Source organism: Rhyacophila brunnea, unplaced genomic scaffold (assembly GCF_057557595.1).
Source record: "Rhyacophila brunnea isolate RB1 unplaced genomic scaffold, BYU_Rbru_1.0 scaffold_8, whole genome shotgun sequence".
Classification (NCBI taxonomy): Eukaryota; Metazoa; Arthropoda; class Insecta; order Trichoptera; family Rhyacophilidae; genus Rhyacophila; species Rhyacophila brunnea.
Window position 1 is genome coordinate 8888898 of NW_028233350.1, and position 72089 is coordinate 8960986.

The following is a 72089-nucleotide window of genomic DNA, read 5'->3' on the forward strand; positions in this document are numbered from 1 at the left end:
TTGTACATGGTAACAGCATAACAATCATATGAACGATATGGATACGATTATCCATTATGCACCATTTTTGCAATGAAGGAAGAATTAAAATTTCAGCCACGTATATATAATATAATATCCATAATTTGAAAACATCTCAAGCATATAGACACTATCATTTTGTAGAAAAAAATACGACACCTGACGGGACTTGAACCTGTATCTGCTAGATTCGCACCAGTATGTTTTTTACAATTAAACTACGGGCATCTTAATTAATTCCAACAATTTTAAAATGCTGAAATGCCGACGGGTGTTATATTTTACTATTATGGTATGACTATTTAATTAGTTACCGCATTTAAATAACATGCTAATTATAACGAATGGCCAAATAATGAGGACACAACAGGTGTGCCGTCCGCGTGGAAAGGATTAAATTCTGAAATCTTGTGTCTTATGCGTTGAATAAAAAAATGTTCAAACACGCGCGTTACCATGATCTTACTCCCTACTTCATTTATCGTTTGTCAATTTATGGCTACGGCCGTATAATGTACGAGTAGCTTAACCACTGGGAAATGCCAATAAAAATGGCGTATTTCAAAAAAATACTACCTTATTCTTAGGTCAATAATTATTATAAAGCAATCATTATTCGTAGGATGTTTATCACATTTGAATTATCAAAGACGTAGCTTATAATCAATATCTTTAGAATTATCTTCAAATGTGTTGGTCGTGCCCATTTTTGAATAATAAAATGCCTAATTCTTGTCAAATTTGGGATCAAAAACATATTTTTTTATCGTAAATATGTCATTATAATATAATATAATATAATATAATGTGATAAACATTATATTATAATGTTAACAATAATTTTACTAATGGTTTTGTAAATGCGTTTCAAAATTAATAAATCTAAAAAATCTTAACACCACTGCACATGGATGTACTGAAATATGACTATATTCTAAAACATTAGAGCGAGAGGTTTAAAAGAATACTATTTTATGTACTTAAAATACTTTATGCAGTCATCAAATGTTTAAAATAAATATAAAGGATACTAAGGCTTCAAAATTATATAAATAGATTATCTAAAACGTTTAAGGAATGTCCAGGGTTATGCTCTGAAAATACCATAAAAGCTCTATTTTGACCTACGCTGAGCATGTGGGCCCTTAACGAATATTCGTTGTATACAAGCCGTCGGACAGTTATTTTTTTTCGTTTCGGTTCAAGTAAAAAAATATATCGGTTCGGTTCCGGTTTTCGTTAAAAAAACGGTTTTTCCGGTTTTCGGTTCAGCTCTTAGTGATTAATTGTTAAAAGTTTCCGTAAGACGTGTTGTGCCTATAACAATTGAAGTGGGGAAAAGGATATTGGACCAAACCTAAAAAACTGATATTTTTTCCCTTTTCGGTTCCGGTATTCGTTCCGATAAAAATAACGGTTTTCCGGTATTTGGTTCAGTTTCGGTTCGAAACCCAAGTTGTGTGCTTACGCCCTACGAAGTAATATACCAATATACTTCACCAGTTCCAGTTAAATGGCATTTAACTGATCATTTATAATTTATAGTAATATAATTAAATAATAATTACTTATTACAACGTATAGGTACAAGATAATTAAAATAAGTTTTTTTTTTATTTTTTTTCCTGTATGATCGAGAGTTGGATGAAAATAATAATATTTAGAATATTCTTCGATAATATTCATAAAGTGATGTCATGTAGCCTCTCCTTAATACCAGTTTATTTTTTTTAATCTATGAATTAAAAAACATATTTTATAAATATTAAACTTGTTAAAAAAATGAAAATGTTAACAACTACCTTGTAAAAAATATTTTTAAAACACTTAAAAATAAGTATCAAAATAATAATGACATGAGGTACCTACCTAAGTAAAAAATTCATCTACCGCAGGTTTACAGAACTTAAGAAAATATGTTTATCTTCCAAATGATATCATTATAAACTCATTATTTTTACATGAAGATGCTTCATACAAGTTACCTGTTGTGATATTCAAGAAAAGAGATACTTACTTCAAAAATAACATTGTATATTCTTAGATGCTTATTATTACTGGATAGTTGTAGTGAAGTGTATTTTTACCACGTTTTTATTAGCTCGTATTCTTGTTTGTCCAGTACACATTTTTTCTCGTGTGTCCAGTCCTAGCAACTATATTATTAATATATACGTGCGTTACTATGGAAATCAATATGAAATGTCATAATGACATTTCAGTATTCTATATATTTATTCAGTATTTCTATCAAGCACAAAAAAAAGTATTTATTAATACATAGAATTGTCAAGTTTACATTATTCAACAGAAAATTTAAAAATATCGTTTATAAAACGTTCTTTTTATCTTGTAATTATTATAATTAATTGTATTATTTTAAAGTCAGAATTTTGTTGTTTATTATTAAGTCCATATTGTAAAAAATACACACGTCTCTATTAAATTTATCCTTCATTGTCGGAACCTAATGACGGTGAATTGTGGATAATATGATATTATTTACTGTCGCCTAGTCTTTCCCTTGTATCAGTTTCACACTTATTGGCATCACGACTAGGGAATCCAATCTCGAGCCAAGATTTTAATTCCGGGATGTCGGAATTACAATTTGACGATATCGGGATTAGCGAAATAATATTATAACTCAATGCCCTTTTAATTAATTTTGTAATTAACGTGTTAATTTGCATTTGAAAAGTAATTAGCAAAAACACAATTTTGTGCGGCCCGTAAGCTATGGGTTAACTATCGAAAAATCGCCAATCCCGGAACCAGTTCTGGGATTCCGGGATCAAAATTTTGGATCGGGATTGGATTTCCTAGCAGGTAGGTACTTATACTAATATCAACGTTAAATCTTATTACTACTGTGAATCTTGGATCTAAAAAAATGGGATCTCACGAGATCTTGGTGTTATATTATTTAAATTATATTAGATAGGAAGCACAAGAATATTCAAGCTGCAGTTTGCTTCGCGATTTGGTTTTATGTATACTTAGTTGAAAACCTTGACTCGCATAAATGTATAATATTTTGTTGAAAATGGCAGTAGTACATTCAGTACTTTGCTTAAGGGCGGACGTGCTCAGCGTAGGTCAAAATAGAGCTTTTATTTCATTTTCAAACCATGATCCTGGACATTCCTTAAACGTTGTAGATAATCTATTTATATAATTTTGAAGCCTAGTAACGCGCGTGTTTGAACATGTACCAAACCGAATTTTTTTTATTTTTTTTAAACAGTACATGTTCAAACACGCGCGTTAACATGATCTTTCTCCCTACTTCAATTTTAGTTTGTTAATTTATGGATACGGCCGTATGTTGTAGCTTAACCACTGGCGAATAACAAAAGAAATGGCATATTTCAAAAAAACACTACCTTATACTTAGGTCATTAATTATTATAAAGCATTCATTATTCATAGAATGTTTATTACACTGGAATGGTCAAAAACATAGCTTATAATTAGTATCTTTAGAATTTTCTTCAAATGTGTTAATCTTGCCAATTTTTTGAATAATAAAATGCCTCATTCTTGTCAAATTTGGGATCACAGAGATTATCTATATAATTTTTTATCGTAAATATTTTACAAAAATAATCTCGTCAAAAATATACTAATAGTTTTATAAATGCGTTTAAAAAATTAATAAACGTAAAAAATCTTAACACCGCTGCACATTCATGTACTGAAATATGACTATTCTAAAACATTAGAGCGAGAGGCTTAAAAAAACACTATGTTATGTAATAAAAATACTTTTTGCAGTCATCAAATGTTTAAAATAAATATAAAAGATAACAATGCTTCAAAATTATATAAATAGATTATCTACAACGTTTAAGGAATGTCCAGGATCATGGTTTGAAAATGCAATAAAAGTTCCATTTTGACCTACGCTGAGCATGTCTCCCCTTTAATGTTGGTCAGAGACACGCCAAGGGAGACAGCCACCCGGGTGCCAGCCAACATTGCCCCACCGACAAGAAATATTTTTATAATATTCAGAATCGCCCGAGTGTTAGTTATTTTTTTATTATAGTATATTAATATTGGCAAAATATTCATAAAATTATTGCAAATGAGATGATAATCGTACTATAAAGGCACTTTCAATATATAATTTTCGCGATTTACGCAACATCATTAATATGTTATACCATTCAATTTAATGCTAATTAATAGGAACTTTACAAAACAACGTTTTGTTTTGTAATACCAATAACACACCGATAATGATAGTACCTACTGCCACCGTGGGATAAAAAAACAATCGAATCAAAAGAGTGCGGTTTAAAGCAGATTACCAAGCAAAATGGCACAATGCGATCATGGAAGCGAATGACGTCATTTCCTGTATTTTGGTCCATTGTTCATTATATATTTAAAGAAACTAATTGCTGGTTATAACAATCAACCGGTAGTGTTCTGAGTATTCAAGTCTGTACCAAATTTTAAAGCCAGTGTATGTTATATTGTATCTCTACCTGGTTCGTTTTTGTCTAAACGAAATCAACGAAACACCATTGTTGTATTCAGAGCTCGTACATGTTAATATAATCACCTTGGAGTGTTATTTTTTTTTTATTAAAACGTGTTTCTGTATATTCTCACTGCGTGATGTTTTAATAAAAGAGAATTATTAATCTTTATTGAATAAAGACAGTTAAGATTTGCCGCTCCTCTGTGACGGGCTGGCAAGAGTGTACGTCGTATAAAAATATTTTTATTCAAAACATAATTTGTAATAATATAACAAAAAAATAGTATTGCCATAAGACACGGGTTATCTCCATTATTTTATTTTAAATGAAACTATTCAAATTGTGTACGAATTTGACTATTATCATTGCTTGTCTTATCGGAGCTTATTTTTATTGAAAAGGTCATAAAACGAATTTTATGAATTTGATTTTTTGTGTTTATTTAGTAGAAATAATATAAGTGACAAAATGAATCACAGTATATCGTGTGTAGTAGTTGTGTTATCTATAATCTACTTCTCGGCAGAGGCAGGGATAATTGAAGATGTAGCCGGTCAACTTGGAAGCCATGTGAATCAATTTGGTGATAGAGTGAGAGACACTGCCTACGGTCTCGGTAGTCTTTTGAATCAAGGTGGGCAACATAATGAGGCTTGGCACAGGCAACACGGCGTTCCATATAATCCTCATGAGGGACTTCCACACAACGAGTTTGACGGTCACCACCACCATGGCGAACATGGAAGGCCACACGGTCACGGACATGGTCATCATCACGGGCAGAATCATTACGGGGGAGGTGGATACGGTAGGCCTCCACCAGGTGGATTTCAACGACCAAATCATGGGGGTTATGGGCAAGGTGGGTATGGACAGCCGGGATACGGACAAGGTGGTTACGGACAATCAGGTTATGGTCAAGGAGGTTATGGGCAAGAAGGTGTTGGGCAAGGAGGATATGGTCAAGGAGGTTACGGTCAAGTAGGCTACGGTCAAGGAGGTTATGGCCAAGAAATGCCTGGACAAGGAAGTAATGGTCAGGGTGGATATGGTCAAGTAGGCTATGATCAGGGAGGCTATGGACAAGTTGGTTATCCCCAAGGAAATAGCAATCCCACTGGAAATGGTAACATTCCTGTTTTCGGTAATAATAATAATGGTGGAAACAAGTTTCCCAGTCTGCCTAATTCAGGAAACGGTCAACCAGGCATGATAAACAACAATGGTAAACCAGCCATGAAACCAATCACTCCAGTAGGAGGTAATGTAGGCACCCCTGGGATGGGCACAAATCCTTTCAATAAGCCTCCAGGTGGATCTAACCAAATCTCTACTAACGTTCCTGGACAAATGAATCCAAATATATATGTACCCATGAAAGTTCCGGGGTCTACTGGAAACGTTGGAATAAATTCCGGAAATAATGCAGGCAATCAAGGTACAGATGGAGATTTCGTATTGGATGTGAGGGCTGGTAATGGAGAAGAAGAAAATTCTGCCAATGATGCTGAGACTCCTGCCAAAGACGACGAGACTCCTGTCAAAAGAGATGCCGTTGAAAACGTTGATGCGGTGCAGCCTGGAAGCATGTCTATTTCATCACGGGCTTTCATAGATACTCCGGTGAGGTGCACAGGTGGAAAACGCCTAACCGGTAACCGGTGCAGATCGACTTATTAGCATGCAGAATACGAAGTAAGTAGTCTTGTCCTTGTGGACCTCTAATTGATGCATAATATAAGGTTCAGAATTTAATGACGATTTGGTGCGTCAAGCGTTTTTTTTTTTTTATTTTAAAATTATAACAATACCTATACACATTTTGATTGGCTGCTAAACACATTTTGCAAGAAATATAAGCAAAATAAAACTGGATATTTTTTCCGTATGATTTTTAGTTATTTTATAAGTTATCGATCATTACATAATTCGTGTGAAATTGCACGACTAAACGAGTAAACGTAGATAGGTTTTGAACATATGTGTGACTTATCGGTTTTTGCATATGCCTTAATTATTAATAAACATTAAATCTATTTTCATTAGATAAAAATAACCGTGGGTACGTACCTACTAGATATCGATTTTTTTCCCCCCAAAATAAGACCAGATGACAAGTAATAAGGTAATAATCCCACATTTGGGTTTTATAGGTATCAGTTTATATAATTAGAATAACATGTGCATTGTGTATAACTGTATATTATAATATATACACCATAATCCCCACATTTAGAAGCGGGCCCCCAGGCCACCCCTACCTATCGCTAAGGTTAAAGGCAATGTGACACTTTTTCCAAATGGTATTTAAGGTAAAATTAAGGGTAGGTATTCAGTGTCTTTTTAGCGATTTTTTGTGTTTTTATTACAAACACCCACTTGCATTATTTAAGTTGTCGAGTATCGACATACAATATTAAAAATTGCATTCTACAACGTCATATTGAAAAATATGAAAATTGCGCCGCAGGCAACTTTTTTATTATTAGGTAAAATTTTAGATGTGTATTATCTCACTTATTTGGTCGACCAGCCACGTCGGGCCTCCCTGGCTAGAGCTCTCCCAGTCCCCCCCTTGTGAATGGCATGATATACATACACAAAGGTCAGAAATGAATGATTTGCTAGAGATCTATGACCGAACAATCGGTAAACTTTGTAGGAATAATATTAGTATCATTATGATGGTCTTTCTTTTATTATTATGAAAATCAACATAAATTAATGATTATTTAAAAATATGTAGTAAAACATTATTATTTTAAGCGCATTGGTTCTAAAACTCAAATTCGAATTCAAAATCTGAATCTACTTTACATATACACAATAAATGTAAGTAGTGAACTTTACGTGATGTGGATTCAAGATAATAATAATATATTATGTGGTTATAAGTGTTTTTCAAATTACTCGTCAACATTACGTAATATACAGTGGGTTTAACCCTTGAATGCATGATTTGTACATATTTTGTCATTTCTCCAGGTATTTTAACAATGGAAAAAATAATTAAAAAAAACATTCCAAACATCATTTTAATTTAAAAACAAGTAATCTTTGTCCCACGGTGGCCGCGCGGCTTGAGCGTTGGACTGTCACGCCGTGGGTCTCAGGTTCAAATCCTGGGTCTGACAAGTACACATATTGTTTTTCAATTCGTGTGTGAGTAAGGGTATGGACCTAATAGGTTGTGCAAGTGGCTGACATCCATTTCTCGTAAAAAATAAATTCTGTTAATACAAACCTCTACTCTGTGGAGGCCCATATGATCCTATTAGGATCGGACATGGTCGAAAAATAACACCTATCTCACATGATATGATACGTTGCGCATTATGGGTCTTAATAATATAATTGGTGAAAATATACATTTATAATATAATGATAATGGAAAATTTTTTTCCTTTGCTGTAATTAGTTTTATAATAACGAAAAAAAACAATGAATTCAGAAAAAAACGTGTGAAAACCAAATTTCACCCATGTCAAATAGAAGCTAACATAATTAGGGTCCAGTATGTACCATCAATGTCAGTTTTGAAAATTTATTAAAAAAATATCGTAGTCATTAACTAATAGAACTTACTTTTGAAACACATAGGTGTCACTAAAAGTACAAAATTAAAATACAGTCTATCTATAGCATAATAATATATCAATCAATATCCATCCCTTAAGTGAGTTTTTACAAATTGTGCACTGAGCTAAAAAAACTAAATATTTAATATCCCGTATTTGACTGTTAATAGTTCACACACTTTGTAACCATATTGCATGCCAATAACCCGTAACGTAAAAAGGGGTAAAGCAATCCAATAAAATGTGACATATTATATAAAGATAAACATCCAAATTCGCCATATTACTTACTGTTTTACCTTTTAAATAATTCTAAAGAGACATTTTGAAACTGAATTCAACACGCTTGACAGTTTAGAGGCAAGATACGGGTTATTACAGGTTTATTGCTGCAATGTTCAGATATGGGAAATTACTAAATGGCTGTATAATTTTTGTTAAAATAACTATGTACAGATATGGAAATTTCGCTGTCGATGGGCAGTATTTTTGTTGTTTTTAGTAGGTACATCAAAAAGTCATTTCGTCATATAGGTCAGATACGGGGTATTGACATTAGACTATCGATATCCTACATGATGCACTAAAGGGCCTTTGAGCCTCTCACCACGATAAAAAATAAAATAAAACCCTTAAATTTCAACTGTCAACGTACCTAGTGAAATATCAATGTATCCAATTTATTATTGCAGATGGTGGTAACACATACCTACTGGTATAAATGGTTTATTTTTTTATGTAAAATACGTATTGGTTTGTGTGGTCGTCTTATATGTCCGTTTAATGTTAGTTACAGGGATTCTGGTATGTTATAAGTAGGTAAGCAATATTGTATACTTACTCAATTATTTGTGATTTAGTAATTGTGTGCCTGGTTTGAACTGTTCGAGCCCCCTTTTAAATATTCTGATGAATCGATTGTGTCAAATGTGTGAAAGAAAATTGCCGCTGGTAGAGTAACTATATAACTTTGCACTCCGGTTCTAGGATGAAAATGATGTAATACATTCTAAAAATATTTTTTTACAAATTATAATATTATCTATTTATTTATTTATTACTACATCTAATAACACATTTGATCTAAGTTACATAATACAACAATTGAATAAGGACTCAAATAGATAGATTATTTTCCTTCATATAATTATAATATGTGACAAGCTATAGACCGGGTGCTGATAGGAGCTGATAGGAGGAGAATATTATGAGAGACGCAGTTAATTGTCTGATTCTTCTACCTGAGACGATAGTATACACTTTCACACGAAAAATTATGCCTACCACTCCTACTTTAAGAGCACACTATCTATCTATATAATATTATTATCCAATCTAAATTACTGATGAGGTGTAGAATTTTCTGAATATTTTTAAATATATACAATTTAGAAAACCTCAGAAACAAGCATGCAGTTAAAAACAATCTTGAAAAAAAAATGGATGCCGGACGTGTCCTTTTCAAAAAATTTTAAGATGTATTTCTGTTGTGTTCCAGATAGGGATTGCAATACCGAATGAATATATCAATACCGGTATTTCGGTATTTCTTATTAATACATTCGTCGAAACAGAAAAAAAAAGTACCTATCAATAGATATTTTGTTGGATGTACTATCAATGTTGGATCAACAGTTATAGTATAATTGGAAATATTTTCTTTTTCGAAATATTTTATTTCATCTCGATAATTATATAAATCTATTTGAGGGATTTTGTTTTAATGTTATTTATCTTTTGTTGGTTTCATTCAATATATTTGCGTTATGGCAGCGTAAAACTTATACAATAAATTTAATATACAATGTAATAGTAAGTATTAATACTATCGACTGAAGGTACATGATGGAATTTGAATTCAAATTCTAATGGATTCAAGCTCTGTACTACTCCATTTAAGTCGTTTTTCACATTGTCAGTGTGTGTTTACCTTTGGTGAGTGTACACGGCGCCTGAAGATGCCGAAAGGCGAAACCCGGGTCGCAAAAAACGACTTAAATGGAATAGTACAGAGCTTGAATCCATTAGAATTTTAATTGTAAGTAATGAAAAAATAACATTAAATTCATTTTCAAAAAACATAAATGTGTATGCTTTCTTAACACCGAAGATAACGGTATTTTGGATTATTTAAACCGGTATTTCGTCATCGATAAATAATTGAATACCGGTATTATAATTCCTAGTTCCAGAACTATCTTATTTTCAATCAAATCTTTTGAATTATTCGTCGAATAGAAAAGAAGATTTTTTTTAATGATTTGGTTTATATAATGATTATTTTTATTTAAAAATCAGTTTTAATTTATAATATACAATGTTAACAAAATATATTCTTCCTTAATATAAATCACGATTGTTGCTGATGTTATTTTAACATTATTAAGGTCCAATTATGACGCATATTTACAATATTTTTTATTTGAGGTCATATGGCAATAGTTCAAAAGATTTCTGATAGCATTGTATAATTTTTCATCAATAATTATTTTTGTTTTTCGTTAGTGATACAAAAGTGTATAACTAAAATAAAATATTCTTTGTGAAGTGAAGACGTACATTTAAAATGGCGAGCAATATAATATTAAGTTTGTCGTTATTTTTAATTTTTATCTTGTGTAAAAATTCAGTAAATTCTCAGTACTATGGGTATGGTCAACGGAATTACTATACGCCTTACCAGAACAACCCAAGAAACTATTATCCACCGATGCCATCTCCCTATTACCCACAGTATAATGGAGGATACTACCCGACGAATCATCCCCTATTACCGCAACAACCAGTTAATCCACCACAACAACCAGCTGATCTGCAACAACAACCAGCTTATCCACCCCGTCAACCAGTACAACCAGCGATTGTGATACAGGAAGCAGGTTTCAAAAAAATTAAAGGTTCAGCTTTGGACTTTCAAGAAGGAGCTGTGATTGACTATGAATACATATACGATTCTCTTCCACCGATGACGACGATGAAAAAAGTAATGCTCGGTAAAAGGAAGAAAGTTAACGCCAAGAAATCATCAAAGCCCAAGGAGAATAGTAATAGCTCGACAAATACAAATACGGTGTCTAATTCATACTCCAATATAAATGGTGTCATTAAAAATATTACCAACGGAGTCCCAGTGGAATCAAAGGTGAAATCCATGCAGATTCCGAATCAGAAACCGTGGATTCCAAACCAGTCATTGCTTATAACTAAACCTGTCATGACAAGGCCAGTTACTATTAGGCCTGTAGTACCAATTATCGAGGTAATACTTCCAAAATTTCCAAGTAAACCAGTGATATCGACTAAACCAGTGATATCTACTAATCCAGTGATATCGACTAAACCAGTGATATCGACTAATCCAGTGATATCGACTAAACCAGTGGTATCGACTAAACCAGTGATATCTACTAATCCAGTGATATCGACTAAACCAGTGATATCGACTAATCCAGTGATATCGACTAAACCAGTGATATCGACTAAACCAGCGATATCTACTAATCCAGTGATATCGACTAAACCAGTGATATCGACTAATCCAGTGATATCGACTAAACCAGTGATATCGACTAAACCACTAATTGTTTCACCATTGCCGGATATTTCAACTAAGCCTCTACCCTTGCCAAAACTTGATAACCCTATGATAGAGTTGCCTATTTTGCCTGATAATGATGACGATGAAGAGGATCAAGATGTAGGAGAAGATGAATATGAAGACTCAGAGGAAGAAGACGATTTGAAGGAAGATTATTCGCCAACCAACTCCAAAACTGATATATCTGAGAACACCACTAAAAAATCTTGGTGGGGTTAGATGAGAAAATATGGAATTAAATGTTTAAAAAGTGTTTCATGTACCTAATAATGACAAAATATAATAATACAAATAATAATTACTGACATAACTTGAGTTTAATACAATGGTAAGTTAAAAAAAGTGTTTGGTACTTGATATGCTAGAATGTTATTAGAGTTATAAATGCAATTATTTCATTAAAAAATAACGTACGAATGTCGAACATTATTACTAGGTAATAAAAAACATTTTTGTATGTCAAAAGCAAATGTTTTATCCAATATTATACAGAATAAAATATAAAAATATATAAAGAAGTTATTTATTTCATATTTATATGCTAAAAAACGTTGAGATGTAACCAATTATTTACTATATATCTACGTGTGATGATCATGACGTTATAATAAAATTAATGTTGTTATAATCCTTGAAAGAAGATAAAAGAATAATTCCAAGAAACATTGTGAATAACAAGTAATCGAATGAAGTAGATAATAAAGTTTAATTGCAGTAGCAACAAATATACTGTCTATACTGATAAAGCTCTATAATAATTAAATGTCCATAATATTGTAAAAAATATGCGGTGATTACATTATGTAGAGCGTAGGCAATAAGCACATCACCAATGTATACGATGTATACGAAGTAGGTATAATTACTTTAAAACAACGTTTTTTTGTTAATTACTCTTATTTAGATTTATAAATAATTATGGTGCATACTTAGGTAAATATGAATAATATGATCGGTGTTATTATAGGAATGTAGTTCTAGTACTATCCAGGTGCCAACTGATGAAAAATGGAGATTCAGTATGGTACCTATAAAATATATTATAACTTATAACATATTGAACATCGATTAGATATATATAAAAATGATTTCAAATTATACACATTGTGATTTCTTAAAAATGGTTATAAGTAATATATATTATACTAAATCTATGAATATTCAAATATAATTGCAATACATACTAACTACATAGAGAACACCAAATAAACTAAATTTGGCTAATAAATATGACCACACCATGTTGAGTATATTGCGATAAAAACACTCAGATGATTTAGAAATATTTATAAATTAACTACATCTTACAATACTCACGTAATAAGCCAAACATAATACCATTCGTTATTTTATAGTATTTAGTAGTAATAAAAATATATTTGATTGTTGTAGGACTGTAGGATTAAATTATAATTTATTAATAAAATATAATATTATACTTTCGAATTGAAATCTAATAATATTGTTAAGATTTACCAACAGATGTCGTAATGACTAAATTAATGAAAATGATTAAACGAGTAGGGTGCAGATGATACTAATATGTAATTTAAAAAAGAGTAATTTAATGTAGTAAATTAAGATTACTAGATGACTTCGTCTTTTGTGAATTTTATTCCTATCGTTCAGTATATCGGCTATTTTCAAAATTTGTTTGCTGTTGGGTTCTTGTAAAGTGTAAACCGACAAGAACCGTGTTTTATTTAGACATGAATTTTATGTCAGTACTATATTATACTACCCAAAGAGGTTGGACGGTCTTTAATATACGGCCATATATTTCCGATACATCATTTTACGGTGAAGTGCGATACGGCGAACTGCATACGTACAAGTTTCCGGACACGCGGGCATCATGGTCAATAAAATTGTTATTATATTAATAATAACGAATATAATTTTATAATATTAGGCCTGGCTTACCCTTATTTCATATAAGTACTAAAAAATGTTAATACACAGAAAGAAATAAATAATTTGAGGCATTTAGATACATTTGTTGACAGGTCCCTTCGCTTACATTCGATCACCACCTCAATTATTGCCTTGAAACAACTCGAATAATAACTTACATTATAATCATGTAGGTAACGCATAAATTTAGCATGGATACATGCTTTTGCCTTGACCTCCCGGGCGGATTCGTTACGAAAAATCGCACAGGCGTAACAAAAAATTATGTCACAAAAGTAGTGCTTCGGAAATGACGTGTAAACCCGCACCCCGCAATTTATTTTATTTTCTTTCGAATTTGGACAACCAGCATTCAGAGAATCAGTAAGCAAAGCATGTTCCATGTTTAATAATTTTAGCCGTCAGAGTTTAAGTATTTTTGTTACATTGACACATCATGTAATTCAAATCTTAAATCATTATTTTTGTTTGAGACAATATACATGTAGGTATACTATGACGTTGTCTTGGTATTAAAAACAAAATGACCAAGACAACTAAATTTTACCTACGATTGCTTTCGTTACAATATGAAAAATTCGAATAGTTTTGCGACAAACGGAATTGTTTTCTTCTGATTTTTTTTTTTTTTTTTTTTTAAATAAATTCATATTGTTGTCATAAATTGAATTGACTATTCGAGTTCAAATGACTACGATGCCAGTCATAAAAAACGATATTGAGACCTCATGACCTTCACGTAGGTACCTAAGACCGCCACTGTTTTAGATTAGGTTTCGTGGAAATGCTCAAATTCTCAATAACTGGTGTGGTGTGTATGTCAATTTAAGATTTTTGGTGTAAGTACCTATTTGTCTGTTTAAAATAGCCGAAAATAAATAATAATAATCACAAGATAAAAAGAATTTTTTTATATACAACGTTTTTTTCTGTTGAATCATATAAACTTGACTTGACTAGCTTAAACGATCAAAAAAAATGTACTTGATAGAAATGATACTGAAATATCAATTTCACATGTCATATTGATTTCCTTATTAACGCAGTATATTTATTAATAATTTAGTTGCTAGGAACCCAGACTCCTAGCAACCGATAATGGTGTCGAAATAACTTTTCATATAAAACAGAATTAACTGAAAGTGAAATCAATTCTACTTAAAGATGGCTAAAAGTATTAAAAAAATGCATTGGCATCGTGTTCATCATATTCTAAAAGTTTAAAATGTCTAGCTAGTCGGGAAGTTAGTTAAAAAGCAATTGCAAGATTTGTATCGGAAAAACAACCACCGGACAAATAAGAATACGAACTAAGAAAAACGTTGTAAAATAGGCTAGTAGGTAGTTAAATAACGTTTTTATAAAATTTTCAGATAATTTGTAACTAAAAATGAAAGAGGACGGCATTTTAAGTCTGCTTGCCAGGGACGTCACTGAGTTTAATATGTAATGAGAGTGCATTAAAGGCAGTGACGTCCCATGGGAGTAGGCAGATTGAGCGTCGTTTGGAGGCGGCAGTTATCCAAAGGGCGGCAAATCGAGGAGAAACATTAGGTATACATAGAAAGCTACCTAAACTTAGTAATAAAGGAAATATCTTTCCACTAAAAAATTCAGCTCACTGGTTGGAAAAAAAATATTAATTAGGTAGATGCTATAAAAATTTTAACAGGGCTATATTTTTTGTCGGGTTTGCGATGTCTAGTTTACTTCCGTTGTCCTTGGACGTCGCGTTCTTAGTGAACAGCAATGACACGTGCATACCTAATTTAAAATGTATCCAAATATGTTTGTCAGTCACTCGTAAGTTTTCGAAGCTGTCAGGTGCATTTTTAAATGTACATACCTTTCTGAAACCGTAGACTCGCAATATTGTCTATAGAAGCAGAGGTGGCATTTAAATTAGATTTAGTGGTATCCCTATATCTTGTTAGTAATGTATCCATACAACACATTTCTTAGATATTGGAGTCATGAAAGGATGTACTCTATAAAACTGTATAAAAATGTGGCGGCATTTTGGCACTGCCTAGGGGCGGCATTTTGTCTAGGGACGTCACTGATTAGAGGCGAGGAGTGGAGGTAGGTTGTTAATATTCGACACAAATAGTGCCCAATAAACTTTGTCAGTCGCACTTATATGTTTTCATTGAATTGAATTAAGAATCCAATCTGCAGACGGTGCATGTTAGTTTTTAAACTTCAATTAAATCCTTCCTAACCAAACCATACTAGGAACCGACAAAAATATTGCACACTTTTTCAGTCATATAAATTTGTTTTCGTTGAATTAAATAAATTACAGACGGTGTTGGTTAGTCTTTTCAAATTTCATTAAGCCCTGCCTTAGCCAAACCATAATCGATAAAACACATTATTCTATCGATAAAATATTAAAAATGATACATGGTTTAATGGCATAATTTTAGATATTTTATAGATAAATGAATATTTTTCTACTATTATCTCCTACGACTTGGATTAGGCAAACACTATACATGTGCAACAAACACTATTTACACACTGTAGTCTTAATTCAATGAAAACAAATACGTTTGACTGACAAAGATTAATATGCACTATTTGTGTCGGATCTTAAGGGGGTACATGCTCGTCGAAGGTCAAAATTGAGTTTTTATTGTATTTTCAAACCATGATCCTGGACACTCCTTAAACGTTGTAGATAATCTATTTATATAATTTTGAAGCCTTATTATCCTTTATAGTTATTTTAAACATTTGATGACTGCATAAAGTATTTTTGTTACATAAACTAGTATTCTTTTAAACCTCTCGCTCTAATGTTTAAGAATATAGTCATATTTCGGTACATAACTGTGCAGTGGTGTTAAAATTTTTTACATTTATTAATTTTTAAACGCATTTATAAAACCATTAGCATAATTTATTACGAGATAATTTTTGTAAAATATTCACGATAAAAAATTATATTGATAATCTCTGTGATCCCAAATTTGACAAGAATTAGGCATTTTATTATTCAAAAAATCGGCAAAATTAACACATTTGAAGATGATTCTAAAGATATTTATTATAAGCTATGTTTTTGACCATTCAAGTGTGATAAACATCTTATGAATAATGATTGCTTTATAATAATTATTGACCTAAGAATAAGGTAGTGTTTTTTTGAAATACGCCATTTCTTTTGTCATTCCCCAGTGGTTAAGCTACAACATACGGCCGTAGCCATAAATTGACAAACTATAATTGAAGTAAGGAGTAAAATGATATTGATGCGCGTGTTTGAACATGTACCGTTTAAAAAAAAATAAAAAAAAATTCGGTTGGGTACATGTTCAAACACGCGCGATAACATAATTTTACTCCCTACTTTAATTATAGTTTGTCAATTTATGGCTACGGCCATATGTTGTAGCTTAACTACTAGGGAATGACAAAAGAAATGGCGTATTTCAAAAAAACACTACCTTATTCTTAGGTCAATAATTATTATAAAGCAATCATTATTCATAAAATGTTTATCACACTTGAATGGTCAAAGACATAGCTTATAATAAATATCTTTAGAATCATCTTCAAATGTGTTAATCTTGCCGATTTTTTGAATAATAAAATGCCTAATTCTTGTCAAATTTGGGATCACAGAGATTATCAATATAATTTTTTATCGTGAATATTTTACAAAAATTATCTCGTAATAAATTATGCTAATGGTTTTATAAATGCGTTTAAAAATTATTAAATGTAAAAAATCTTAACACCACTGCACAGTTATGTACCGAAATATGACTATATTCTAAAACATTAGAACGAGAGGTTTAAAAGAATACTATTTTATGTAACAAAAATACTTTATGCAGTCATCAAATGTTTAAAATAACTATAAAGGATAATAAGGCTTCAAAATTATATAAATATATAATCTACAACGTTTAAGGAGTGTCCAGGATCATGGTTTGAAAATACAATAAAAACTCAATTTTGACCTTCGACGAGCATGTCCCCCCTTAACAGCTTACCTCCACCCTTCGCCACTGGTCAGTGCATTGTACATTTTGTATAGCTCTTCATTGGTTGTGTATTATTCTCCAGCCACCTCCCTTCCCTTATTTAGTTCCGAAATCGTATATGTAACTATTAACACCCATTCGTGTACATCCATGCGGACCTTTTAATTAATAATTAATTACCACATTTAAATAACATGCTAATTATATCTAATGGCCACTTGGTGGGCAATGCAACAGTTACGTTGGATGTAGTGAATGGGTTTTAAACGTTAAATTATTCTGTCAGTGCATATGTGCATTCTGCAACAAAATGTAAACATTTGTACATCGAAAGTTAAGTCAGATTTATTCCAATCCAATATAATATTATGAAGCCCCTTTTTTTTAAATACCGTTTAAAATACGAGAAAGTTGTTGTTTATTTTTAATGCTTATATTGTATTTCAAATTAGAACAAACATACATACTCTCTTTTGCAATACATACTATCAGTAAAATAATTTATCATTTAAATTAATATATTTCTATATTACTTCTTTTGGTGATTTTTGAAATGTATTATCAGTCATTACATAACATTGTTTGAAATAAATTACACATACAATATAAAAAAATATACCTACCTACCCACTTATATTAAATTTGTTAGATGTGAGCCTGTTTTTTTTTTAAATTACGCCTCATATTGTGAGTAGTTATATTTTTTGTTAGTGTTATCAATTATTTTTAAAAACAGTTCCTCAGTAGCGGTTCGACGTCAATCAAGTTGGTAGGGTTTAGCCATTAATTATTAAATATACATACCTACCTACTTTCTCATATTATACATTATGTACCAAGTTACTTATAATAATATGATTTCATTTGTGAAGAAATGAGTATTTTTTCAGAATAAATAATATGATTCTCTGAGTCATTACTTAATCGCATCTAAAAAGCGTGCTTAGAAATATTCACTTCATAATAATAATTATTATAGACTTACCATTATCAGTTTTGAACAACGACATACAGCGAGCGTTTTCACTCACCAGGGGTTATTTGAGTCGCTCCCCAGTATGCGTTCACATCATTTGTAGAACGACATTTGTACCGCGAAGATGGGATAGGACCGAATGACCCCGGTCAAAAAATAGACGCCATAGCTTTAAAATTTGTACATAGGTGTCGCCGTGAAATAGGGCGTATTTAATTTTACAATGTTTTTATTAGGTCGTATACTTATTTGTCCGATGGTTGTTTGTCCGGTACAATACTTGCAATCGATTTTTAACTAACTTTCCGACTAGCTAGACATTTGAAACTTTTAGAATGTATCAGAACACGATGCCAATGCATTTTTTTAAAAATACTTTTAGCCATTTTTAAGCAGAATTAAATTCATTTTCAGTTAATTCTGTTTTGCATGAAAAGTTATTACGGAAGAAATCCGTAATCCAATCCACTATTATTGGTTGCTAGGGTCCTAACAACTAAATAATTAATATATACGTGCGTTACTATGGAAATCAATATGAGTGTCAAAATGACATTTCAGTATTATTTCTATCAAATACAATTTTTTTGATCATTTAAGCTAGTCAAATCAAGTTTATATGATTCAACAGAAAGTTTAAAAACGTTGTATATAAAAAAATATTTTTATCTTGTAATTATTATTGATCATTTTAATACCGCGTAATCATTATTATGTTATTAAATAAATTACAATAATTATTACTTTATTTATTTGTATAATAATAATACATATCTTTATATAATCGCGACGGGTTTAGATGGATAAAATAAATTAAATATTTCATTTAATCTTTAATCATGCAATTAAGTAGGTATATTATGACAATGATAAAAATATCGGACGTATATTTTTGACATGATAACGATGTGAGGATGGTCCCTACGAACCTTTAAGGCGAAGTCTTCACTGAGCCTTTTTTAAAGAGGCCCCTAGCGGAAAAATACGACGCTTGCAATTTGAGACATTTTTTTGATAATTTACAATTTCAACTGTATTAATGAATAAATATGTATCTAAAAACATTAAAAATAAAAATATTTTTTATTTTAAGTCAAAGACAAACTTACAATTGTAAAAAATGTAATAAAATGTGAATTTGTTCTATCGGACCGCACCCTATTATTACATATATTTTATGGTCATATTTATTATTAAAATTTAGTTTATTAAGTTTTCTAAGCATCACCTAAGCGATTTTTGACTAATTCATAGTTTCAATATTTTTTATATCTATTTTAAAAAACATCGATTTTTATAAAAAATATAAATGTGTATAACTTGAAATCCTTTTTATTTATATCAAATCAATCATTTTTATAAATATAAATAAAATATTTATATTAATATAAATAAAAAGGATTTCAAGTTATACACATTTATATTTTTTATAAAAATCGATGTTTTTTAAAATAGATATAAAAAATATTAAAACTATGAAATTGTCAAAAATCGCTTAAGTGATGCTTAGAAAACTTAATAAACTAAATTTTAATAATAAATATGACACTAAAATATATGTAATAATAGGGTGCGGACCGATAGAACAAATTCACATTTTATTACATTTTTTACAATTGTAAGTTTGTCTTTGACTTAAAATAAAAAATATTTTTATTTTTAATGTTTTCAGATACATATTTATTCATTAATACAGTTGAAATTGTAAATTATCAAAAAAATGTCTCAAATTGCAAGCTTCGTATTTTTCCGCTAGGTGCCTCTTTAAAAAGGGCTCAGTGAAGACTTCGCCTTAAGATAGAGTCGCCTCTGGTATTCTCACGTATTTGCTATCTACAGAGGTACACACCATTTACGTTATGAAATTAACAATAAAATAACATGTCCATTTTTAAGATTTAAATAAGGAACTAATATTATAACAATGCCACTGTAAAGATGTAAATGCCACTAGAAAAATATACAAAAAATAGTATTTAAACATGAAAAGTTCAGGGGCATGCTGTTTTTGTGTACTTATTTACGTTAGTGTTATATATATATATTTAACTACTAATGAGAGCAATCAATTTTAAAAAATCTGTTGGAAAATAGGATGACTAATAAAAATTGCAAATATGGTTAATCATCCACCAAAACCGTGCAAACAGTGTCAGACAAAGATTCATGAAAGATGTTGTCCGATATACTAAAAACTTTATCTTAGATACCTGCATCATCATTTATAGCACTACAACCCTTGACGGGTCTTGGACTGCTTCAAAAACTTCCCCCATCCTGGACGATCTAGCGCCGACATTCTCCAGTTGCTTTGACCGAGCATTTGTAAATCTCCCGTAGCGCTAGTACAGCCATGTAGGTCTTCTCTTGCCATCGGGGGTTACGTACATATCCCGCCTCATCGGTATATCCTTCAGCATTTTATGCACGTTATGTTTTCGCCCCCATAAAATGTGCACAGGTCCTCATTATCCGTTGACTTGGAAATGGCACTTTCTTGAATAGCCCAAAGATTATTCTCAAAATTCTCCTCACAAAGATATCCATATTTCTCTCATCCTGTTTACGGAGTGCCCAGCATTCAGATCCATAATAATAAATATTAATACCGGGTGCAGCAAATTTTTTTATAAGGTTGTTTTGGTTTTCCTTGAGAGTGCTTTATTTTTTAAAAGCATTTCGATACTTACCAAAATAGCACCTGTTGGCAAGGATGATCCGGCGTTTTATTTAGTTGTTAGTGTTATTATTATTTGTAACTAGGAACACTAGATTAGGGATTGCAATACCGGTATTCCAGTATTTATTAATACAGAAATACCGGTTTTAAAAATCCAAAATAGCGAAATTTTCGGTATTAAGAAGCCACACTCGTTTCGTTATTGACGATGAATTTAATGTTGTTTCTTCATAAGTTTGTATTGTATTTCATATTCAATTGAGTGTATAATGAAGTTATGTGCTGATAAAATGTAAAATATTGACTCCATCCAACGTAGATGAAATAACAATAAAACACCATTTATTAAAGAATATACCCATTTACAATCTCGATAAATTGATATGGTACTGATTTTATGTCGAAATAAAAAAACATCCATGACAAATTTTAATTATTCTTATTATTATTATTACAAATGTTTAATTGAAGAAGCTTTTCCTGCAGCCACGTTTATTTTTTTGAGGACTTTAGTTGAAATTATCGATATATTCAAATTATTTGTAAAAATTACCAATTCTACTTTATAGTCATTAATACATATTTTTAAATGTCACCATCATGAATGTACGCAGGTAGGTTTTTTTCTATAACATAATGTTTTTAAAGAGATTGTAATAGCTATATTTACTGATAAGTAGGTACTTACGTTTTAAGAAATACCGGTATTAATACCAGTATTCAATAAGAAATACCGAAAAACCGGTATTTATATTTTTATTCGGTATTAAAATCCCTACACTAGATAAAATAAATAAATCCACAGTTTAAAAGATGGCTACATAATATAATATATTACTTATATCTTTTTCATTTAACTGAAAATGCTAAAAGTCTATATTTATTTATAATAATTAAGAACATGAGAATTAAATTGTATTGTAATTGTACTATTTTATAAGTGTCCGATGATACCACGGAGTGGCGTTTTGTATTTGCGATCCACGATCCAACTCCAGATACAGTTTGCAATATATGCAAAGATCTACGTCTTCTTTAATTTTTTTTTTCTTAATAATTTTTTTATTGAAATAATTCATCATACGGTTCGCAACGTTCGGGCAGCCGGTTTCAGACCCCTGCTGTGTATGTATGAAAATGGTTTTTGCAACCCTCTCCCAATTGCATGGATAATAGCGTTATTGATAGATATGGTTGAACATCAGTTGTTTGTTTTCCTAAGGTGCGGAACTAAAATGCCATTGGTAATTCCAATTGGGAAGGCAATAACTCTGTTCAACCAAATCACTTAGAATATTGACATCTTCCACCCGCGCGAGGATAGGTGTGCATTGTCTCATATATTTTTTTTTAAATAGGGTCTGCTTAGCTCATGCGGTGTACTTCCTTGTATCTAATTAATATTTTTTTGTACTTTTCTACTGTTTAATAACATAATACTGATTTATTTCTTTTTTATATAATACTGTTTTAATAATATTTCTTTACTTCTAAATGTCATGTTGTGAACGTCTTAAATTAATAATTTGTAATGTTCACTCCATGTAAAAAAATAAATGAAATTTGATTTTTTTTAATCCTTAATAATAATTATTCGAAACTTAATTATTACCATCTCATGATTATTGTTTGTAAATATCGTGCGCATTTGTATTCGTATGTAACTAATGTTATTTTATGACCCACTTAGTAATGATTTTTGACAATGCTTGCTGGTATAGTTCATAACCTTCTTCAATAACGATAAACACGCTATCTAGATAATTTCGTAGTTTTGTCACTGTATTCATGCGATCACTCTACGGAGAATTATTATACTAATTTCCTTTTGCGAAATAGCTGACGTACGTAACCTAATTGCTATTCGAATTTCCATCACGGTTTTCTTAGATTACTGCAGTATAAAAATTCTGGCTACCAAATTAATATGTTTTCCCATTACAAAAATACCTCATTTATGACGGTAATCTATTTAAAAACGACACGGCCCTCGTAGTTCAGTGCATAAAGCGCCGGGCTTTCTGGCGTTTCCTGGTTCGATTTCAGGCAAGGTCACAATATATTTATATGATTTTATCAAAGCCTGGATGCCTTTGTATTGTATCACTTATATTACTAACTACACTAGTGTCATTGTGCCTCGTGGCCTACTGTACCTAGTGTTAAAAATGAATATAATATAATATGTATAAGTACATATACATATTAATAATATGTTATAATCTTTGATATTTTTGATGACATGTACGAGTGTCTTAGAGTAATGTTTTAAAAACTGTTAATGAACTTATTTATTCTTACTCCTGTTATAAAAAATAAGTTAATTTAAAACATGTTTTTAATTAAGTATGTATTATTTTATTCGTATTTAGATGTTTTTCTAAGTCATAATTGGTCATTTGTGTATTGTTCACTTGATTAATTAATTGTTGATGCATAACGCGGTCAAGTATCTTACGTACTAAGAGTTGCAGTCTTGGACAGAACAGTCAATACCGGGATTTCAGGATCAATATTCTCAATTTCCATTTTTATTCCGGGATTCCGAGATTTTTTTCCATTGAATTTACCTTAGGAAAATGATCATTCACGAACGAAAAAAATGTAAAGAAACATTAATATTCTTGTGTTTAGTATCTTATTGTATCTATGTTAACATTTATATTGATGAAGCTATATATTATTTTTTCGCAAATCCAAAAATAAAACTTATTTATCATACAGTTTACTATATATTATGCCAAGGAAATCTTTAAGTTTTTATAAGTATAATTACGACAAAATATGAAAATATCTACGATAGTTTAAATAAATAAATAAAATTCTTTATAATAGAATAAAATTTTTGTAAACTAGTAACACCCATGATGGCCGCGCAGCTTAAGCGTTGGACTATAGCATCGTAGGTCCCAAGTTCGAATCCTGGGTCTGACAAGTACACATATTGTTTTTAAATTTGTGTATGAGTCTGATTATGAACCTAATAGGTTGAGCAAATGGCTGACATCCATTTCTCGTGAAAACAAAAATCTGTCAATATAAACCTCTACTCTGTGGAGGACCATATGATCCTATTAGGATCGGATATGGTCGGAAAAAAACTAGTAAAAAATTAGTATACTTTTCTTAATAACAGGTAATGAAAATTATCAGGATTTTAAACTGTTTGTTACATATGAGAATTGTTTTACGATACGTAATTATTTACTTATTATGGTTAATATTAAATGAGAAACATATTTAATAAATTATCACCACAAAGTAAACGCTGATTTTCTTGAACATAAGAAAATAATATAAATGTCGGTCCTCAAATTCAGGGTTTGAGGTTTTTCTTTCCGGGATTGTAAAACCCTATTGCCAACTGAGATTTTTTTACGCTGAATCGTTTTATGCAGTGGTCGAATACTCTCACACAAAGCAATAAAATAGATTGAGAGAAATGCGTTGCGAGTTTAATTATTTATAATTGATGGATGTCATATCTCAATAAAAATACGACGGGGTTCATTAATTCTAATAAAATGTTATATTACAGTCATCGTCATTTATAGCTATCACATTGCCGATGTTTTAAATTGTTGTTGATCGCCTGACTATCGCGTAGTCTGGTCATTTCACGGAGCTGCAGTCAGCATAAATAGTTTCTAACAATCCTTAACTACTCCGCTCCATAGACCAATCTTAACAGGCGGATAATATCATCATGGGATCGCTTATAATTTTGTTGTCAACATTCCTTCCGTTCTCCACCGCGTTTTTTCTATATGCTCCAGCAGATAACTATCGTAATTTAATACACAAAAGTGAACAGCTTCATCGATTTCAACCTACAGAACGACTGTCGTTTGCGATTCCATTAAATAGTGAAAACGATATATCGATTCAAACTCTTGACGGAAAATTATATGATTCTCAAGGATATAATATAAAAGATTCTGATGAATTCAAAATCGAAGAAACAGACAATTATATCTCTGACCAAGAACCAGATTGGGATGCTGAGGTAATAGTTAATGGAAGAGCAGTTAAAATGGATTGGAAGAAAGATGAGCAAGAAGTTGATGGATTACCCCAAACGATGATGCACAAATGGCTCTTAAGCTATTGTGCTTTACACCCAAAGTGCGATCGAGAAGTTCTTGTAAATGAACTTAGACAGTGAAAATAAGGTACCGTAACTAAACAATACGTTCTTCGAGTATGTGTTTGAAATAAGCTTTAAGTTTCATCATTCGTGGTTGCAAGTGATTGAAAATTAATTATTCTCAATAAATTGTGATATCAATACAGCTTTTAATTTGTTGATTATGACTGTTATACTAATATGGATTTATGTGAGGCATCTAGCGACAAAATACAAAAGATTTAATTTAATACGTTGGTTTGATAATTTAAATTGATTTAGTGTTGTGTATCTAAAAAAATAATTATTTTTGCATGCAAAGAGAAACTTACAATAAATTGAAAAAAAAACCGAAAAAATCAGGGCTGTCGAAAATCCGTTTATTATTAAGTTTACATAAGAAATAGCAATAATTTACGATGTTAGTGTATAAGTAGATTAATATATTTTATTAAAATATATCAATTTTTCTAGAAAGAAATAAATTTGTATAACCTAAAATCATTTTAGCTACACCTAATCTATCTTCGGCATTGTGACTGTACCATACGGTCGCAAGTAGACACCGCTTGTAGCATTACGTCCTTTTTGAGTTATGCACTTGAAAGGGAGTAAGGAGACACCAGCTGGTAACAGAAATATGAAATATAAAACTACATAACTATAATTTACACACACACACACACACACATAATATTACGTAGTTAGAGTTTCAATTATTCAATATCTACACGAAAAAATATTCAAAGATAAACTAACAAATCGATTTTTTTATTACTTAAATTATTAATTATTCTGTATTCATGAATAGAGAATGAGTTTAATTACCAATTATTTCGTTATAATTAATTATTTTTTATGATTATTTTTATTAGTAAAATTTACTACGGGGCACATTTTTTTTTAAATAATTACAATAAGGATATCCACCGACATTTCTTGGGTATTAAAATAATGTGTGTATTATAATTATTAATTACAAAGACAAAAATTGTTTTTTAAAAAAAGCCAGGTCTTAAAAATATTAAAAATCCTTGACGTAAATTAGGTGTATTGTATTTTAATTTTTGGAATCGCTAACTGAGAATTTTGTTGCGATATTATTCTAAATTTCAATTTATTAGATGATAAGTAGATTAAACAATGTATTAACTTATTTATATATTGATAGAAACATTTGGATAAACTCGGACTATTTACCTTATAATAGCAATTGCTAATAGAAAAACTAGAAAACAACCAAAATATACATGGCAACCATTTTGAAATGTGAATGTTTTTATTGTAAGTTAAATCAAAACATGGCAAACTTTTAGGTACATTTAAATCGAAAGTAATTTAATTTATATATGGTTATTTTATTCCATAAATAAAATTAATCACTGTATAATTTTATCTCCTGTATAATTTTATTATCAATGCTTACAACTATGCTCACAAAGCTAGCAAAGCTGGTTTGATGACATCGTGATATAATAATTATTTTAATCAAAATATTCGTTTAAAGGTCAATAAGCGGCCGTATATTAATTACGTATTTAATAAAAACGAGTATAACGTCTGCCACTTGTATTGCGAAAATGTCCCGGTCAATGTTGTTTTTAATTGTGTCGATTTTGTTGACTGTATCGCTGTCAGATGCCAGTGTGGAGACATCTCCTTCGAATAACTCTACGAGAGTCGTCAATGCACTTAATATGATAGTGAAATTATTTTATAGAGAAGTCTCCGAGTCTCCAGTGCCTATCAGTGAATCGAATAATACGGACCCCGTTGTGAGAGAAAGAATGATTGACGCTCCCATAAACACTATAATTTGCCCAGTTGGACAAAGAATAGACAATAACGCCGTATGTAGATATATTTGGTGACAACTTACGTCGTAAAAACGTCACATTAAAAATAAATACTAGTAATACATAAAATTTTAAGAATTTTTAGTGTGTGTGTCAATTGTTAGCGATGTGTTAGTTAATTTACTATCAACAGTAGGCTTGCAGTTGATTGTAAGATAGCACACGGATAGACTGCGTCGTAAAGTGTTAATTTTTGACAATTACATAATAATTAATGTCTTTTTTATAATGATTGAACAATAAGTGCGGCAAAATGAATAGTTCCGTGATATTCTTCGTGATTCTTTTGGTTGCATTCACCGACATTGGAGACACGAAGAATGTAACCGAGGTAAAGAAGCCTCACAGAGTCATAGTTTTTGAAGAGGTTATGGATGCGAGAACCACTACTAAACGACCACAAATCGCCAAAATTATCCAGGTCCCATTGAAACCGTGTGATCCCGGTAAACGGAGAACGTCTAATGGAAGGTGTCGGACTGTATTCTAAAGGTTAAAATGCCATAAGTGATAATAATTAATTCAAATAAATAACTGATGATAAATATATTTATTTATTACTCATTTTCATCGTCAATAATATATCCAATGTATATTTGTAGACTCAAACAATAGTAAATTTAGATATTAACTTTCATTATTTATTTAGTTTAGATAACAAAATTAGGTTTCTAAATAATATTATAATAATTGTATTGTCCCATTATCAATAATTTATCATCCAAATTATTTATATATTTATTTTATAGTATTGACGTTTTTTCATGATAAAAAAAACAATTCCTAGAAATACGAGTACCTAAGTACGATTAAGATGCAAAGTTTTAATGGAATATTTTCATGTAAGTAAATAAAATCGATTTGAGCAATAAAATGTATTATTACTATTATATTTTTAGAATATAGAATATTTTTCATATCAATACTATAATTATGTGAAAAATCTGTAATTATTTTATTTTTAAATAATTATACTTTCAATCTCTAGCAATAATATTGCCGTGATTTTCCGACAGATGTCGTTATGCTGTATCTCTATATCGGAAAACTTATAATATTTTTATTCGTTTTATGATGAAATAATACAATTATTTATTATATCAACTCTAATAATAAAGTAGGTTTCACATCACTTATCTCACTTGGCAAGTTTGATTATTTTTTTGACGCAATTTTATGCAAAACAATAATAATATTTTAGTAGTTTTATATTACGAGTTAATATTTATTGCTCTCGTTACATTATGAGGCGATAGAACGGTTTTTACGGTTAAATTCATTTATTTAAATTAATATAAATTCGTTCCAATTTCAAATCTGTTAACAAAGATGAAATTGACAGTGGCGTGCGTGTGTGTTGCGATTTTATTTGTTATCGTCAGTAATGCTCATATTCCTGACAAATTAAGTTCAAGCGATGATGATGCCACTCAAGAAGAAGAAAATTTAAAGACATTTTTGGACAATGACGATCCCGAGAGTAATTCGACACAATTGGCCAGGATACTTTACGTTGCTGGAAAACCATGCGGAGAAGGATATCGAAAGTTGTCGAATGGAACGTGTAGAAAAATTTACTGAAGGTTTATATTTTTATAATAAATTATTAACACACCTAGTGAATTGACGTTTTTACACAGATAGCTAAAATCGATTGATAAAAATACAATGAATTTAATCATTTGGTATGACCGTTTTTATGCTCATATTTTTACTTCAACATTCAATTTAAGGATTAGTCTAGTGTTACTAGAGGCATCTAGCGACAACATAATAATATGTAAGACGCAATTTAATACATTTTGCTGATAATTTACATTTTAAAGTACTTATAAGATAAATAATGAATGACGTAGGTAATAAAATTACTAAGAAAATTTGTTATTGTAATATAAATATTTTTTTTTAAAAATTAAATATATTACCACCTAACCTAAGATTAAATGTAATTATTCAAATAACGGACGTTTTATACTAGTTTTTTTTTGTAAATTGTTAATTTATTGATGAATTAAAAATATAATATATATTTAATGTTTCTCGGTACGTATTGATCAAAATGTAAATTAAGTGTGAAAAAATAATAGACGATCATCGTTTTTTAATGGTAGGGACAATCATCATTTTTGCAGTGGTAATTTTGGACTTGAATGACAACTTTTGTTTTATTATATTTTTTCTTATCACAAGAATGTCAACTAATAACAACATACAACAATATATACAGAAAATTTGATATAATATCAATGACATTATTAATGGACGACGCACTCAATACAGTAGCTAGCAAGTAAATTCGCGTGTGTATGTAGATAGTAGACGTTAAACAATCTCCATTATACGATATCACGCATCGGGAATTTATAGCAATATGACCTTTATTGTAATGGCGTTAGAGCAGTGTTTCTAATGTCAATGGTCATTTGAGCGAACCCGTTCGAACCGAATCATTCGGCAGACCCAACAAAAAGCATTAGGAATTTATAGCAATATCACCTTTATTGTAATGGCGTTAGAACAGATTATGCCATTCGGCAGACCCGGCAATAAAGTGAGTGTCATTTTCTTTTCCAGATGATTCATCCATATTAATGTCATTGTATAATATACACTTAAAATCAAGTGCAGTTTATTTTGTTGATCGTTAATTTATTGTTGAATTAAAAATATTATATATATATTTAATGTTTCTCGATACTTAACTGAATATTAGATTGGAACTTTTGTGTTTTATCATTTGATACTGCCAATTAATGAATATTACTACCTAATACATTTCGAATTAAAAAAGACTATTTAAGAGGATTCAGTACCCACTTACTGACACGTGGATATAATGACACGTGACCATCGTTTAGTAGCCTTCTCCGCGGTTCGGTTCCGATAATACTCGTATATTCAGATAAAATATTAATTATAATGTTAATAAAAATCCATAGTATTTTCGGTTTGACCAGCTGTCAGCAACTTTTCTCTTTCTATCCGTCCTTGAGATCTTCGAAAATGTCGAGTTTTTTTTTTTTTTTTTTTAATTAATACCTTCTTTGTAGGATATGAGACGAAAAATAACTGGAGAATCCGGCGTAATTAAACCAAAACGGTGTATTTCGAATTTCAGGCTCTCTGGTTATGGAACCGTTTGTCCATTTGATCGTCCACGAGACTCTCAACATCCGCAAAGCATTTTGAATTAATGTTTCTATTCGCAATCGTTATCTTGCATTTCCGCACAAATCTCGCATACAAATAATAATTAGAATGACATATTCTTCTTACAAGACGCCTTTCAGTCTCTTTTAATGTTTTTGCTTTTCAAAATTATTGCTTACAGCTTAAACATAGTTACTACTTAGTGAATAATATAATACATATAGGATAATATATATTATATTATAATTATTCTACTTACATGAACGTGAATTTAGATCAGCATTGCCAGATAATTATTTTACCAAATCGGGATATTTACCATGCGAAATAATAAAAAAATGGGATTTAGTAACAAAAAGCAAGACAACCTAAAAAAAGGGTTTGGGTCCCAAAACTCCCGAATGGCCGGAATCCCGAAAGCCAAAATCCCGAAAAAAAATGCAAATAATTGCGCAATCTTTTTCCGGCCATTCGGTATTTTGGCCATTAGGGATTTCAGCGTTCGGGATTTCGGTATTCGGGATTTCGGCTTTCGGGATTTCGGCCATTCGGGATTTTAGCATCGGGATTTCGGCCTTCGGGATTTCGTCCGGCACCCCTAAAAAAGGCATAATACCTACTTCAATATTATTTCTGATGTTCATTTCTATAATCTCGATAATAAATGACACAACATAATTTTCAAAACTCGTTAACTATTAAAATAATAATATTAAACAATTTTTTTCCCGACATTCACCTATTTGTACATGGCTGAAGATTTTACCTCCTGAAGAGTTAATAATATTGGTTATATTCAGCTCATGAATATAAATTATGTTGAATTGAACAATTGAACAAGTAATTTCGATTTCATCAACTCTAAAGAATATATGACCATTTTAAATTCATCTGAGAAAATACTCGTTTGGTATAGCAATTAGATGTTGGTGTGGTTAAAATGTTGTGCAGGACCATACGGAGATTGAGATAGTAACAGGCCGGAAACGTATATTCGAGTGACATTTCCGATGAATTATTATTCGCTATTTATACATCAAAATAATAATACTTACCCTTTATAATTTTAGAAATAACTAGGTATAGGTATTAATCGCGTCAGCTACTTACTGTCATTTGCGTCAATGGGCATCCGAGTAGCTGACTAATTGTATAAAATATAGATATCGCGGAAATATCTGTAGTAAGCTATTTACTAAGTTTGCAATAATTGGACACTCCAGGAAATGGATATTAATATAGAATTTGTAATTCCCGTAATATATTTAATATCGCCGATCAATATGATGATACGAATTGAGTTGGTATCACCATTTATATGTATATACTTTTGACAAATTTCCAAATTATGTAGGTATGTTTAAAAAAAATACAAATTTATTTTTCAAATCTTGAGAATTATTCGTCAAAATAAGTTTACTAAATATTATGTAGATACTTACACATAATGCAGACAAAAAAAAATTATGGTTCAAATAAATAATGCCAAAGTTCCAGCGTTACGAAAATATTTAATTTCCATACTTTACAAATTTAATAAGTTATAAATTATTATAATACACATATTTTAACGACGTAGCTTTTATGAGTAGACTGACAGCCAAATATATTACCGCAATATTATAATGTATGTACGTACATATCTATATTTTTTGTTACTGTTATCAATTAGTAATTCGTCGTGTTAACAATATTGTAATGTTTTATTGTATCTGTGTAACACACAGTCATAGCATAGCGCTTCAATTGCTTGTTAAGTGACAGTATGAAAAGAATTGTTTATTCAATCAAGTACGCACCATTTACGTTATGATATTAACGATAAAATAACGTGCCCATGGTTAGGACTTATATACGATATTAATATAGCGACGTATACACTAATAGAAAATTTGAAAAAAGAACAATATTTCAACATGAAAAGTTCAAAGGCGTGCTGTTTTTGTGTTGCCATAATTATTTTATCATTAATAGTTGTACAATGTGTGTGTGATAAAAACGCGACGAACGTACCGAAGCGACCAATGAGAGTGATTAATTTTAAAGAAGTGTTGGCAAATAGGATAACTCCCGTGCCAATAAGAATGGCAAACATGGTTAATCTTCCACCAAAACCGTGCAAACAGGGTCACAGGAGGAAAAATGGAAGATGTCGCCCTATCTACTAATACTCATAGGTACTTAGGTATAATATAATATTAATTGTAGACGTATTACAATAAACACTTATTTCTATTTCCTCAAAGAATATACTTAAAGAATTTGTTTTGAATAACTATTTAATAGCCCGATGAGGGTCCTGGCCCCCTCGACTTGACTTCGTTTATTATTATAGTTATACTCAACTGAATAGAATTTTATACGGTTAAACGAAATATTAATTTTATTAAGAGATTCAGCATTTATGGGTATGTAGTAAAATTCTACCTATAGGTATACAAAAATTGTTTAATAAAAAAAGGATTTCCCCCAAGTAGTAAGCTTTCTCAAGTACCTATCTAGGATTTGATTTGACGTACTTATACAATAACATCATAGTGTTTTCAATTATCAAAAAAATATAAAGTTTACTAAACATAACGTCAGTAGTAGTGCCAGTTTAAGTAGTAGACAAGTTTTGAAAAAAAAAATAGTAGTTGTGTGATAGGCAATATAGTTAAAATGTATTTAGTAGACGTAGGCATTGCGGTCACGACGAGTTTACTTTGAAACAGTTTTAGTGTCATTTGAAAGCAACGCTACCAACATCTAAGCGAGTCGCCTGGCACAAGAATTTGACAACATTCAGCAGAGATAATGAATTTAACGCTATTGTCAGTTTTTCAAGTAAAAAAATTGAATTTCAGAGTTTAAGTGAAATTGAATGGTCTCACAGATTTCTTATTTTCCTCATTTTTAGATAAGAAAATATTCTTTAATATCTTTGTTCAGAACATATTTTATTCGATGTCATCACTACACCACTGAACTAGAAAAGACTGAATTTTTTTATCTATGTATATATTATCTGATGTTTGGAAAAAATAATCGATTTTGATTTTGCTTCACAGAATTGCAAATTCTTCTCTATTATTACGTCTCACAAGACCCACATCGTTTTTTAATTTCGAAAATTTTTGCGTTATTCTCCTATATAATAATAATATTAATGTTAAAATTCTTTTTATAAATTTTAAATATTTTCCATCGGTCTAATCAGCTCTATAGCACATCCGTTTATATTGAATTTAAAAGGATGACCGCTTATTTTTATTATGACGTACCTAGTTTTCAGAGAGTCGAACAAAGCAATAAACATGATATTATCTATTGCTATTATTGCTATTTTTCTCTATTTATTTATGTCCTGTTTCAGCAAATTTATTGCGGTTTTCCCCAATTTATATAATATCAATTTCTAATTTTTATCGTTAATTTATAGTACTGATTAGTTTATAATAAATAATAAGCTCTGTATATTATGCTACGAGTATATTCCATTTTCTCTATAATATTTGTCGCATTTTTGCTACAATGGGCATGGATTACATAATATTTTCATTAGGTCTACTATTTTTTTTGTAAACCACAGACCTTGGGCCCAATATGGCTCTAGGTGCTAACTGGATAGAGTATCTCATCACAAACGTTAAAGCTCGACTTTACTACCCGTTAGTTGTAACTAGGGATTGCAATACCGGTATTTCAAAACCGGTATCCCATTATTTTTCGATACCGAAATACCGGTTTTAAAAATCAGAGAATACCGATATCGATGGCCTAATGTTAAATATCCCGTAAGTAACCTTTTACAAATTGTGCAGGAAGCTAAAAAACTAAAATACCGTATCGGACTATAATAGTTCACACATGTTGTAACTAGATAGCATACCAATAAACCATAACATAAAAAGTGATAAAACAAAGCACATAACGCCTAATTTAATGATAAAATCCAATAAAATGTGACATATTATATATATAAGGATAAACATCCAATTTTGTTATATTACTTACTGTTTTACCTTTTAAATAATTCGAAAGTGACATTTTGAAGCTGAATTCAACACACATCATGCAACACGCTTGACAGCTTAGAGGCAAGATACGGGGTATTACATGTTTATTCCTGCAATGTTCATATACGGGAAATTACTAAAATCGCTGTGTCATTTTTGTTAAAATAACTACATGTACGGGACTTTCGCAGTCGATGGACATATTTTTGTTGTTTTTAGTACTTACATAAAAAATAATTTTCGTCATATAGGTCAGATACAGTATCTTGACATGAGATCATCGATATGCTGTATTGCAACTGGAAGAAGAAAGTGCCAATAGTTCTACTACTAGGTATTTGTAAACATGAGCATCTCTACCATATCTTATATTTATCTGGTTTTAAAGGTTTTTATATATGTACCTATTTTAGTTATAAAATATTAATATTTTAAAGATATTTTTATAATATTATGTACGTATGTATACATATTTTTTGGAAGATACTTGTTTTTTCCCCATATATTTCAGAAATACCGGTGTTGGTATTTTCATTCGGTATTGCAATCCCTAGTTGTAATTAATAGCAACTTTTGAATGTTTGTTATTAGTGATCAGTAGGCTAGGATTTTTAGGTGCTAAAAATGAATAATAGGTACCTAAAATATGTACATATAATTGGAAAATTTGTTATTAAAATTTAATAATTATGTGCTAAAAACAAAAATACGTGCTAAAAATTTAAGTAAGTTTTACAATAAATAATATAACATTTCAACAGTTAAATTTATTATTTATTCACAAACAGAAAACGCTTTATTACAATAAATAATAAAAAAATGCTTCAAATTTTTGAAAGTAAATCTTTGACGATTTGATTTTGATTTTTTTACATGAAAAAACTTCTTTCCACTTCTACAGATGTTATTATTGCGTATGTAAATGAAACTTTTTCTGAAGTAGAAAACACTGAAATATCTGAGGTACTTATCTGATGGATTTTCCAAAACAGCTTTAATATTCTACAGCATTTGAAGTCCAGTATTTTTATTTAATACACTAATTAATTTTGTACTTATTGTCATTCCAATTGGTTCAGGAACATTTCTTATTTTAGCAGCAGTATTGTTTAATATATTAATTTGCTCCACTGGTGACTTTGTAGATGAGTCTAACATTTCAATTGTGTTTACCAGATGACCATAATTTGAAGTGATGGATGCCAATTATTCATTTTTTATGGAACGGTGTCTCATTATTTCTTTTGCTTTTGAAATTGAAATTTTGTGTTTTTGTGAAAATATGTGCTTAAACCTAGAATATGTAAAAATACGTAATTCTCCAAATACATTTAAAAATAGGTGCTAACAAATAGGGTCTTAAATGGTTCAAAATTGTCTGAAACAGATGGATATTTTTGATATTTTGTTGTGTATTTGTGTATTTTGGCCGCTCAAAAAAAATATTTAAATGCCATAAAATCCTAAGCCTAGAGATCAATATTTTTTTTTTAATCTAACGATACCCAAAACGCAGAATTCGCCTAAAATTCCTCGTCCAAAATATCGCTAAGATCAACAAAAAACTCTACGGAATAGTATTCGACTCAATTAGAAATATAATAAATATATTTGATTTAATGGGAAAGACAGATATAAAATTTGTGCTGAACCAAGTTTGTTTATTATAAATGGTATAACATAAGCAGTATTTAAAGTATAGCTATGTAGGTACTTTGATCACTGATCACGAAGACGGCAAGGCTGAGCCGCTGACATAGTATTTTTATTTTTTAATCAAAATACAAGTTGAAAGGTCAACAAGTGGCTGTATATTAATTACGTATATTATAAAGACGAGTGTTATGTTTGTCACACTTGTATCGCGAAAATGTCCCGGTTAATGGTGGTTTTAATCGTGTCAGTTTTGTGTACTGTATCGCTGTCAGATGCCAGTGTGGAGACATCTGTTTTGAATAACTCAACTGTGGTTGTTAATGCGATTAATAGAGTTGTGAAACTATTTCAGAGAAAAAAATCCGATACTACAGTGCAAATACAAAGTGAGACGAATGATACTGACCCCGTTGTGAGAGAACGAATGATAGACGCTCCCATGAACACTATAGAATGCCCAGTGGGACAAAGAATTGACAGTAACGCTGTGTGTAGACACATTTGGTGACAGTCCACGCTATTTAAACATATCAAATTAAAAATAAACTTTTTCATAATATAATAAATAGTAACTAACACATATTAATTCTGGATGTTTCAGCGTGTGTGTCAATTGTAAGCGACGTGATAGCTTATCTATTATCGACTGTAAATATGCAGGTGACTGTGTATTATATAGATTGTAGACGGATAGATTGCGGTATAAAGTGTCACTTTTGACACACAGTTATTTTTCATGGATGTATTATTTGATTATATTGACTGAATACTAAGTCCGGCAAAATGAATAGTTCGGTGTTTTTCTTCGTGATTATTTTGGTTGCGTACACCGTCAATGGGGATACGAACAAAGTGGCCGAGATGAAGAGACCTCACCGTGTCATAGTTTTTCAAGAAATATTAGATGCTAGGAGCACAACTGTGGGGCCACAGATGGCCAAAATTATTCAGGTCCCATTGAAACCGTGCGATGCTGGTAAAAGGAGAACGACAAATGGAAAGTGTCGAACTGTATTCTAAAGGTTATCTATCAGTGATAATATTATTATTAATAAAAGTAACTAACTGATAAGTCATAATAATATGGTCGTAGAAACATATTTCCGCAAGTGTGCCCGTTGTATGTATTATTTAAACTAAATATGTTTAAATTTAAATAGTTTTGGTAATAATACTTGAAAATTTTTATCAATAATAATACGGCCAACATACGAATTAAATTCATTGATAAAATACAAAATTCCACGGCCAAATGAATATATAAATCATTCTTATCTCAATTCCCTAACACTTTTATACGTAGTATAATGTGCTATTATCAATAATTATCAACAATTAAACAAACTTCACTTCCTATAAAATAAATGAGTACTGGTTCATTATTATGTATAAATTTCCATAAAATATTTAAAATATATTTGTGTACGAAATATTTATATTATGTTAATATTATAATAAAAAAAATAAAAAAAACTCAGTTTAGTGGAAGCCAGGCGGGAACAGCAGCAAATTTTCATAGAAGATTTCGGCAAAATTCATGAATTCAAGAATTATAACCTAACCAAACAAATAATCCACTATATCAGCTATTTTCAAAAATTTGTTTACCGCTGGCTTCCACTAAATAGAAAAGAACCAAAAACGGTTCTGATAGATGGCTCGGTACATCAAAATAATGCTCTTAAATATTTTATTAATTATTGCTATACTTACTGCAATTTATTAAAAAAATTATGTTGTATATCAAAGATAATAAAATATATTGATAAATATTAAAATATTATTCATTTTGCTAAAGAAGTAAACATAAGAATAAAAAATGGCAGATTTATAACTCAAATATTATTTTTTATTAATTGTGTATGTACTATAATGTACCTACATATGATTGTATTCATCGTACGACTTTATGTTAGATATAAATTAATAATATTATTATGTCCGTTAGTCAGAAATCAGAGGTCACATATAATTAGAAATTACTCTTCAGGGGGAGGAATAATTTAAAATAATGTAAATGATGTTGGCACGTATCTATTTAGTAGTTAAATTTAGTACTTACCTAAGTCATACCAATAACATTTACGTTTCTTCGAATCGATTGCCAAATATTACGAAAAATAAACAGTGGGTGGTAATAATACTAGGTATACATACATAATTTTTGTTATTCCTTTAAACGTTTATCGCTCATGGTTCTACAGTAGTTTCATAGAATAACATTGTATTGATTATAAAGTATATTATTTACTATACAAATTCAAATACGTATATAAAATTTATATACCTTTTATAAAACATGGATAATAAAATATAAATTAAATATTCTTGAGATTATAATTAAAATGGAAACAATCTCATAAAATTCCAATAGAAAACATAATATTGTGAAAGGAATTTTACTATCATAAACAAACAATGCGTTATTTTCGTTTAAGTTGATAAAATTTATTATTTTTTTAATATATCAATATTTTTTTTATTATTTTTCAGATGCTGTCGGGAACCGGACGGAAGAAATATTATTCATAATTAATTATTGATCGAAATATATTTTGAATTAAATGATAGTTTTCAACGTAGTATTAGAATGCAGTGCTACATCTAATATATTCATCATTATATGAAAATAGAATGTATACTTAATGAATACTTACTTAGATTATAATATTTTTTTTTGAATTTGTATTAAAATAAATATTAATAAAAAAAATTAAAACATAAGTCATACAACATTCGTGTTGCTGATATTTTATGATTTTATAATGAAATACTTACTTATATTTACTAACATAATTTAACCCTAATAGTAAATAGGCACTGGGATGTCAAGCGAGTTATGTCTATTATATCTCTCAGTGGCGAAGGGTGGAGGTAGGCTGTTAAGATCCGACATAAATAGTGCACACAAAACTTTGTCAGTCGAACGTGTTTGATTTCGATTTGTGTCGATATTGTTAGTTAGTTTTTAAAATTCAAATAAATTCTGCGTAAACCCACCTATGATAGTAGATAATAGTCAAAAAATATTCATTTACCTATTAAGTAGGTATCTAAAATTATGCAATTAAACCATACATAATTTTATATACTTTATAATATAGAAGAATATTTTTTAACGATTATGGTTTGGATAGGCAGAGATTAATGAATTTTAAAAATCTAACTAACACCGTCTGTAACATGTATTTTTCATTAAACAAAAACAAATAATTATTACTGAAAAAGTGTGAACCATTTTTGTCGGATCGTCCATAGCATACCTAAACTATTATGGTTTGAATTAAGCAAGGTATAATTGAATTTTAAAAACTAGCCAGCACTATCTGCAGATTGTATTCTTAGTTCAATAAAAACAAATAAGTACGACTGACACTGTTTCGTGTGCACTATTTACATAGAATCTTAACAGCCTTCCTCCACTCCTCGCCACTGACCCTGGAAACATAAAAAAATATTTATTTATTTATTTTTTAAGAAAACAAAACGTTGTGGACATAACATATATAACATTAACATCAAGAGATTTACATTATAATAAATATAACCCACACAATAGAGAAACAAAAAAATAAAAAAATATTTAATTGAATCTGTACCAAATAAAATAGTATTTATATTCTTTGATTTTTTGGGTTCATTATAAAAATATAAACGAGATGACAAGGATTTCACGACTACAAACAACATAATTTATTATTATTAAAAAAAACTTAGGAGAAATTTTCACATTAGCAAAATATACCTACCTATATATTTATGCGTGCACCAAAACATGTGACCGATTTGTATGAAAAATAAAACCTAAGCATTTTATTTCTAACACTGGGTTATAATACCTATGTCATATAACACTTTGTATATCTTTTCATTATTGTCATACCATCGTATCTAATTAATTATATTAATATTTTGGTATGTCTTGCCCTGTTGTTAACACCATTAAAAATAAAAATTATTTATAAAATGTCTTTTTGAGTCGATAGTTATTTCGGTTGTACTATAATAATTATCAATACTTTTTATATTTATAATATTTTGCAAACTTCTTAGAGGAGTATAACGATTCACAACTATATTATTATGTTGTACCAAAAATAGAAAATCATCGGCAAGCAGCTTTCTTTAAATTAAGTCTTTAACAGTTGCATTCATATATGCGCATCTTGCCACTTATAATATTTTGAAAAGAAAACTTACGAAAATACAAGTATAATGGGGAAAGAAAAATACATATATTTTATCAAGAGATATAAGTGCCGTATTTGCCCACGTCTGTTATAGACAGTTGAATTTACAATCGCATTATTATTTAACTTTGAAATTGATTTATTCAACTTGATCCCCATCACTTCAAATATACATTTAGAATCAATACCTTTTTATGATAATTTATAAAATTATAAATGTCATAATGTTGGTGTGCCTGTTGTTCTTGAATGAAATAATATAATTGCTATTTGATTTTATATTGGTATTCACTTTTCATGATCAACTAAATTTTTTAAACGTAGATATATTCGATAAATAAAATACAACTAAGTTAATTTCGCTTATAAAACACGTTAATTTATTATAATAGAAAACAATAAAAATAAATTAATAGAATGTTTTGAGATATCAATGTAAAATAATATAATATGCTTAAATTTAATAAAATCGATGTTGTACGCCATCTGTTCTTTATTCATTAAAGATATTTTTGCATGATCGCAATGGAATAACTTTTAATTGATGAAAAAGTATTATTGGTTAATATCTGCACTACGTATTTATAAGATTGATGGCGACAGTCCACGGTAGAGGATATGCAATCGAGCTGAGGTCAAATCTCATTCTGGGATGCTGCGCCAAGAAAGAAGATCAGTATCAAGAAGTGTATTTTAACCATTGACAGACAAATAATAATTGCACTTTAATCTCTCAGGTTCAGATTTTAATTATGGTTATTTGTTCAGTAATTGAGTACCCAGGTTAAAAACAAAAAGGCTTCTCGTTGTTACATACAAATTCAGATATGCGGAAACTTTTGGTATATTATGAGTATCATTGTATTATATAAATAAAGTATATTATATACTGATAAATTTAATAAACTGTTAAAATAAAAAATAATAACTTTATTTATCATAATTTAAAGATTATACTTAGTTGGTGCTGTTTATTTTAAAATAGAAAGAAGCCCTTTTGCTTTTAACCTACCTATAATAATCTTTAACTATCAATGCAGTAGTAAAGTAATATTGTATAAACGTAGATAATTCTGAAAACACTTCTGAGGAAATAAATATTATAACCAGTAGAAAAAATCTTTATGAAAAAAGTAAGACACCCGTAGGAATCGAACCTGCATCTCTCGGGTATCGCGCCCACGCATATTGTATGATGACCATGGTCCCCATATCGTGAAGCGGGTCCCCTACCTATCGCCAAGGTTAAAGGCAGTGTGACGCTCTACAGTTGCGTTTCTCAAATGGTGTTCACGGTAAAATTAGGGGTATCCAGTGTATTTTTATTACATACATCCACTTGAATGTTGGAATTATCAAGTAATGAGACAACTAAAAATTACATTGTACAACCACATATTTAAAAATATAACCATTAATAAAAGAAAATAGCGCTGCAGGCAACTTTTTTACCATTAAAGCAAATTTGTGATGTGTGTTTACCTCACGTATTTGGTTGACGCGCCAATTCTGGCCCCTCATGAACCCGGGCTCCCAGGCTAGAGCCCTATCAGCCCCTCTTGTGGGGGCCATGGTGATGACACACTGAATTATGTATATTCAATAATTAGAATGTTACATTATTAAATCTTGTGAATTATTCGTTGAATAAAATATAGTTAATTAAAAATAATATTTTATAAATGTTGTTCTGTGTTTCATTCAATTTCATTTAATAATATAATATGAATTCATCGTGTGGATATTGACTCGCCTAAGTCATAAACCTGTTTTTATTTTGCAGTACTCTTCATCTTCCTAGTTTTTAGCTTAGGGTGCACAACGAAGTGGTTCCTATCCTGGTAATACTGCAATCACGGATAACTTTTCAACATATAAATGGGTTAAGATGAAAATTACTGATTGAAAATGCCCAAAATTTCAAAAGGGCGTCAATACGTATTTCCGAAAAAATACAGTAGCTATGTTTTCAATTAATATTAATACTTATGCATTATAAAATAATATAATGACTTATTTAGAGTAGAAAAAAGATTATTGTAGAATTAAAATACCTAGTATGATTGGAAATACTGCGATATTTGCTTGTCACTGCAATTCTAAAAATAGTTACATACATATTACTTAAATTATTTTGTAATATTTTCCATACCTACACATATTGTATGTAGTCTGTATTCTTGATACCGTTCTATAACTTCTTTGACGACTTGGATGTAGTCCATCGTGCTATAGCCTCTTCTGAACCCAACTTGCTCTCTCGGTTGATTCTCATCTAGAGCAGTTTTTAGGCGGTTGTAGAGTATTTTTGTACAGAATTGGCAATAAGCTGATTGGCCGATAATTTTTCAGGTCTTCCTGATCTCCCTTTTTATGTAGAATGATGATCGAGGCACTTTTCCAAGCCTCTGGGACATTTTTTTCACGCAGGCAGGTTGTGAACAGCCGTGCTAGCACTTCGTTCACGGTCTGTCCGGCTCTCTTGATAATGTCGATCGTAAGCCCATCTTTTCCTGGAGCTTTTCCATTTTTAATGCCTCTTATTGCATGCTCTACCTCGTAGGTAGTGACTTCAAGAAGACAGCTTTCGTCATCACCGTTCCTCAGATGGTTTGAACTAGTTGCATTTTTTCCATTTTCGTCATTATAGAGTGAACTGTAGAATTCCACCACTCAATAAACTATCACAGTTTCGCAAAACAGTAGTGGCGTCCTCCGCTTTTAGTTCTGTGATTTGCCTTCTCCCTATCCCCAGCCGTTGTTTGTTTTTGTTCAGACTTCTCCCTGCTTCCACAGTAGCCTGTATCAGCGTCATATTAAATCTACGGAGGTCTTCACGTATGTTTTTACGGAGAGTTTTGCAAAGAGTAGAGTATTCGGGATCATTTGATACTTGAATATGGCTCTTTGTTTCCCTTCGCTCTTTCATTAGATTTAACGTATCGGTTGAAAGCGTTTTTGGGGGTGCGGGCTCTGATGTGACTTTATCTGGTTGTTCTGCAGATTTTAGTATTATGCGCGTTATGCTTTCTGCATTTGAGAGGGAGATAGGATCATTTTCAGCCTGGAAAGATGTAAGTCTATTTGACAGTTCAGTCTGAAATTCGGCTTTGCTTCTCAAGTGTATAATACCCTTGGGCTTCTTCAGCAGTTTGGATCTTTCGAGATATATGATATATGTCAAACAAATTCTGGTATAAGAAAATTGTTTATATGATTTAAATCATGACTGACTCGTTAATAATTTTCATGTAATATGTACAATCATTAAGTATAACCTACGTACAAAAAATAATATTGTCAGCATACTTGTACAATTATAATTACTAATTACATAAAAAAGCCGTTAATAAAGTGTGAACCTAATACATTTATTTGAAGAGTGCTCTAATATCGTCACTGTTCTGGCAGAAGACACTAATTCGAAAAAATGGCATATTGAGTTAGTTATACCAAAATTGTTCCTTATTTCAAACTTTACCGTCTGGAAACCTTCCTAATAAATAAACAGTCTTTATTATAAAGTCATTCTTTTTACGATTACTTAATAAACTCGCATGATAGACCATTATTTCAAACATTTGAATAACTTCAAAGTCAAATTACTCAAAACTAGTATTCTCCAGTCAGTGTGTTCTGCCAGAACAGAGACGATATAAATGTAGCACTGAGGGTGTTTGAAGCGTGTGAGGTCCATCATTTAATATTTAATTAAATGAAAGTTTTTCACTTGTACCATGCTTGCTATTTACGGAAAATAGGGGTTGTGTCCCTCTGTATAACAATACAATTATTTGCACACCTATAAAAATTTAGTGTTTTCTTAATAATATCAGCTTCAATTATACTACACAGGAATACAGTGACGTCCCGTGTGGGTAGGCAGATATAGCGTCGCTTGGGGGCGGCAGTTACTTGAAAGGCGGCAAATCAAAGAGAATCATTTGGTATATATATAAATAGCTAAAATTATTTTGTTTACATGTATTTTGCACAATAATAGCATTGTAAAAATGTTGTGAAAATAATACATCTGTGTATTGCTAAATGGCACAAACCAAATGTGTCAGAAATATCCACCAAATAGAATCTCAGACTTCTGGTAATTTGGGCAAGTGTCGAACGTAATAACCTATATTATATTTAGTCGTTTTTTATATCTAAAATTAATTTTGTATATTTTAGTGGTACATATTATATAATATTTTGTTAGTAAGTAATGTATCCATACAACAAATTTCTTAAATATTGGAGTCATGAAAGGATGATACAAAAATGGGGCGGCATTTTGGCGCTGCCTAGGGGCGGTATTTTGCCTAAGGACGTCCGTGCAGGAATATTTAGAAGCTTTGAAGATGTCAACTGTTTATGCCTAAGTTATGAAAGCATTTATATACATAATAAAATGAAAAAAAAACAATATTTATTCCTCATTATTTGATAATTACCACACTCGTCACTAATAGTTTAGTCTGCTTTAATCGAATGTTGTCAGTTTCAGCATATTGTGTTTTATTTTAATTAATGCAATATATTTTTACTAAGAATTGACAGTTAAAACTATTATGAAAACATTACACATGTCAATTTTAGATGGTTTAGTAATAAACATAATTTTAATTTACTATAAGACTAAGTAGGTACCTAAATTTAATATTTTATAAAAAAATGTGAAATTACTGTAATTTAACAATAATTGCATAAGGCTCTTAAGAATATGGCTAGCAAACAGACATTTAGAATAATTTTAATGGATTCAAAGTTTATGTAATGGTAATTGATGGTAATTTATTATTTTGTATTCACCATACATAATAATTAATTGTTTTACGGTATGCGTTTTGCTCAGATGGTGAGTTTTATCAGTTATAAAATATTTATATAATAACTATTATGTTAAATACTAAATGAAAAGGATATACAAAATGTTGGTTGAATTTAATGATGGATTAGTGGTTGTTTCTTATTGTGGATTAATCATTAGGACAATAATTGATCAAATACGTAATTAAAAATCTATTTAGTGTCCGCTGTGAAACTACATAATAAACTCATCTCTCTTATTATAAATACGCGTATGTTATACAAATAACTGATCTACCTCATTGCGGATACGGAGAAAAATATTATTATCAAAAACAAACAAATATACTTTTGGCTTGAAAATCACTATGCCTGGTAGTCAACCATGTTCGTATTTCTATGAGTCTGCCCGATAATGATTTTGGCCTCTTTAGGGTTCAATAAAATTAGATCCTAAGGGGATGACACCTTTTGGGTGTGTTGGTATGTCGAAATTCAGTTAAAATACATCAAGTGTATTAAATTAAAATTTATTAATAAACCATTTCTTTTAATCAACGAATAATTCACAAGATTTTGAAAATGTTACATTCCATATATTGAACATACATAACTTGAAAAAACCTCAGATATATACCCACTAGAAAAAGTCAAATTTGAAAAAAAATACGATGCTCAACGGGATTTGAATCCGTACAACCACTGGTATCGCGCCAACTGTTCATTAACTAATTATACTACGAAATTATATACATGAAATGCTTATCAAGTATATATCTGAGGTATTTTAAAAGTATGTATGTTCGCCCTAAACCGCCCGGACATTGCCGCCAAACCAAATCCACCCGTACACTTAGTGCTCGCCAATACCCCTCGGAAAAACCCGCCTAGACAAAACCGCCCGTGAAAACTACAAATAATATCTAAAAAAGTGCTTTTTTGGTTGTTCGAATTGCGTATCGATAGAAATATACATACTTACGACAATCAGTGTAATTTGAGATTTAATCCGTTGCAGCTGTTAGTAGAATAATAACTTAAAATCATCAACTTTTAACGCTTAGTACTAATGAAAAAAAAATGCCGATAATACGTGTTTAATCGGATGCATAATAATATTATTAATATCTCCTATATTATTATCCTAAGAGATTTTGGAAAACGCACCAATTTTTTTTAATTTAAATACCGTTTTGTTGATTTTTAAACTATTCCAATTCATTTTTTAGAGTCCCGAATCTACTTCCATTTGAATCCGGCACAATCTAATAAAACTCGACACAATTACAGATAATATCAATTTCAAATCGCGTTTTATATCCGTCACCATACATTTTCGCTACTTTACTGTTCATCTACCGCAAATTAATTATAATGTCGCTTAATACTTTCTATATAACCGATATTTCACAAATCAATGATTATTCCACAAAACTATTCAAATCTGAAATCGCCACATTGGTGTACTATGAGATTTAACAAGAAATACGTGCATATTTCCTAACTAATTACTACGAAAATATAATCTAAAACAACGTCACTGCTTTTTATCTGTCAAACTAATAGACTATTGATTGTCATTTGTTTTCTTTTGCGAACGTTTTCATTTGACGTGTCAGAATTCAAAATTAGAATTTGCAGGAATAATTGAAAAAATGTGACATCTCTATTAGCATCCATAAATAATCAATTTCAATCAAGACATTTATTGTAAGATGAAGATAATTTTAATACTTCCATCAATAAATTGAATAATTTCAATAAATAAGAAACTACATTATAATATAGGTACATATTACGCTCTTCTCAATATTATAGTAAGTCGACGGTGATCTGACAATAGTATCTATCTGTGGTTTTGGCGAATTCTAGGTTATTGGTGTATTTTGTACAAAATGGTGACGGATCGAATGGAAATATTATTGTTCTACGAAAAAAATTCTAAAATGCTCAAATTTGACGTGGAAAATGGTGTCTATCTGCATCGAAGTGTCTAGAAACTAAAAAGAAATATTATCTATCTGCTTGATTTATTTTATTATGACATTACAATTTCCATACATCTTTAAATGACTGTTTTAGTACTGATATTAAATCATTTCACTTGAAAAATAAAAATAATACTGATACCGACAAAAACAGTTTTTTGAACCCCTTGAAAAATTGACTATAAATGTCAGATAGATACTATTGTCAGATCAACGGCGAAGTATCACATACTTCCATGTAAAATATATAGGTAGTTATCGTGTTTCAGTAATAATTTATTATTTTTACTTTTAGGTAGGTAAATGAAATCGATGTGACGTTTAATACAAGTAGGTAATTAAAAATTAATGGTGTTTTTATATATTATATAATAATAATTATTGTAAGTATATAAAATTACAGTAACCTTTCTTCTTCTTTTATATCATTAGTAGGTAACTATTAATACCTACTCAATAAAAATAACATTCTAATAATGCTTCTTATTATGCATGTTGTTTGCTATTTTATCATCCATCACTTATAAGTGAAATATAATATACATATTGTGAAATATAGTCAATTATGACATTTTCATTACACAATTAGGTACAATATGTAAGTAGATACCTGCTACTTTTTCAACTTTTATACATGATAAAAATAATACTTTTTATATTTCCCCACCTAGATAATTTGTTAAATAATAAATTTAGCGTGTTGGAATATTGGTATATATTAAGTACTTTAAAGAATTTTAAAATAAAACACCATTTTTGTTCATAAGCAAAGCATATGGACACACCGCTTCAGGGTGGTAATTACGAGTATCTTAAAAGACATTATGAAAAATAGTTTTTATATTTTTTCAATCTAATGGGATCTTCCCCCATTGAATAAATAAAACGTATTATAACACAATAATCTAAATGCATGACAAATAAGACTATCCTGTAGTGGCGATGGGTGGATCCACCATAGATAGTACAGACTAAACTTTGTCAGTTATACGTATTTGTTTTCATTGAACTAAGACTACAATTTACAGATGTTGTTGGTTAGTTTTTAAAATTCAATTAAACCCTGGGAAAACCAAGCCATAATACGCATCTGTCTATTAAATATTTTAAATTATGCCATTAAATCATACATCATTTTTGATATTTAATAGATAGAATATTATTTTTAACTACTATTGTTTGGTTGAGGCAGGGTTTAATGAATTATAAAAAACTAAGCAACAACGTGTGTAATATGTTTTCTTGGTTCAGCGAAAACAAATAAGTATGAATGAGAAAGTGCAATATATAAACATATTAGGTATATTCTATTAAAATGTCAGTGGTAGCAATCGGCGATTGCCAGCTGTTCTGCTAGGCCTATCACTCTGAAGTGGTGTCAGACGATATTGTGAAGGCCAGATTCCAGAATAGACTACGCATATGACCCCAAATTTAAATTGGCAGTGACGAATCAGCGAAATGTCAAACTGTCTGAGGTGAATGAAAATCCATCACGAAAGGAAAACTATGGCGCCGCTTATGCATACTTCACAATTATATTAATATCCAGCCGTCTGCAAGACCTAACGAGACAGCTGGCGACCACCAGCTGGCTCAGCTAGTCTCCTATATATTATTATCATAAGAGATTTTAGAAAACGCACCATTTTTTTATTTATTTAAATACCATTTTGTTGATTTTTAAACTATTTCAATTCATTTTTTAGAGTCTCGAATTAACTACAATTTGAATCCGGCACAATCTGATAAAACTCGACACAATCATAGATAATATCATTTTTAAATCACGTTTTATATCTGTCACCATACATTTTCGCTACTTCACTGTCTATCTACCGCAAATTAATTATAATGTCACTTAATACTTTCTGTATAACCGATATTTCACAAATCACAATGATAATTCCACAAAACTATTCAAATCTGTAAGAGGCACATTGGCGTACTATGAGTTTTAACAAGAAATAAATGCATGCTTCCTCACTAATTATTACGAAAATATAATCCAAAACCACTTCTCTCCACAAACCACGCTACTTATCTGTCAAACTGAAATAGATGATTGATTTTCAATTGTTTTCTTTTGTGATATAAACAAGTTCTTTTGCCGCGTCAGAATTCAAATGTATAATTTGCAGGAGTAATTGAAAAATGTGACATTTCTATTAGTACCCATAAATAATCAATTTTAATCAAGATATTTATTGTAAGATCAAGATCATTTTAATACTGCTATCAATAAAATGAATAATTTCAGACTTACGAGTAATATAAGAAACTACATTATATTATATTTTATGTTCTTTTCAATATTATAGTAAGTATCACATACTATCCTGATTCAGTAATAATTGTATTATTTTTACATTTAGGTAGGTAAATGAAATTAATGTGACGTTTAATACAAGTAGGTAATTAAAAAATAATGATGTTTATATATTTTATAATAATAATTATATATACAATTACAGTAACCTTTCTTCTTCTTTTATATCATTAGTAACTATTAATACAAATAAAAATTAAATTGCAATAATATTTCTTTTAATAATGACATGAAGCATGTTGTCTGCAATTTTATCTATGATCACTTCTAAGTAAAATATAATATATTTATAGTCAAATATAGTCAATTAGGACGTTTTTACGACACAATTAGGTACAATAAGTAAGTACCAGCTACCTTTTCCATTTTTGTACATAATAAAAATAATATTTTTTGATTTCCCCACCCAGATAATTTATTAAATAATCGTGGAATTTATTCATTAGTATATTAAGTACTTATGAATTTTAAAATAAAATACCATTTTTGCTATAAAGCAAAGCATATAGACACACCCCATCAGAGTGGTAATTACGAGTATCTTAAAAGACTTATTATGAGAAATAGTTTTTACATTTTTTCAATCTAATGGGATCTTCCCCCATTGAATAAATAAAACGTATTATAACGCAATAGTCTAAATGCATGAAAAATAAGACTATCCTGCAGTGGCGATGGGTGAAAGTAGGTTGGATTCACCATAGATAGTACAGACTAAACTTTGTCAGTTATACGTATTTGTTTACATTGAACTAAGACTACAATTATTTACATGTGGTGTTGGTTAGTTTTTAAAATTCAATTAAGCCCTGGGAAAATCAAGCCATACTACGCATCTGTCTATAAAATATTCAAAATTATGCCATTAAATCATACATCATTTTGGATATTTAATAGATAGACTAATATTTTTAACTTTGAACTAACAACGTTAGTTCAACGAAAACAAATAAGCATGAATGGAAAAAGTGCAATATATAAACATACTAGCAGACCCGGCAAACGTTGTTCTGCCATATAAATTATTTCTAGTGAATATTTTGGTTGTTAAATAAAAAATAACGAATGTATCGTAAGTGTGTGGGGATGGGACCTATGACAGAAAGAGGAAAAGAGCGCTGTAGACGATGACCGCCGATAAAAACAAAAAAACATCAACCATTCATTTTCTCAATTCAAAATGAGTAATGATGTTCATAATGAATGAATTACCTGTGACAGGATCTCCTTGTTTACTGTTTATGCAATATCCGTCTTGTCCCTTCCAGAAAATTAGCGGATATTGGAGAGCGTCGTATGAACGGTGTGTGTCAGCGATGAACTCCAGATTATTGTTTCTTCTTCGAATCACGATTTCTCGCGTCGATGTGCGGTCGCCAACCATGATTCCAGCAATGTCGTCAACAACAGTCGCATTGAATCGACGTACGTGCTCTCCAGCTAGTGTTTTATCAGGATTGATGACAATAGCGTGATTGTCACTTTGCAATTCGTGCATGTGTGCTTTGAAGAATTTCAATAATTCATTGTGCTCATTCAACAGGGCGTCCAGTTCGCCGACGATGCGCCTGGCATTAGGCGAATTGAGGCCATTATAGCCGCAACGTGCATCCACATGATTGATGTCCTCGTACAAATCTACTTCATGGCCGCGCCCATGAAGTAGATTTGTAAAAATGTATGTGGTTCGTTTGGCATTGGCAGCAATGAGCCTACTTTGTGGTATACTTGGCCTTTGATTTTGAACGTAGAATGGAATTGTTGACCATTTGCCGCAGTATTGTGAACTATTTCTGTTGCTCCGGACGAAGTCATTTGGAAGCATGAATTGAATGTGCGAATGGACTTCAGAAACAGGTTTGAATCTGGAACCGTGCCGATGAGTTCTGGTGATGACGTTCAATGGTTCTGGTGGTATCTCAATTTCTGGTAGTTGTACTTTTCCTGATGCGCAACACATCCCGGCTGACTTATGTTTGAATTTGAGCGCATGACAATGGGGACATTCTTTGTCCATAGCACCAATCAGCACTTTCGGATGAGCGGAATATTCGATATCTGGCTCGTACTCGAATGCGAGACGAAGGAACGAAGCGGATGTAAATGTTCGATGTACTTGTTGGCGTTGTCGGTCATTTGCTCTGCGTGTGTTAACTACGAACCGGCGCGCTTGGCTCCGTTCCAATTGTCGTTGTTGATTTCGTTCAGCTCGTGCCTCTTGTGATTGAGATGCATGCAATTGCGACATGCTTACACGCACGTTTTTGTTATCTTGTTGCATTTGTTCGTCTGTTTTTTCTGCTCTACTATTTCGCATGTTTGTTGCTTTATTCGTTAGACGGCCCAAATGGCCCCCCTTGCGTCTTGCTGGCATTGTGCACTGTAATACACGCACATAAAAATATATAAATTAAAATAAATCGTACAAAATTTTGCACGCACTGCGTTGTGATATGCCGAATGAAATGTCAAAATGACGGCGACGCTTCTCTTGAATTCTTCTCGGACGTAGCGCCATCTGTCATTCAACAACATAAATAATTTCGTTCTGTTTGAAAAAATACGAACGACGGTTAAATTTGTTCATACAAAAATAATAAAATCGCGATTAAAAAATGCGAGGGTGGGGGTAGAAGAATGAAAATTTGGGGTTATAAGTATTTTTTTATGTTAAATAATAAAAAAAATACAAAAAAAAAATTGTCAAAAAAATAAAAGAAAAATTTTCTAGATAGAGATACCCTGATCACCTAGCGGTATGAAATATACTTGTTGACCTATTCTCATACCTATCAAATATACATAACAAAATTCATAAAAATCGGTTTAGCCATTTCGGAGGAGTTCGACCACAAACATCGTGACACGAGATTTTTATATATATAGAGATTAGGTATATTCTATTAAAATGTCAGTGGTAGCAATCGGCGATTGCCAGCTGTTCTGCTAGGCCTACCAGCCTGAGGTGGTGTCAGACGATATTGTGAATATTGCAAACTCTAGAATAGACTACGCATATGACCGCAAAATTTATATTGGCAGTGGCGACTTGCAAATCGGCGAAATGTCAAACTACGTTAAAGTGCCCACCACCACCCGTCATATATGCACAACCGTGGATATGCACGGCCGCTTTCTATGACGCTTTAAACGTGTCTGAAAGAAGTGATTTTAAGTGCTCATTCCGTCCCGAGACGGAGCCGCACGGGACTGATGCTGCAACCATGCACCGTAGTGCTGAAAGAAGAAAGTTAAGAAAGAAAATGTTTGTTTTTGGACTGGCTCTGCTGTCCGCTGACGTTAAGCGCTTTGTGTACCCGCATACTGAGTGTCACGAATTGAAATGGATGAGTCTACAGAAGAGTCGGGACTATCCCGCTCCCCATACGACGCTGCAAATTTCTCAAATGCCGCAAAGTTGGCCTCGGTTGCTACCAGATCTCCATGACCAATTGGGCCCGTGTGAGGACGGACCCTGGCAAACAGCTCCGCTCGTTCGAATTCCATAAGCGGGCAATCCCAGAGGATGTGTTCAACATCTTGGTGGTCATGCCCGCAGGTACAACCCGGCCCATCTACTATCAAGCCAAACTCGTGGAGTCTGGCGGCGAAGTTGCCATGGCCGGTGAGGAACTGGCTAATCCAGTGCGAAGGTTGGAGTCTTCTAGTTTGGTGCCTGCAGAATACGTCTGGAAAAAAACGGTAAGTGTGCCGCCCCTTGGGGGAGGCGGTCCACCTCGCCTGCCATGCCGCAAATGCGGTCTTGTACACAATGTCACTTACAGTCTTCCTGTAAGGAACGTCTTCGGATCTCTGCGGTGGTGTCAGATGGACACCGGCGAGTATTGTGCTGATCCCCCTCAAGAGGAGGGTGATCGATCCTCTGACTTGGACGTGCAGATCGAGGGGTAGCACCCCCGCGAGTACGGCAAGCGCGTCAGTAGAAGTTGTGCGGTAGGCTTTGGTAAGCGAGATCAGCGCAAGTCGCTGCCCGCTTAATAGTGCGCGTCTCACGAGAGTTAAGGAGTTTACTCGAGAATGCCAAATGCTGGAGGCGTAACCGGCAATTCCCATGAAAATTGCGCCGTATGCAACCTTAAGGGCTCTAGGCTTAAGTCCCCAATTGCTGCCCGCCATTCGGGCCATTCTCTGATAGGCCGAATTGGCCTTAGAGACGGCCGTCTTGGCGTGGTGAACGAAAGACAGCTTGTCATCAAGAATTACTCCCAGATACGTAACCCTTTCGGAGAAACGCACTGAGGTCTGGCCAAAACGAACCGTGGGCGGCCGTCGAGTTATGTTGACCCGAGAACTACCCCTGAGGAGGACAGCTTCCGTTTTGCTCGGGGCAAAGGTCAGCTTGTTCAGCAACCCCCAATTAAGGATTCTGCCCAAGGCGTCCGTGGCTGCACGCTCAAGTGCCGGTCGGCTGGTCGCCCCAACAAGCAGGAGCAAGTCGTCGGCGTACGCAACGAGCGTGCAGCCCGGAGGCAGTGGCAGGGACAGAACGTCGTCAAACAGAATGTTCCACAGAAGGGGTCCCAGGACGGAGCCCTGAGGACACCCCATGGTGGTCCTCCTGTGAATCAGGCTGGGGCCGGAGTCGTAGGTTATCTCCCTATTGCTGAAGTAGCTTTGAACTAAGGCAAAGAGGTCCCCGGGGATCTGTTTCAGCCTAAGCTTTGCCAGAACCAAGGGCCACCACGCAGTATCAAACGCGCCCGCTATGTCGAGAAAAATCCCGGCAACGAGGTCCTTGCCAGAGCTCTCCACAGAATCGATCACAAAGCGAATCGCATCCTCGGTGGACTTTCCGGGTCTAAACCCAAATTGTCTTTGCGAGATTGGACAGTTTTCCGACAGGTGGGACTCAATCCTGCTGTTTATCAATCTTTCCAATATCTTCCCGAAGACGGGAAGGAGCGTAATCGGTCTATACGCTTTCGGGTCACAAGGAGGGCGACTGCCGGCTTTGGGGATCACCGTGAGATGACCCTTTTTCCAGCAGTCGGGGAATATGCCACTACTCATGCATTCTTTGTAGAGTTGCGTGATCTCGTGTGAGGCAAGAGACCACGCCCTTCTCGCTAGCGCGTTATCTATGCAGTCAAGCCCCGGGGCTTTGCCAAACGGGAGGCTGGCAAACAGGATCCCTAGCTCGGACATGGTAGTGGCTGCGGATCGCGGAGTGTTTAAGGGGAGCAGCGCATAGACGCGAAGCTGCTGAAATCGGTCGTTGTCAATGTCGAGCGACTCGTTGTCCTGCGGGATAAGAGCATCCAACAGGACTGTGGCGGACTCTTCAGAGCTATTGGTGAACGATCCGTCGGGGCGCCGTACCGCCGACATGACTTTTCCGGGCCGTAGGCCAAGCTTCATCACGCGGAAGGGGGGGCCCCACGGATCATTGCCACCCATTTCAGTGACGAACTCTCTCCAGTGCACCTTCTTAGCCTTACTGATTGCCTTTTTGAACTTGAGTCTAGTGGTCCTGTAGGTGACCGCAAGCGGATGGTCCGCGTGCAGCGGCCCCTCCAGCGATCTTCGCGCTGCTTGTAAGGCCCTTCTGGCCCTCCTCATCGTGTCTCTCAGTCTTGTCAGTCTCGGCTTCCACCAGGGTGCGAGGTTCGGCGGTCTCGGGGTCGTCCTTCCGATAGTGCCCTCCGCTTTTTCAATAATGAGATTCGTGAGGTCCTCAGCCGCAGCGTGCATGTCCTTTGGCGGAGGGCGCGAGGCCATCCTGTCCAGACCCTCAGCAAACTCGCGGTCAAAACGTACCCAGTCGGTTCCCTTGGTCCTGAAACGCCTCGGCAGTGACTCGCTCACAAGTGGAGCGAGAGACGCGTGGCCCCTCTCGGTCCTGTAGGCGAACGTGATCAGACGGTGGTCGCTTGCTGACGCTTCCAAATGGACAGTCCAGTTCACGACGCGTCCGGCAGAACCATTGGATATCAAAGTGACATCAATGTGAGATTCCCCATTGTTGGTAGAGAATGTGGCTGGACCATTAGAGTTATTCAGCACCGTCAGGTCGTGAGTTGCCACGAGTTCCTCGAGGGGCGCCGGATTGTCCCGGCCAGACCGCGGCCCCCGGGGGGCCCACAGCCATGATTGAACGTTGACGTCCGCTCCCACTATAATCTGTTTGCCGCGGCATGCAACCAGAATTTTATCGAGCTGCTCGACGCATTTCAGGATGTTTACGCTGAATTTAAAGTAAGAAGAGACCACCACAATGGAGTTCCCCGATCGGTCGGAGACCTCCGCTACGGCAAAGAGTTCGCTCGACAAGTGGGCAAGGTGTAGCACCACTAGGGTAGGATTCGCAACGAAGATGCAGGCCATGGACCCCAGGCCGTGGTGCATTACCCGACCCCCACTGAAACCCAGGTTGGGGCCGTAGGAGTAAGGCTCCTGCACCAGGACCAAATCGATGTCCATTTCCCGAACCGTCTTGATCAGCTCCGCCGTTATAGCCTTCCCTTTGCCCGCATTTAACTGACCGAACCGAATCATTGAATCGAATAATCCGTTCGGTTCCGCTCCTGTGCCATTGCGTACTTGCGCGCTGGGCAATCAGGGTCGATCGCTGCATGTTGATGCGGCTTCTTGTGCCTGGCGCAGGCCGGGCACTTTCCGGGGGCCTTAATATATTATATCAATATCCAATACCGCCAAGCCGTCTCCAAGATCTAGCGAGACAGACTGGCGACCGCCAGCTGGCTCTGCTAGTATTATATTAATACAATAAAGTAGATAAAAACTTTTAAATTCAATTTAAATATTTTATATATTTTTATAAGTACCTACTTACCTATCTTTATTTTTACCACGTTTTTCTTAGTTCGTATTCTTGTTTGTCCGGTGGTTGTTTATCTAGTACAAATCTTGCAATCGATTTTTAACTAACTTCCCGACTAGCATTCGAATAGCATATACATTTAGCATTTGAATAGCATAGCATAGACATTTGAATCTTTTAGAATATATCAGAACACGATGTCAATGCATTCTTTTAATACTTTTAGCCATCTTTAAGTAGAATTGAATTCATTTTCAGTTAATTCTATTTTGTATGAAAAGTTATTTCGGAAGAAATCCGTAATCCAATCCACTATTATTGGTTGCTAAGGGGGTGGTCGTAGCAACAAAATTATCAGTATATACGTGCGTTACTATGAAAATCAAAATGATATTTCAGTATTGTTTGTTTGTTGCAAAATAGCAGAACAATGATTTGTTGACAATAATTGCCTTATTCGTCCTAAATTATTAATACATAGAATTGTCAAGTTTATATGATTCAACAGAAAATTTAAAAACGTGGTATATAAAAAGTTCTTTTTATCTTGTAATTATTATACTTATCTCTTTAGTAGTTTTTTTTATTTGTGTATCTGAAATATATTAGTATGTATAAATAAAAATTGACGCATTTCTAAATTATTTTAGTGGTAATGTCTGGGCGGCAATATCTGGGTGGCAATATCCGGGTGGTTTTGGTTCGGGCGGTTTTCTTGAGACCCGCTGTGGTTGAGTAAACTTAAAAAATGTATAAAATATGTGTGCTAGGTGTGGTTAATATATTAAAATTTAAGAACCAGTTGAGGAAATATTGCTTAACATTGCGGTATTTTATTTTTAATAAGAATAATAGCCGATTCTGAATCGGTGACTAATATTGGTTTTGAACTATAATATACCTACCTAAGTAATATATTATAATATGGTTAAAATGTGATGTATATATTAACTTTAGTCTTATCTATTTATCGGTTTTCTTTTCCAGTTCACAATAAATGATATGCCAGTGATGGCAAACCTTTTTATGTTTAGGTGTTAAAAATTTAAATATGACGTGTATTATTATTAGGTGGCGTGCCAATGGTGATTATTGAAAAATAAATGATAAATCAGGAACTGTATTTTATTGATTGATTATTGTACGTATACAAAAATATATGCTTTACCTGTGCCTCACTCTCTAAAGTTAGCTAGAAATAATAAATTCAAAATTAATTATGGTATATTCGTGTCTACTATGTACCTAAAGGTGTATTGTATATTAAATGTATCGAACGCGATATTTTTATTAAACAAGAATCACATAACATAACACGTACGATACGTCGTATCTAATCTGATGAAAACTCATTAAAATGCGATTTTTGTTAATATAAATGAATAATACTATGTATTTTTACAACGTTTTTATTAGGTCGTATTCTTATTTGTCCGGTGGTTCTTTATCCAATAAAAATCTTGCAATCGATTTTTAACTAACTTTTCGACTAGCTAGACATTTGAAATTTTTAGAATACCTATATCAGAACACGATGAAAATGCATTCTTTTAATACTTTTGGCCATCTTTAAGTGGAATTGAATTCATTTTCAGTCAATTCTGTTTTGTATGAAAAGTTATTTCGGAAGAAATCCGTAATCTAATCCACTATTATTGGTTGCTAGGGGTCTGGGGTCTTAGCAACTAAATTATTAATATAGACGTGCGTTACTATGGAAATCAATATGAAATGTCAAAATGACATTTCAGTTTTATTTCTATCAAGTACAATTTTTTTTGATCGTTTAAGCTTTTCAAGTCAAGTTTATATGATTCAACAGAAAATTTAAAAACGTTGTACATAAAAAGTTCTTTTTATCTTGTAATTATTAAGTAATTAAATTGACAGATACTGATGAAAAAGGATATACATGCGATCTATACTCATCTAAATGGTCGTTCACAACTAATGACCGTGAATCACTTAGTGAATTTGGTAGGATTATATTTTTATGAAAAAGTCGGCCGTACACATAAATAAGTTGACCATTTCGGTAATAGGTACTACACGATACAAGCGGAAGGTTTGCTGACCGGTACTGGTAATACAATTGCGATGCTTGTTCATATAAAGTCAAAAACACAAACGTGTACAGATACTGTGCATAGTAAAATCATTTGAAATAACTTTAGTGACCTCAGTAATATTTGAATACCAACTTTCAACATACGAGTATTTACATAATATTTTATTAAATATAATTATAACAAAATTACTTTCATATGGAAATATTCTTCGTACCAATAGAATTCTACGGGATGCCACTTATGGCACGTGTGCTATAGTTTCGTAATCACTACCGGGTAAAAACTTCTTCTTACCAAAATAAACGCAGAAGATCATCATTTTTGTAGAAATACAGGTACTCTGACAAGCTTAGTATTAAATATTTACGGTGATACCTCTTCCAACCAGAGGAACCTAGCAGTACAATACGCTCACATATTTATTATACTCAGTGGCTGCAATAAAGGCATTACAGGCCGCGGGTTTTGCACCACTGATGTAGATGAACAGTATTACCAAGAAATATAATATATATTAACTACCCATAATAATATTAATAATCAATCTACATTATTTGTATTTATATTGTGACAAATTTGTATATTTAAATGTTTTAATCAGTTGGCCATGCTTCCATAAAACGTCTCTTATCAATAAACCACACAATACAACTTGCATAAAAAGACAAAATATCTTCTAGAATCTAGATAACCGTCACAAAAATGTATATTGTAGCTTTTCAAGATAATTATTCATGTATTCTGAATGTTCAAAATTGACCCATATAAAATATATTGAATGTACCTAAATAAAAATGATTTTAAGTTACATTTATACACATTCATATTTTTATAAAAATCGATGTTTTTAAAATAAATATAAAAAATATTAAAACTATGAATTAGTCAAAAATCTCTACGACAAAAAACTTGATACACTAAATTTTTCATAATAAATATGACCATAAAATATGATGGGGTCCTTCGACAAATTCACATTTTATAACATTTTTTTTACACTAATTGTAAGTTAATATTTTACTTAAAATAAAACATATTTTCTTTTAATATTTTTAGACACATATTTATTAATTAATACAGTTTTAATTGTGAATTATGGAAAAAATGTCTCAAATTGCAAGCTTCGTATGTTTCCGCTAGGTGCCTCTGGAGGTATCGCCTTAGAAAAAAATATGAAGAAAGATGTATGTATATAAATATTTTTCTAATAATTAATGAATCGGAACAATTTTCCCACAATACAGGATGCGGTCCGGTACATTCCAGTCCATTTCATGTCCTGAATTTATGTGAAATATATTAATTACTAAATGTGAAAACTGTGATTTCATGTTTAAATTTATCTACCCAATTGCACCCCTTATTTATTAGGTACTTTTTTTGTGGTTTTACCGAGGCTTTGACTGCGACTCGCTGTCATATCGCCTCTTCTATTCTAGAAGGGGATCCGTCGATCAGGTCCTCACTCCTATTCTGTTAAATAACTTTACAATTTTGCCTAGCTCTTCCGTCTTACCCACCGCCAGGATACCCTTCAATTCATCGACTTCTCATAGATATCCGCAATTCGCAGCTGTACTCTGTGAAGTTCATATTTAAGGCATTGTAGTGCTATATGTACAATGCCCTCTAAAACATGACATTCATCGCATAGCTGCGATTCGCTTCTTCCCGCGAGGACATCAAATCTTTTGCCTCATTGTATGCCCTGTTCTTAGCTTCAGCATCAACTTAAACTCATTCCTCGTCAAAGGAGACTCTACAAACCAGGGCACCTCTCGTGGTGATGGTAGAATAGACTTACTCCATTTCCTCTTTTCTAATGATGCCCTATGGTGAAAATCTATCCACATACTTTGACCCATTTTATTTATAGCCTCATTCCAGTCCAGGTTTTCTTGTATCCACTATTATGGTACCCCTGAATGGCCAGTTTCCTTTGCCAGATCATGCGCCCTTTCATTGCCCTCAATACCCATGTGCGATGGGATCCATTGAAGGCATAGATCTCCTCCTCTATTTTTCTTGGCGTCGATCTGGTCAAGGATGTGGTATGCTATGGTTTTACTGTTATGTGAGTGAGTTGCTGCGGCAAGATGTTGTAAAGCGCTTTTGGAGTCTGTTAAAATGACAGCGGAAGGCGCCGAGAAATCATCGCTTAAAGTGTATTTAATTGCTTAGTTAATCACGATGAGCTCCGCCGTCATTATTGGTATTGCTGGGTTTAGCTTCCAGCTTTTGTTTATACCTAATTCTGGTATCACAAGAGCTGCTCCTGCTCTATGCTCATCTTTGGACCCATCTGTATAAAGGTGGATCCATCCTGAGTACCTCTCTATCAGCATTTTTTCGACGAGCTCTTTTGCTTTATCGGATACTATGATCCGTTTTGGTTTGTATATTCCTTTGACATCTATTTTGATAACAGAGCTGAGGTCGTAGGTACCAACTGGTCTCCTCAGCGAATACATACCTAAGCATTTTGTTTTTAATACCTCCCAACTTTCTGTGGCTTACGGATTCCTACCAGCAGTGGGAGCTTTCGTTTCTCATAGTATGCATTGCTTTCCACGAGCTCGTATAGGCGTTTTACCTTTGTATTAGGTACTTATTTTTTTCCGATCCTCAATTCAAAAAAGATCACAAGTAAGTGTCTACCTATATTTATAATTACATTATTAGATTAATTATCAATGAGACCTTTTTATAACATACCGTTAGCCATCATCCTTATTATACAGTTTGATAAAAAGAAATTATGTACCTACCCTTACGTCTTATTATTATTTTCATAATGACATACCTATATAATTCGATCGTTTTGGTCTGATTTTATCCTCCACAAAACATTAAAACATCAATAAATATAGGGGAATATATTTACACAATAAAATTTCACTAACATTCGACAACATTGAAAAATATGAAATTCACATTGGAAATGGATGGTTTCAAATAATAGATTTTTCACTATGTAAAGAAAATAGTTCTTAGCTGTCAATAGATTATTGTAACACTCAAAAAACTACAAGATAAAAAGAACTTTTTATATGCCACGTTTTTTAAATTTTCAGTTTAATCATATAAACTTGACAATTCTATGTATTAATAAATACTTTTTTTTTGTACTTACTGAATAAATATATAATACTGAAATGTCATTTTACATTTCATATTGGTTTCCATAGTAACGCACGTATATATTAATAATTTAGTTGCTAGGACCCTCTTAGCAACCAATAATAGTGTTTTACTTTTAACGAATTTTTTTTCCGAAATCACTTTCCATACAAAACAGAATTCACTGGAAATGAATTCAATACTGCTTGAAGATGGCTAAAAGTATTAAAAGAATGCATTGTCATCGTGTTCTGATATATTCTAAAAGTTTCAAATATCTAGCTGGTCGGAAAGTTAGTTAAAACAAGATTTGTATTGGACAAACAAGAAAAAAATTGTTCTGGACAAACGAGAATACGAGCTAATAAAAACGTGGTAAAATGAATGAGTGTATCAGTGGAAAATACATTTTGCTCTTCTTTGGGGTTAAATTATTTAAAAGAATACATATTTCAACATGACTATAATAGGTACTTAATAGTATTATATCTAGGTACGTATTATATTCAGATTTAATAGTGTAATACTATATATGTCTATGAATAAACCCATTAAAAAATGATTAATTTGATGAAAGGGTACAATTATTATTATATAGATAGAGCAAATTATATGAATGGTAAGTATTTTGTGTGTCTTCAAAAATATTATATCGTCATTTTTAATGTTAACTAGGCAAAAACCAACATTTTTTCTGATATCACAATCAATCCAATGTCGGTACATACTAATCGGACACATTGTTTTAATTGGACAAATTTTTTCAGCATTAAAACATTGTACCTACCTAATGGATCGCATTGTTTACTATTTCATATCTAATTTTTACATAATATAAATAATTTAAAATGTTAAAATGAAATACAATAATTATTATCAATTCATATTCTCATTTTCAAACGACAACTTCTGCATTAATGTCATACTTTATTTGTCAGATGTCGTGACCATAGTGATATTAGTCAATAGGAAGAATTGTTTTGCTTGGTGAAAATAAAATAAATATTGTTTCGCTTTGTGAATTTCCTCCTTTTTCTATGTGATTAGTTGTTAAAACTAGGTTTACTTATATTTAAATAATTACAAGATAAAAAGATTTTTTTATATACAACGTTTTTAAATTTTCTGTTGAATTATATAAACTTGACTTGACTAGCTTAAACGATCAAAAACATTTGTATTTGATAGAAATAATAGATGAATGTCACTTTGACATTCATATTGATTTCCATAGTAAAGCACGTATATATTAATAATTTAGTTGCTAGAACCCCAGATCCCTCTAGCAACCAATACTAGTGGATTGGATTACGGATTTCTTCCGAAATAACTTTTCATACAAAACAGAACTCAAAATGTGTTCAATTCTACTTAAGGGCCCGCTGAAGAGCCCGCCGTTCAAATATAATTTAGTATAAAAAGGACCTCGGCGTCGTAACTACGTCAATTTAAATCGATCTTTTCGCAAAAATCACTAATCATCGGAGATTTTATTTCAAGAAATATTATTATTATTACTGATAATTTCTGCCGCGCGGAGAATTATTATTATTTTATGAACACCTGCGAGATGAAGCCGATCAGAAAACAGGGCTGTCAAAATAATATTAAGCATTCATATTTTTTAAATGTTAATTTCATCATGGTTTTTAATCAAACCTGTGCAAGTACGTACTGATAACTTGGGTGGATTTTGTAGCAAACATACTATTGATATATATACGGGTATATTATTATTATAACCCAATTCAAATTGAACATAGGTTGATACTCAAATACTATTATAGTATGTTTATGATTTCGAGAAAATAATACGATGGTATAATTAATCCATATCAATTATTTGAAAACATTACATTCGCACTTTGCACAAAATTACAAACACATTCGAAGTTTGCCGCACACGTACAGACCACGTGATATTTGTTTACGCAAAATCGTCGCTTTTCAAAATGGCGAATTTGATTACCAGATTTTACTGCGATGAATCAGTATGTTCCTTTTTGTCTCTTTTTATTCGTAGGTTTGTTTACTATGTACACCGAGAAATTTCCATTTATAAACTCGGAAACGATTTTTACAGAAGAGTTTTGGAATATAATGCAACCAAAACTGGAAAAAATTCTATCATGGGTGTTGACTTCCTGAATTAGCTAACCCCAGGTCCATGCCACTACGTGAACCACAGTGGATATTAAGCCATTTCCACACTGGCAACAAGTTGCTGGCAACCTCATTAAATTTTACGATACTTACCATAATTGCTTAAGAAATTTTACAATAATTATCGTAAAATCTAACGAGGTTGCCAGCAAATTAACTTGTTGCCAGTGTGGACCCGGCATTAGATGCACAAAACTTAAATAATATATATTATAAATAAAAATTTAAAATTATAAATATATATTATGATTTATGTCTTCGACAGCCCTGATGAAATAAATGTGAAATATGAGTCGGATCAGTCACAGAGCAAATTTATTAACACAAACAACTTTGACACGACCTTTTTATATTAACTAGTAGACCAGATATTATGAACCACATGTTAAAAAATCATATTTTCAATTCTCAAGGCCATTTCTGTAGAACGTCCTCTTAAAGACGACTAAAAGTATTAAAAAATGCATTGCCATCGTGTTCTGATATATTCTAAAAGTTTAAAATGTCTGGCTAGTCGGGAAGTTGGTTAAAAATCGATTGCAAGATTTATACCGGATAAAGAACCACCGGACAAATAAGAATACGAGCTAAGAAAAACGTTGTAAAAAATTAGATACGTTGCTTTTGTTTGGTATTATTTAGTTTATGTGAAAACTATTTTCTAAAAGTTAGAATATTTTTTGTTGGTGTGAATTTTGACTAATGCTATGGGTGATTAATTCTCACTCATAAATATACAGAAATATTACTGTTTTATTTTTTGAAAAGTAATAATGGATCATTTTAGGATTTCTGAATGTTAAATAATATAGTTATGTGTAATTAATTAACAATCACATATTTAACTTAGAATACGATTTATTTAACTTGGCCTCCGGTGAACTGGTATTCGGTCAATTTCGAGTACTTACTAAGTAGGTACTATACCTTTTAAATCAATACTTTTTTATATTCATTAAAAAAATAATAAGCGTTCTAATATTATTATTGTACCTTATTAAGTATTAGAAATTTAATTCATAAATCATGTAATATATTTGTATATACTTGTATATTATTTTATGTCCATTAGACTATGATATTATATAATGATTTTGACCATTCAAATGTGATAAACATACTACGAATAATGATTATAATAATTGTTGACCTAAGAATAAAGTAGTATTTTTAGGATTTTTCGTAGGATGTTTATCACATTTGAATGGTCAAAGACATAGCTTATAATCAGTATCTTTAGAATTATCTTCAAATGTGTAAGTCTTGCTGATTTTTTGAATAATAAAATGCCTAATTCTTGTCAAATTTGGGATCAAAAAGATTATAAAATATAATTTTTATCGTAAATATGTCACTATAATGTTAACATTAATTTCACTAATGCTTTTGTAAACGCGTTTAAAAATTAATAAATCTAATAAATCTAAAAAATCTTAACACCACTTCACATGGACGTACTGAAATATGACAATATTCTAAAACATTAAGAGGGAGAGGTTTAAAAGAATACTATTTTATGTTATGAAAATACTTAATGCAGTTATCAAATATTTAAAATAAATATAATAGATAATAAGGCTTCAAAATTATATAAATAGATTATCTACAAAGTTTAAAGAATGTCCAGAGTTTTGATCTGAAAATTCCATAAAAGCTCCGTTTTGACCTACGCTGAGCATGTGGGCCGTTAAGTTTATTTTAATAGCAAACAATAAAAAATAATGTTATTGTGAATAGATACTCAAATAAAATCGATGTCATATTACACCACCTGTTCATTATCCATTAAAGATGTTTTTGCATGATCACAACGCAATAATATCTTTCTTATTGATGAAAATGTTTTATTGGTTAATATCTGCACTAAGCACTTGATACGATTAGAGAGACAAGAGCCGGCAGAGCACAGATCGTAATATGGACGAGGCCAAATCTCATCGCGGGATGCTGTACGATAGATAAGGTATTTCCATCACAACAAAATGAAAACATCAAAGCAATTAATAATATTACCTAAGTGATGAAACTTTTTTATTAAAAAAAATGTAACAATTGGATTTTTTTAAATTATTAACAGTATTACCCATTTTTTAAGCTTCATCAGAACGTTTTGCCTAAAATAAATCAGTTCGAATGATTTTCCAACAAAAAAAAAAATTCCACCTAGAAAAAAGTCCGAATCCACCGAATCGAAGCGTTTCCTTTTCCCATGTCAATATCCCTTCCAGGTTCTTGTAATTGGATTGTTACTTTACTATATTATTATAAGTTACATAATTATAATAAAGGTCCCGACGATGGCCGCGCGGCTTAAGCGTCGGACTATAGCGTCGTGAGTCCCAGGTTCAAATCCTGGGTCTGGCAAGTAAACATATTGTTTTTTTTAAATTGTGTATGAGTATGGACCTAATAGGTTGAGCAAGTGGCTGACATCCATTTCTCGTAAAAACAAAATCTGTTACTTAGTACAAAACTTCCATTCTGTGGAGGCCCATATGATCATATTAGGATCGGACTTGGTCGAAAGAAAGAATAAATTGAAATATATCATACGATATTTTCAGATTTATTGTATATACCTAATACATAAGATCAACTTAAGGAGGGACATGCTCGTCGAAGGTCAAAATTGAGTTTTTATTGTATTTTCAAACCATGATCCTGGACACTCCTTAAACGTTGTAGAAAATCTATTTATATAATTTTGAAGCCTTATTATCTTTTATAGTTATTTTAAACATTTGATGACTGCAAAAAGTATTTTTGTTACATAAAATAGTATTCTTTTAAACCTCTCGCTCTAATGTTTTAGAATATAGTCATATTTCGGTACATAACTGTGCAGTGGTGTTAAGATTTTTTACATTTATTAATTTTTAAACGCATTTATGAAACCATTAGTATAATTTATTACGAGATAATTTTTGTAAAATATTCACGATAAAAAAATATATTGATAATCTCTGTGATCCCAAATTTGACAAGAATTAGGCATTTTATTATTCAAAAATCGGCAAGATTAACACATTTGAAGATAATTCTAAAGATATTTATTATAAGATATGTCTTTGACCATTCAAGTGTGATAAACATCTTATGAATAATGATTGCTTTATAATAATTATTGACCTAAGAATAAGGTAGTGCTTTTTTTAAATACGCCATTTCTTTTGTCATTCCCTAGTGGTTAAGCTACAACATACGGCCGTAGCCATAACTTGACAAACTAAAATTAAAGTAGGGAGTAAAATTATGTTAACGCGCGTGTTTGAACATGTACCTAACCGATTTTTTTTAAATTTTTTTTTAAACAGTACATGTTCAAACACGCGCGTTAATATCATTTTACTCCCTTCTTAAATTATAGTTTGTCAATTTATGGCTACGGCCGTATGTTGTAGCTTAACTACTGGGGAATGACAAAAGAAATGGCGTATTTCAAAAAAACACTACCTTATTCTTAGGTCAATAATTATTATAAAGCAATCATTATTCATAAGATGTTTATCAAACTTGAATGGTCAAAAACATAGCTTATAATAAGTATCTTTAGAATCATCTTCAAATGTGTTAATCTTGCCGATTTTTGAATAATAAAATGCCTAATTCTTGTCAAATTTGGGATCACAGAGATTATCAATATAATTTTTTATCGTGAATATTTTACAAAAATTATCTCGTAATAAATTATACTAATGGTTTTATAAATGCGTTTAAAAATTAATAAATGTAAAAAATCTTAACACCACTGCACAGTTATGTACCGAAATATGACTATATTCTAAAACATTAGAGCGAGAGGTTTAAAAGAATACTATTTTATGTAACAAAAATACTTTATGCAGTCATCAAATGTTTAAAATAACTATAAAGGATAATAAGGCTTCAAAATTATTTAAATAGATTATCTACAACGTTTAAGGAGTGTCCAGTATCATGGTTTTAAAATACAATAAAAACTCAATTTTGACCTACGACGAGCACGTGGGCCGTTAAATAAATAATATTACTTATCATTTATATCTTTGAAATAATAAACATAACAAAAATAATAGAATGTAAAGGCTCGATCGAGATCGTGATGTAAATCAGATTTACGTAAAATTAGATTAAAAAAACCTGAATATTCCATACGGTAAAATCGGGGTCACCGTAATCTATCTTCACGGAAGTATATGAATAAAAAAACTATATTAGCAATATACATAATATAATATATTCGTTGAATAATCTTCTTTTTTTATCTACGTCTATGTATCTTAATAAATGCAATAATTACAAGATAAAAATATTTTTTTATATGCAACGTTTTTAAATTTTCTGTTGAATCATATAAACTTGACAATTCTATGTATTAATAAAAACTTTTTATTGTACTTGATAGAAATACTGAATAAATATCATAGAATGTTGAAATGTCATTTTGACATTTCATATTGATTTCCATAGTAACGCACGTATATATTAATAATTTAGTTGCTAGGACCCCCTTAGCAACCGACAATAATAACTTTCCATACAAGACAGAACTAACTGTAAATGAATTCAATTCTGCTTAAAAATGGCTAAAAGTATTAAAAGAATGCATTGTTGTCGTATTCTGATATATTCTAAAAGTTTCAAATGTATATATAGCTAGTCGGGAAGTTAGTTAAAAATCTTCAATCGTCCAATACAAATCTTGGACAAACAAGAAAAAAATGTACTGGAAACATAACAAAAAATCTGTACCGGACAAACAAGAATACGAGCTAATAAAAACGTGGTAAAAAGTGAGGCGTCTGAAAAATCGAATGTTACATTTGAATTTATGACAATGGTTTCTTGTAAAATAAAATAGTTAATATTATATTATGTTACACTAATTAATGAATTCTAAAATAATAACAGAATTATTATTATTTGATCTCATTATATTTTATACGCTTACAGTCATATTAATAGGTATTTTTAAGAAGTGCTTATAATTTTAGCTACGAAATTAATTTTACATATTAATATAAAAACTTTGATAAAAGTAAAAATAGTTAAAATGCTAAATATATATATGTGTTTTCGTAATTTATAACAAACTATTTTCAGCGATTTAGATAAATGAAATAACGTTAAGTATATCTTCAATTTATGCAACATTGTACCTTAAAGATGGTACAAAAACGACAATATTCTTCACGCTACTTACAACATTATTTTTGTCATATTAATGTGACCATAAACACGCAAGTGGTGGGATAAGGGGATGAAAAAGAAGCTGTTATAAAATAATAATCATTCTCAAAATTTAAATACCTACAACATGTATAGGTGAACCATAATATGAGCCTACACAGACCGGAAGTTGTCTGAAAAGTTTGTTTTTACGATAACTAGTTATTAGCGTTTTTCCTAACCGAATTAAACATTTCGAACCCGCTATTGACAGTTTCGTATATTATTATTTTAAGCAACAGTTTCCTTTTTTTTCACCAAAGGAGATAAAAAATATGAAATATCGTTTAAGTTATACTGTAAAAATAAAGGATTTAATGAAAATTTAAAAAAGGGTATAGAAATGATAATATTATCTCGGGTCAAAAAATTATAAATAAATTTAAATATAATACATATTTCTATGATATTTTATTATAAAATAATTTGTTTAATACATCAATTTGCATGAAAAATAAAACATACAAAATTTTTAATACAATAATTCAAATGGCAGACATTTAATTTGAGAAATTTTAAGAGATATATGTATTATTAGATTAATTTAACACCACGATTGTAATATTATTAAAGACTGGGAATGTTTGATGATTGCATTTTGCTTGAATAAGCATTTTCAGATATGCATATAATAATACAATACATAAAAATGTAATTTTTCTGATAAGCACGATACAATACCTTATATGGTGTAATGACATGTTGAACAAACAATTGCTGGTTTAAGGAAATGATTTTATCTACGTTGAATCATAACTGATTCATTATTATAAATCATCAAATAGGTATATATTATATTGTAGTCATAATACGTATAAATAAAATTAATGCTGTCAGCACAGTGTCAAAATATATTATTATTTATTACGTAAACAAAGGCATTAATATAACGGAATATAGTAATTTTATTTTACCACTTGTATTAATATGAAAAGAAAACTTATTGTCTAAAACTTTAGCATAATACAATATTTGTACTTATATCAATTATTAATCATAGATCACTTTAAAAAGTAACATAATTTTATTCAAGAATAATACTTATATTATATTTAAAAATTGTGACTTTTAACTATTTTTTAATCGTATCGAGTTTCGTATATTCAATGGGTTCCATTAGATCACTATTTATTGTTTAATTAATTACTTTGGCTCTTGAAAAATAATAGTAAAACATCTTTCTTCGCTGCAGATGAATTCTACTTTAGGTGCAGGTAAGTACGTATTACGTACTTAATAGTTTAAAATATGTAGTAGTTTTTGGTTTTTTTAATTTAATTCGCCCGCTTTCTCTTCTTACCACTGTCTCTGAAAGAAAATAAAACAATTTTAAAGTATATTGGGTTTACAGACAAGCAAGGTATTTTGGAGAATTTTAAGCATGTTAGGTACCTACATTATTTGATATTGGATGTAATGTAACTTAACATGTTTGCCATTCACGATAACTCACAAATCTTCTTGCGTACTTAGCTACTTTCTAAACTCTAATTAACTATAACGGCAAAAGATTTCTAGTTTAATTCTTAATAAAAAATATAAACACCAGTTTCTAATACTGCCAAAAGTTAAAGCCTGAGTTGTTAATAACAACTAAAGAATTGGTAAATAAATGTAAATTTATAATAATTTACTAGGTAGGTACCTATTAAACAAGATTTTTAATTAAAAATATCGCTAGTATTAATTTATTATATTTGACAGTACCTTATGAATTTTGAACAAAAATATGAAAAAATTAATAACTGTGTTTTAATGATCATATAAGAAATAAATAATTTAATTATTGTAAGATGTAAATGTATTGCTAATAATCTCGTCAAGAGGTTCGGAATTTAACTTGGTAATGATTCTATTTTATAAAATGCGTTTATCACTTAATATTTACGAGGGTGGGCGAAACACGTGTAGTAAATAAATTTATATAGGTGGTGAATTGGTGAATACAATTTATACATCCATTTTTTGGGTACTGTTCGGTTATATGGAATGCAGCGGAAAACACATTTTGAAAATAGCCGATAAACTGGATTATTTGGAAACCAAATTTATAAAGTATATTAAGAATGTTGGTAGAATTTAACTGTGTATTGACAGCTGATTTTTATTATAGATCCATAATCAGAAAAATCGATTTAATTTCCCGCTTAATAACTAAAAAATAAACCCAAATATCTTTTTACAGTTACAATTACAATAATATTTAGAATTGTTAAAATTATGTTGCAACTTTCTTCCCCGATGGTTAATACTAGAAAAAATAGAAGTTTGCCACTAGTTTTTTGAGGCATTAAACTTTCTTATTTATAGTGATATTTAATAAAAGGACGGTATAATGACATTCTCTCTATAACAGCGTTATGCCGTAAGTACTAGTCAATAAAGATTTTAATACAATATCAAAAATAAAAATGGATGTTAAATACCTCCAAATAGTTCTACATCTTCCACTTGAGGACAATCTATGTCCTTCTGGGCAGATTATACCCTGGGTGACCTGTCTATTGGGGTCTTTCAGTTTTCTGGTTGGAAAGTATACTGGCTCTCCTTCAGCTTCTTGGAGTACCACTGAGATGGCCAGCATTACGAAACAAAAAACGGTGAGCTTCGTCAAACCAGACATTATTGTTTTTGTTTAAGCAACGGCTATCGTCGACTATACGTAGCAAATGAATACACTAAGCGTCTTTGGTGCGGTTTATATTATGGAGTTGCAGGACCGGTTGTGGCAGTGTTTAATATTGCGGTATTATATTTTATAAATAAGGCGAATCAGTGACTAATACTGATTTTAGTCTATGGTTAAAACGTAATATACATAGTAATTTTAATCTTAACTATTACCGCTTAATTTTTACAAACAGACATTAGATGACGTCTGTCTTTCCGGTTCAAGATAAATATAGGTAGTTTATCAAACTATAGATATTCTAGGTAGATGTTTCCAGAAGAAGCTATTAGATATTAGTCATTCTACTCAAGTACGATCATAAAAGTAATAATGTAAGTAGGTATATATGTATTGTAATATATGAAAAGTGGATAGGTAGATACTGACACCAAAAAATTTTGTGGTGCAATTCCTTAGGAAATTCTTAAGAATGCTAAAGAAGCCGGAACCATAATCGAGCTGGCACATAGAAATATTAGCAGGGTTAATTGTGAAACATGGCAATTTGTGGCACATAAGCAATTTTATAGTTACCATTTTACAGTTTTTATACCTAAATATTATAATAGCCATGTAAAAGCGTTCATTTTCTATACAAATAACGCAAGCAGCAATGAATTTATTAGTTTCCAAGTATAAAATATCACTTTTAAATAAGTATAAAAATCTTTCCGTCAACACACAATATTAACAAGTGGCCCACGT

General features: G+C 31.5%; 2 protein-coding genes across 2 annotated transcripts; both read left to right on the forward strand.

Moving 5' to 3' along the window:
- The first annotated feature begins 4381 nt into the window (after window positions 1-4381).
- On the forward strand, window positions 4382-38778 carry LOC147063888 (uncharacterized). The gene is made up of 2 exons (XM_085958886.1): window positions 4382-6209; window positions 38535-38778. The coding sequence occupies exon 1, from the start codon at window positions 5161-5163 to the stop codon at window positions 5497-5499; it is 339 nt and encodes a 112-aa protein (XP_085815012.1). The 5' UTR covers window positions 4382-5160; the 3' UTR covers window positions 5500-6209; window positions 38535-38778.
- Window positions 10536-12199, forward strand: LOC147063889 (uncharacterized). The gene has a single exon (XM_085958733.1). It carries the CDS (start codon window positions 10659-10661, stop codon window positions 11907-11909), a length of 1251 nt encoding a protein of 416 aa, XP_085814859.1. The 5' UTR covers window positions 10536-10658; the 3' UTR covers window positions 11910-12199.
- Window positions 38779-72089: the final 33311 nt, after the last annotated feature.

What these genes read in the sequence shown, in the direction of transcription:
- LOC147063889 (XM_085958733.1), top strand. Translation starts at nt 10,659, where the DNA reads ATGGCGAGCAATATAATATTAAGTTTGTCGTTATTTTTAATTTTTATC.
- LOC147063888 (XM_085958886.1), top strand. Translation starts at nt 5,161, where the DNA reads ATGAGGCTTGGCACAGGCAACACGGCGTTCCATATAATCCTCATGAGG.